This window comes from Toxotes jaculatrix, chromosome 6 (assembly GCF_017976425.1).
Source record: "Toxotes jaculatrix isolate fToxJac2 chromosome 6, fToxJac2.pri, whole genome shotgun sequence".
Lineage (NCBI taxonomy): Eukaryota > Metazoa > Chordata > Actinopteri > Toxotidae > Toxotes > Toxotes jaculatrix.
Window position 1 is genome coordinate 10,910,747 of NC_054399.1, and position 68,262 is coordinate 10,979,008.

The window sequence follows — 68,262 nt, forward strand, 5'->3', positions numbered from 1 at the left end:
CAAAATGTCATAAAAAACGTCATAGTATAGTAAGGCGTCAAAATCTGTGAAAAAAAGTCAAAATTTTTTCCACCTCAAAATGTCATAAAAAACGTCATAGTATGGTAAGGCGTCAAAATCGGTGAAAAAAAGTCAAAACTTTTTTCCACCTCAAAATTTCATAAAAAACGTCATAGTATAGTAAGGCGTTTTTTTCGGACAAAAAAAGTCAAAATTTTTTTCCACCTCAAAATGTCATAAAAAACGTCATAGTATAGTAAGGCGTCAAAATCGGTGAAAAAAATTCAAAATTTTTTTCCACCTCAAAATGTCATAAAAAACGTCATAGTATAGTAAGGCGTCAAAATCGGCCAAAAAAAGTCAAACATTTTTTCCACCTCAAAATGTCATAAAAAACGTCATAGTATAGTAAGGCGTTTTTTTTTGGCCAAAAAAAGTCAAAATTTTTTTCCACCTCAAAATGTCATAAAAAACATCATAGTATAGTAAGGCGTCAAAATCGGTGAAAAAAAGTCAAAATTTTTTTCCACCTCAAAATGTCATAAAAAACGTCATAATATAGTAAGGCGTCAAAATCGGACCAAAAAATTCATTTTTTAAAAAAACCTCAAAATGTCATAAAGAACGTCATAGTACAGTAAGGCGTCGAAATCGGACCAAAAAATTCTTTTTTTAAAAAAACCTCAAAATGTCATAAAAAACGTCGTAGTATAGTAAGGCGTCAAAATCGGTGAAAAAAAGTCAAAAATTTTTTCCACCTCAAAATGTCATAAAAAACGTCATAGTATAGTAAGGCGTCAAAATCGGTGAAAAAAAGTCAAAAAATTTTTCCACCTCAAAATGTTATAAAAAACGTCATAGTATAGTAAGGCGTCAAAATCGGCCAAAAAAAGTCAAAAATTTTTTCCACCTCAAAATGTCATAAAAAACGTCATAGTATAGTAAGGCGTCAAAATCGGTGAAAAAAAGTCAAAATTTTTTCCACCTCAAAATGTCATAAAAAACGTCATAGTATAGCAAGGCGTTTTTTTCGGACAAACAAAGTCAACATTTTTTTCCACCTCAAAATGTCATAAAAAACGTCATAGTATAGTAAGGCGTCAAAATCGGCCAAAAAAAGTCAAAAATTTTTTCCACCTCAAAATGTCATAAAAAACGTCATAGTATAGTAAGGCGTCAAAATCTGTGAAAAAAAGTCAAAATTTTTTCCACCTCAAAATGTCATAAAAAACGTCATAGTATAGTAAGGCGTTTTTTTCGGACAAAAAAAGTCAAAATTTTTTTCCACCTCAAAATGTCATAAAAAACGTCATAGTATAGTAAGGCGTCGAAATCCGACCAAAAAATTCATTTTTTAAAAAAACCTCAAAATGTCATAAAAAACGTCATAGTACAGTAAGGCGTCGAAATCGGACCAAAAAATTCATTTTTAAAAAGAACCTCAAAATGTCATAAAAAACGTCATAGTACAGTAAGGCGTCGAAATCGGACCAAAAAATTCTTTTTTTAAAAAAATCTCAAAATGTCATAAAAAACGTCGTAGTATAGTAAGGCGTCAAAATCGGTGAAAAAAAGTCAAAAATTTTTTACACCTCAAAATGTCATAAAAAACGTCATAGTATAGTAAGGCGTCAAAATCGGCCAAAAAAAGTCAAAATTTTTTTCCACCTCAAAATGTCATAAAATACATCATAGTATAGTAAGGCGTTTTTTTCGGACAATAAAAGTCAAAATTTTTTTCCACCTCAAAATGTCATAAAAAACGTCATAGTATAGTAAGGCGTCAAAATCGGCCAAAAAAAGTCAAAAATTTTTTCCACCTCAAAATGTCATAAAAAACGTCATAGTATAGTAAGGCGTCAAAATCTGTGAAAAAAAGTCAAAAATTTTTTCCACCTCAAAATGTCATAAAAAACGTCATAGTATGGTAAGGCGTCAAAATCGGTGAAAAAAAGTCAAAATTTTTTTCCACCTCAAAATGTCATAAAAAACGTCATAGTATAGTAAGGCGTTTTTTTCGGACAAAAAAAGTCAAAATTTTTTTCCACCTCAAAATGTCATAAAAAACGTCATAGTATAGTAAGGCGTTTTTTTTGGCCAAAAAAAGTCAAAAATTTTTTCCACTTCAAAATGTCATAAAAAACGTCATAGTATAGTAAGGCGTCAAAATCTGCCAAAAAAAGTCAAAATTTTTTTCCACCTCAAAATGTCATAAAAAACGTCATAGTATAGTAAGGCGTCAAAATCGGCGAAAAAAAGTCAAAAATTTTTTCCACCTCAGAATGTCATAAAAAACGTCATAGTATAGTAAGGCGTCGAAATCGGACCAAAAAATTCATTTTTTAAAAAAACCTCAAAATGTCATAAAAAACGTCATAGTACAGTAAGGCGTCGAAATCGGACCAAAAAATTCTTTTTTTAAAAAAACCTCAGAATGTCATAAAAAACGTCATAGTATAGTAAGGCGTCAAAATCGGTGAAAAAAAGTCAAAATTTTTTTCCACCTCAAAATGTCATAAAAAACGTCATAGTACAGTAAGGCGTTTTTTTCGGCCAAAAAAAGTCAAAATTTTTTTCCACCTCAAAATGTCATAAAAAACGTCATAGTATAGTAAGGCGTCAATATCGGTGAAAAAAAGTCAAAAATTTTTTCCACCTCAAAATGTCATAAAAAACGTCATAGTATAGTAAGGCGTCAAAATTGGTCAAAAAAAGTCAAAAATTTTTTCCACCTCAAAATGTCATAAAAAACGTCATAGTATAGTAAGGCGTCAAAATCGGTGAAAAAAAGTCAAAAAATTTTTCCACCTCAAAATGTCATAAAAAACGTCATAGTATAGTAAGGCGTAAAAATCGGACAAAAAAAGTCAAAATATTTTTCCACTTCAAAATGTCATAAAAAACGTCATAGTATAGTAAGGCGTTTTTTTCGGCCAAAAAAAGTCAAAATTTTTTTCCACCTCAAAATGTCATAAAAAACGTCATAGTATAGTGAGGCGTCAAAATCGGTGAAAAAAAGTCAAAATTTTTTTCCACCTCAAAATGTCATAAAAAACGTCATAGTATAGTAAGGCGTCAAAATTGGTGAAAAAAAGTCAAAATTTTTTTCCACCTCAAAATGTCATAAAAAACGTCATAGTACAGTAAGGCGTCGAAATCGGACCAAAAAATTCATTTTTTAAAAAAACCTCAAAATGTCATAAAAAACTTCATAGTACAGTAAGGCGTCGAAATCGGACCAAAAAATTCTTTTTTTAAAAAAACCTCAAAATGTCATAAAAAAACGTCGTAGTATAGTAAGGCGTCAAAATCGGTGAAAAAAAGTCAAAAATTTTTTACACCTCAAAATGTCATAAAAAACGTCATAGTATAGTAAGGCGTTTTTTTTTTTTGGACAAAAAAAGTCAAAATTTTTTTCCACCTCAAAATGTCATAAAATACGTCATAGTATAGTAAGGCGTTTTTTTCGGACAAAAAAAGTCAAAATTTTTTTCCACCTCAAAATGTCATAAAAAACGTCATAGTATAGTAAGGCGTCAAAATCGGCCAAAAAAAGTCAAAAATTTTTTCCACCTCAAAATGTCATAAAAAACGTCATAGTATAGTAAGGCGTCAAAATCGGCCAAAAAAAGTCAAAAATTTTTTCCACCTAGAAATGTCATAAAAAACGTCATAGTATAGTAAGGCGTTTTTTTTGGCCAAAAAAAGTCAAAATTGTTTTCCACCTCAAAATGTCATAAAAAACATCATAGTATAGTAAGGCGTCAAAATCGGTGAAAAAAAGTCAAAATTTTTTTCCACCTCAAAATGTCATAAAAAACGTCATAGTATAGTAAGGCTTCAAAATCGGTGAAAAGAAGTCAAAAATTTTTTCCACCTCAAAATGTCATAAAAAACGTCATAGTATAGTAAGGCGTTTTTTTTCGGACAAAAAAAGTCAAAATTTTTTTCCACCTCAAAATGTCATAAAAAGCGTCATAGTATAGTAAGGCATTTTTTTCGGACAAAAAAAGTCAAAAAATTTTTCCACCTCAAAATGTCATAAAAAACGTCATAGTATAGTAAGGCGTAAAAATCGGACAAAAAAAGTCAAAATATTTTTCCACTTCAAATTGTCATAAAAAACGTCATAGTATAGTAAGGTGTTTTTTTCGGCCAAAAAAAGTCAAAAATTTTTTCCACCTCAAAATGTCATAAAAAACGTCATAGTATAGTAAGGCGTTTTTTTCGGACAAAAAAAGTCAAAAATTTTTTCCACCTCAAAATGTCATAAAAAACGTCATAGTATAGTAAGGCGTTTTTTTCGGACAAAAAAAGTCAAAATTTTTTTCCACCTCAAAATGTCATAAAAAACGTCATAGTATAGTAAGGCGTCAAAATCGGTGAAAAAAAGTCAAAAATTTTTTCCACCTCAAAATGTCATAAAAAACGTCATAGTATAGTAAGGCGTCAAAATCGGTGAAAAAAAGTCAAAAATTTTTTCCACCTCAAAATGTCATAAAAAACGTCATAGTATAGTAAGGCGTTTTTTTCGGACAAAAAAAGTCAAAAAATTTTTCCACCTCAAAATGTCATAAAAAACGTCATAGTATAGTAAGGCGTCAAAATCGGCGAAAAAAAGTCAAAAATTTTTTCCACCTCAGAATGTCATAAAAAACGTCATAGTATAGTAAGGCGTCGAAATCGGACCAAAAAATTCATTTTTTAAAAAAACCTCAAAATGTCATAAAAAACGTCATAGTACAGTAAGGCGTCGAAATCGGACCAAAAAATTCTTTTTTTAAAAAAACCTCAGAATGTCATAAAAAACGTCATAGTATAGTAAGGCGTCAAAATCGGTGAAAAAAAGTCAAAATTTTTTTCCACCTCAAAATGTCATAAAAAACGTCATAGTATAGTAAGGCGTTTTTTTCGGACAAAAAAAGTCAAAATTTTTTTCCACCTCAAAATGTCATAAAAATCGTCATAGTATAGTAAGGCGTCAAAATCGGCCAAAAAACGTCAAAATTTTTTTCCACCTCAAAATGTCATAAAAAACGTCATAGTATAGTAAGGCGTCAAAATAGGTGAAAAAAAGTCAAAATTTTTTCCACCTCAAAATGTCATAAAAAACGTCATAGTATAGTAAGGCGTCAAAATCGGTGAAAAAAAGTCAAAAAATTTTTCCACCTCAAAATGCCATAAAATACGTCATAGTATAGTAAGGCGTTTTTTTCGGACAAAAAAAGTCAAAATTTTTTTCCACCTCAAAATGTCATAAAAAACGTCATAGTATAGTAAGGCGTCAAAATCGGTGAAAAAAAGTCAAAACATTTTTCCACCTCAAAATGTCATAAAAAACGTCATAGTATAGTAAGGCGTCAAAATCGGCCAAAAAAAGTCAAAAATTTTTTCCACCTCAAAATGTCATAAAAAACGTAATAGTATAGTAAGGCGTCAAAATCGGTGAAAAAAAGTCAAAAAATTTTTCCACCTCAAAATGTCATAAAAAACGTCATAGTATAGTAAGGCGTAAAAATCGGACAAAAAAAGTCAAAATATTTTTCCACTTCAAAATGTCATAAAAAACGTCATAGTACAGTAAGGCGTTTTTTTCGGCCAAAAAAAGTCAAAATTTTTTTCCACCTCAAAATGTCATAAAAAACGTCATAGTATAGTAAGGCGTCAATATCGGTGAAAAAAAGTCAAAAATTTTTTCCACCTCAAAATGTCATAAAAAACGTCATAGTATAGTAAGGCGTTTTTTTCGGACAAAAAAAGTCAAAATTTTTTTCCACTTCAAAATGTCATAAAAAACGTCATAGTATAGTAAGGTGTTTTTTTCGGCCAAAAAAAGTCAAAATTTTTTTCCACCTCAAAATGTCATAAAAAACGTCATAGTATAGTAAGGCGTCAAAATCGGTGAAAAAAAGTCAAAAATTTTTTCCACCTCAAAATGTCATAAAAAACGTCATAGTATAGTAAGGCGTCAATATCGGTGAAAAAAAGTCAAAAATTTTTTCCACCTCAAAATGTCATAAAAAACGTCATAGTATAGTAAGGCGTCAATATCGGTGAAAAAAAGTCAAAAATTTTTTCCACCTCAAAATGTCATAAAAAACGTCATAGTATAGTAAGGCGTTTTTTTCGGACAAAAAAAGTCAAAATTTTTTTCCACTTCAAAATGTCATAAAAAACGTCATAGTATAGTAAGGTGTTTTTTTCGGCCAAAAAAAGTCAAAATTTTTTTCCACCTCAAAATGTCATAAAAAACGTCATAGTATAGTAAGGCGTCGAAATCCGACCAAAAAATTCATTTTTTAAAAAAACCTCAAAATGTCATAAAAAACGTCAGAGTATAGTAAGGCGTCAAAATCGGTGAAAAAAAGTCAAAAATTTTTTCCACCTCAAAATGTCATAAAAAACGTCATAGTATAGTAAGGCGTTTTTTTCGGACAAAAAAAGTCAAAATTTTTTCCACCTCAAAATGTCATAAAAAACGTCATAGTATAGTAAGGCGTCAAAATCGGTGAAAAAAAGTCAAAATTTTTTCCACCTCAAAATGTCATAAAAAACGTCATAGTATAGTAAGGCGTTTTTTTCGGACAAACAAAGTCAACATTTTTTTCCACCTCAAAATGTCATAAAAAACGTCAGAGTATAGTAAGGCGTCAAAATCGGACAAAAAAAGTCAAAATTTTTTTCCACCTCAAAATGTCATAAAAAACGTCATAGTATAGTAAGGCGTTTTTTTTGGCCAAAAAAAGTCAAAAATTTTTTCCACTTCAAAATGTCATAAAAAACGTCATAGTATAGTAAGGCGTCAAAATCTGCCAAAAAAAGTCAAAATTTTTTTCCACCTCAAAATGTCATAAAAAACGTCATAGTATAGTAAGGCGTCAAAATCGGCGAAAAAAAGTCAAAAATTTTTTCCACCTCAGAATGTCATAAAAAACGTCATAGTATAGTAAGGCGTCGAAATCGGACCAAAAAATTCATTTTTTAAAAAAACCTCAAAATGTCATAAAAAACGTCATAGTACAGTAAGGCGTCGAAATCGGACCAAAAAATTCTTTTTTTAAAAAAACCTCAGAATGTCATAAAAAACGTCATAGTATAGTAAGGCGTCAAAATCGGTGAAAAAAAGTCAAAATTTTTTCCACCTCAAAATGTCATAAAAAACGTCATAGTATAGTAAGGCGTCAAAATCGGTGAAAAAAAGTCAAAAAATTTTTCCACCTCAAAATGCCATAAAATACGTCATAGTATAGTAAGGCGTTTTTTTCGGACAAAAAAAGTCAAAATTTTTTTCCACCTCAAAATGTCATAAAAAACGTCATAGTATAGTAAGGCGTCAAAATCGGTGAAAAAAAGTCAAAACATTTTTCCACCTCAAAATGTCATAAAAAACGTCATAGTATAGTAAGGCGTCAAAATCGGCCAAAAAAAGTCAAAAATTTTTTCCACCTCAAAATGTCATAAAAAACGTAATAGTATAGTAAGGCGTCAAAATCGGTGAAAAAAAGTCAAAAAATTTTTCCACCTCAAAATGTCATAAAAAACGTCATAGTATAGTAAGGCGTAAAAATCGGACCAAAAAATTCTTTTTTTAAAAAAACCTCAAAATGTCATAAAAAACGTCGTAGTATAGTAAGGCGTCAAAATCGGTGAAAAAAAGTCAAAAATTTTTTACACCTCAAAATGTCATAAAAAACGTCATAGTATAGTAAGGCGTTTTTTTTTTTTGGACAAAAAAAGTCAAAATTTTTTTCCACCTCAAAATGTCATAAAATACGTCATAGTATAGTAAGGCGTTTTTTTCGGACAAAAAAAGTCAAAATTTTTTTCCACCTCAAAATGTCATAAAAAACGTCATAGTATAGTAAGGCGTCAAAATCGGCCAAAAAAAGTCAAAAATTTTTTCCACCTCAAAATGTCATAAAAAACGTCATAGTATAGTAAGGCGTCAAAATCTGTGAAAAAAAGTCAAAAATTTTTTCGACCTCACAATGTCATAAAAAACGTCATAGTATAGTAAGGCGTCAAAATCGGCCAAAAAAAGTCAAAAATTTTTTCCACCTCAAAATGTCATAAAAAACGTCATAGTATAGTAAGGCGTTTTTTTTGGCCAAAAAAAGTCAAAATTTTTTTCCACCTCAAAATGTCATAAAAAACGTCATAGTATAGTAAGGCGTCAAAATCGGTGAAAAAAAGTCAAAACATTTTTCCACCTCAAAATGTCATAAAAAACGTCATAGTATAGTAAGGCGTCAAAATCGGCCAAAAAAAGTCAAAAATTTTTTCCACCTCAAAATGTCATAAAAAACGTAATAGTATAGTAAGGCGTCAAAATCGGTGAAAAAAAGTCAAAAAATTTTTCCACCTCAAAATGTCATAAAAAACGTCATAGTATAGTAAGGCGTAAAAATCGGACAAAAAAAGTCAAAATATTTTTCCACTTCAAAATGTCATAAAAAACGTCATAGTACAGTAAGGCGTTTTTTTCGGCCAAAAAAAGTCAAAATTTTTTTCCACCTCAAAATGTCATAAAAAACGTCATAGTATAGTAAGGCGTCAATATCGGTGAAAAAAAGTCAAAAATTTTTTCCACCTCAAAATGTCATAAAAAACGTCATAGTATAGTAAGGCGTCAAAATCGGTGAAAAAAAGTCAAAAATTTTTTCCACCTCAAAATGTCATAAAAAACGTCATAGTATAGTAAGGCGTCAAAATCGGTGAAAAAAAGTCAAAAAATTTTTCCACCTCAAAATGTCATAAAAAACGTCATAGTATAGTAAGGCGTAAAAATCGGACAAAAAAAGTCAAAATATTTTTCCACTTCAAAATGTCATAAAAAACGTCATAGTATAGTAAGGCGTTTTTTTCGGCCAAAAAAAGTCAAAATTTTTTTCCACCTCAAAATGTCATAAAAAACGTCATAGTATAGTAAGGCGTCAATATCGGTGAAAAAAAGTCAAAAAATTTTTCCACCTCAAAATGTCATAAAAAACGTCATAGTATAGTAAGGCGTTTTTTTCGGACAAAAAAAGTCAAAATTTTTTTCCACCTCAAAATGTCATAAAAAACGTCATAGTATAGTAAGGCGTCAAAATCGGTGAAAAAAAGTCAAAAATTTTTTCCACCTCAAAATGTCATAAAAAACGTCATAGTATAGTAAGGCGTCAAAATCGGTGAAAAAAAGTCAAAAATTTTTTCCACCTCAAAATGTCATAAAAAACGTCATAGTATAGTAAGGCGTTTTTTTTGGCCAAAAAAAGTCAAAATTTTTTTCCACCTCAAAATGTCATAAAAAACGTCATAGTATAGTAAGGCGTCAAAATCGGTGAAAAAAAGTCAAAACATTTTTCCACCTCAAAATGTCATAAAAAACGTCATAGTATAGTAAGGCGTCAAAATCGGCCAAAAAAAGTCAAAAATTTTTTCCACCTCAAAATGTCATAAAAAACGTAATAGTATAGTAAGGCGTCAAAATCGGTGAAAAAAAGTCAAAAAATTTTTCCACCTCAAAATGTCATAAAAAACGTCATAGTATAGTAAGGCGTAAAAATCGGACAAAAAAAGTCAAAATATTTTTCCACTTCAAAATGTCATAAAAAACGTCATAGTACAGTAAGGCGTTTTTTTCGGCCAAAAAAAGTCAAAATTTTTTTCCACCTCAAAATGTCATAAAAAACGTCATAGTATAGTAAGGCGTCAATATCGGTGAAAAAAAGTCAAAAATTTTTTCCACCTCAAAATGTCATAAAAAACGTCATAGTATAGTAAGGCGTCAAAATCGGTGAAAAAAAGTCAAAAAATTTTTCCACCTCAAAATGTCATAAAAAACGTCATAGTATAGTAAGGCGTAAAAATCGGACAAAAAAAGTCAAAATATTTTTCCACTTCAAAATGTCATAAAAAACGTCATAGTATAGTAAGGCGTTTTTTTCGGCCAAAAAAAGTCAAAATTTTTTTCCACCTCAAAATGTCATAAAAAACGTCATAGTATAGTAAGGCGTCAATATCGGTGAAAAAAAGTCAAAAAAATTTTCCACCTCAAAATGTCATAAAAAACGTCATAGTATAGTAAGGCGTTTTTTTCGGACAAAAAAAGTCAAAATTTTTTTCCACCTCAAAATGTCATAAAAAACGTCATAGTATAGTAAGGCGTCAAAATCGGTGAAAAAAAGTCAAAAATTTTTTCCACCTCAAAATGTCATAAAAAACGTCATAGTATAGTAAGGCGTCAAAATCGGTGAAAAAAAGTCAAAAATTTTTTCCACCTCAAAATGTCATAAAAAACGTCATAGTATAGTAAGGCGTTTTTTTCGGACAAAAAAAGTCAAAATTTTTTTCCACCTCAAAATGTCATAAAAAGCGTCATAGTATAGTAAGGCGTTTTTTTCGGACAAAAAAAGTCAAAGTTTTTTTCCACCTCAAAATGTCATAAAAAACGTCATAGTATAGTAAGGCGTTTTTTTCGGACAAAAAAAGTCAAAAATTTTTTCCACCTCAAAATGTCATAAAAAACGTCATAGTATAGTAAGGCGTTTTTTTCGGACAAAAAAAGTCAAAATTTTTTTCCACCTCAAAATGTCATAAAAAACGTCATAGTATAGTAAGGCGTCAAAATCGGTGAAAAAAAGTCAAAAATTTTTTCCACCTCAAAATGTCATAAAAAACGTCATAGTATAGTAAGGCGTTTTTTTCGGACAAAAAAAGTCAAAAAATTTTTCCACCTCAAAATGTCATAAAAAACGTCATAGTATAGTAAGGCGTCAAAATCGGTGAAAAAAAGTCAAAATTTTTTTCCACCTCAAAATGTCATAAAAAACGTCATAGTATAGTAAGGCGTCAAAATCGGTGAAAAAAAGTCAAAAAATTTTTCCACCTCAAAATGTCATAAAAAACGTCATAGTATAGTAAGGCGTAAAAATCGGACAAAAAAAGTCAAAATATTTTTCCACTTCAAAATGTCATAAAAAACGTCATAGTATAGTAAGGCGTTTTTTTCGGCCAAAAAAAGTCAAAATTTTTTTCCACCTCAAAATGTCATAAAAAACGTCATAGTATAGTAAGGCGTCAATATCGGTGAAAAAAAGTCAAAAATTTTTTCCACCTCAAAATGTCATAAAAAACGTCATAGTATAGTAAGGCGTTTTTTTCGGACAAAAAAAGTCAAAATTTTTTTCCACTTCAAAATGTCATAAAAAACGTCATAGTATAGTAAGGCGTCAATATCGGTGAAAAAAAGTCAAAAATTTTTTCCACCTCAAAATGTCATAAAAAACGTCATAGTATAGTAAGGCGTCAATATCGGTGAAAAAAAGTCAAAAATTTTTTCCACCTCAAAATGTCATAAAAAACGTCATAGTATAGTAAGGCGTTTTTTTCGGACAAAAAAAGTCAAAATTTTTTTCCACTTCAAAATGTCATAAAAAACGTCATAGTATAGTAAGGTGTTTTTTTCGGCCAAAAAAAGTCAAAATTTTTTTCCACCTCAAAATGTCATAAAAAACGTCATAGTATAGTAAGGCGTCGAAATCCGACCAAAAAATTCATTTTTTAAAAAAACCTCAAAATGTCATAAAAAACGTCAGAGTATAGTAAGGCGTCAAAATCGGTGAAAAAAAGTCAAAAATTTTTTCCACCTCAAAATGTCATAAAAAACGTCATAGTATAGTAAGGCGTTTTTTTCGGACAAAAAAAGTCAAAATTTTTTTCCACCTCAAAATGTCATAAAAAACGTCATAGTATAGTAAGGCGTCAAAATCGGTGAAAAAAAGTCAAAATTTTTTCCACCTCAAAATGTCATAAAAAACGTCATAGTATAGTAAGGCGTTTTTTTCGGACAAACAAAGTCAACATTTTTTTCCACCTCAAAATGTCATAAAAAACGTCAGAGTATAGTAAGGCGTCAAAATCGGACAAAAAAAGTCAAAATTTTTTTCCACCTCAAAATGTCATAAAAAACGTCATAGTATAGTAAGGCGTTTTTTTTGGCCAAAAAAAGTCAAAAATTTTTTCCACTTCAAAATGTCATAAAAAACGTCATAGTATAGTAAGGCGTCAAAATCTGCCAAAAAAAGTCAAAATTTTTTTCCACCTCAAAATGTCATAAAAAACGTCATAGTATAGTAAGGCGTCAAAATCGGCGAAAAAAAGTCAAAAATTTTTTCCACCTCAGAATGTCATAAAAAACGTCATAGTATAGTAAGGCGTCGAAATCGGACCAAAAAATTCATTTTTTAAAAAAACCTCAAAATGTCATAAAAAACGTCATAGTACAGTAAGGCGTCGAAATCGGACCAAAAAATTCTTTTTTTAAAAAAACCTCAGAATGTCATAAAAAACGTCATAGTATAGTAAGGCGTCAAAATCGGTGAAAAAAAGTCAAAATTTTTTCCACCTCAAAATGTCATAAAAAACGTCATAGTATAGTAAGGCGTCAAAATCGGTGAAAAAAAGTCAAAAAATTTTTCCACCTCAAAATGCCATAAAATACGTCATAGTATAGTAAGGCGTTTTTTTCGGACAAAAAAAGTCAAAATTTTTTTCCACCTCAAAATGTCATAAAAAACGTCATAGTATAGTAAGGCGTCAAAATCGGTGAAAAAAAGTCAAAACATTTTTCCACCTCAAAATGTCATAAAAAACGTCATAGTATAGTAAGGCGTCAAAATCGCCAAAAAAAGTCAAAAATTTTTTCCACCTCAAAATGTCATAAAAAACGTAATAGTATAGTAAGGCGTCAAAATCGGTGAAAAAAAGTCAAAAAATTTTTCCACCTCAAAATGTCATAAAAAACGTCATAGTATAGTAAGGCGTAAAAATCGGACAAAAAAAGTCAAAATATTTTTCCACTTCAAAATGTCATAAAAAACGTCATAGTACAGTAAGGCGTTTTTTTCGGCCAAAAAAAGTCAAAATTTTTTTCCACCTCAAAATGTCATAAAAAACGTCATAGTATAGTAAGGCGTCAATATCGGTGAAAAAAAGTCAAAAATTTTTTCCACCTCAAAATGTCATAAAATACATCATAGTATAGTAAGGCGTCAAAATCGGTGAAAAAAAGTCAAAAATTTTTTCCACCTCAAAATGTCATAAAAAACGTCATAGTATAGTAAGGCGTCAAAATCGGTGAAAAAAAGTCAAAAAATTTTTCCACCTCAAAATGTCATAAAAAACGTCATAGTATAGTAAGGCGTAAAAATCGGACAAAAAAAGTCAAAATATTTTTCCACTTCAAAATGTCATAAAAAACGTCATAGTATAGTAAGGCGTTTTTTTCGGCCAAAAAAAGTCAAAATTTTTTTCCACCTCAAAATGTCATAAAAAACGTCATAGTATAGTAAGGCGTCAATATCGGTGAAAAAAAGTCAAAAAATTTTTCCACCTCAAAATGTCATAAAAAACGTCATAGTATAGTAAGGCGTTTTTTTCGGACAAAAAAAGTCAAAATTTTTTTCCATTTCAAAATGTCATAAAAAACGTCATAGTATAGTAAGGTGTTTTTTTCGGCCAAAAAAAGTCAAAATTTTTTTCCACCTCAAAATGTCATAAAAAACGTCATAGTATAGTAAGGCATCAAAATCGGTGAAAAAAAGTCAAAATTTTTTTCCACCTCAAAATGTCATAAAAAACGTCATAGTATAGTAAGGCGTTTTTTTCGGACAAAAAAAGTCAAAAATTTTTTCCACCTCAAAATGTCATAAAAAACGTCATAGTATAGTAAGGCGTTTTTTTCGGACAAAAAAAGTCAAAATTTTTTTCCACCTCAAAATGTCATAAAAAACGTCATAGTATAGTAAGGCGTCAAAATCGGTGAAAAAAAGTCAAAAATTTTTTCCACCTCAAAATGTCATAAAAAACGTCATAGTATAGTAAGGCGTTTTTTTCGGACAAAAAAAGTCAAAAAATTTTTCCACCTCAAAATGTCATAAAAAACGTCATAGTATAGTAAGGCGTCAAAATCGGTGAAAAAAAGTCAAAATTTTTTTCCACCTCAAAATGTCATAAAAAACGTCATAGTATAGTAAGGCGTCAAAATCGGTGAAAAAAAGTCAAAAAATTTTTCCACCTCAAAATGTCATAAAAAACGTCATAGTATAGTAAGGCGTAAAAATCGGACAAAAAAAGTCAAAATATTTTTCCACTTCAAAATGTCATAAAAAACGTCATAGTATAGTAAGGCGTTTTTTTCGGCCAAAAAAAGTCAAAATTTTTTTCCACCTCAAAATGTCATAAAAAACGTCATAGTATAGTAAGGCGTCAATATCGGTGAAAAAAAGTCAAAAATTTTTTCCACCTCAAAATGTCATAAAAAACGTCATAGTATAGTAAGGCGTTTTTTTCGGACAAAAAAAGTCAAAATTTTTTTCCACTTCAAAATGTCATAAAAAACGTCATAGTATAGTAAGGCGTCAATATCGGTGAAAAAAAGTCAAAAATTTTTTCCACCTCAAAATGTCATAAAAAACGTCATAGTATAGTAAGGCGTCAATATCGGTGAAAAAAAGTCAAAAATTTTTTCCACCTCAAAATGTCATAAAAAACGTCATAGTATAGTAAGGCGTTTTTTTCGGACAAAAAAAGTCAAAATTTTTTTCCACTTCAAAATGTCATAAAAAACGTCATAGTATAGTAAGGTGTTTTTTTCGGCCAAAAAAAGTCAAAATTTTTTTCCACCTCAAAATGTCATAAAAAACGTCATAGTATAGTAAGGCGTCGAAATCCGACCAAAAAATTCATTTTTTAAAAAAACCTCAAAATGTCATAAAAAACGTCAGAGTATAGTAAGGCGTCAAAATCGGTGAAAAAAAGTCAAAAATTTTTTCCACCTCAAAATGTCATAAAAAACGTCATAGTATAGTAAGGCGTTTTTTTCGGACAAAAAAAGTCAAAATTTTTTTCCACCTCAAAATGTCATAAAAAACGTCATAGTATAGTAAGGCGTCAAAATCGGTGAAAAAAAGTCAAAATTTTTTCCACCTCAAAATGTCATAAAAAACGTCATAGTATAGTAAGGCGTTTTTTTCGGACAAACAAAGTCAACATTTTTTTCCACCTCAAAATGTCATAAAAAACGTCAGAGTATAGTAAGGCGTCAAAATCGGACAAAAAAAGTCAAAATTTTTTTCCACCTCAAAATGTCATAAAAAACGTCATAGTATAGTAAGGCGTTTTTTTTGGCCAAAAAAAGTCAAAAATTTTTTCCACTTCAAAATGTCATAAAAAACGTCATAGTATAGTAAGGCGTCAAAATCTGCCAAAAAAAGTCAAAATTTTTTTCCACCTCAAAATGTCATAAAAAACGTCATAGTATAGTAAGGCGTCAAAATCGGCGAAAAAAAGTCAAAAATTTTTTCCACCTCAGAATGTCATAAAAAACGTCATAGTATAGTAAGGCGTCGAAATCGGACCAAAAAATTCATTTTTTAAAAAAACCTCAAAATGTCATAAAAAACGTCATAGTACAGTAAGGCGTCGAAATCGGACCAAAAAATTCTTTTTTTAAAAAAACCTCAGAATGTCATAAAAAACGTCATAGTATAGTAAGGCGTCAAAATCGGTGAAAAAAAGTCAAAATTTTTTCCACCTCAAAATGTCATAAAAAACGTCATAGTATAGTAAGGCGTCAAAATCGGTGAAAAAAAGTCAAAAAATTTTTCCACCTCAAAATGCCATAAAATACGTCATAGTATAGTAAGGCGTTTTTTTCGGACAAAAAAAGTCAAAATTTTTTTCCACCTCAAAATGTCATAAAAAACGTCATAGTATAGTAAGGCGTCAAAATCGGTGAAAAAAAGTCAAAACATTTTTCCACCTCAAAATGTCATAAAAAACGTCATAGTATAGTAAGGCGTCAAAATCGCCAAAAAAAGTCAAAAATTTTTTCCACCTCAAAATGTCATAAAAAACGTAATAGTATAGTAAGGCGTCAAAATCGGTGAAAAAAAGTCAAAAAATTTTTCCACCTCAAAATGTCATAAAAAACGTCATAGTATAGTAAGGCGTAAAAATCGGACAAAAAAAGTCAAAATATTTTTCCACTTCAAAATGTCATAAAAAACGTCATAGTACAGTAAGGCGTTTTTTTCGGCCAAAAAAAGTCAAAATTTTTTTCCACCTCAAAATGTCATAAAAAACGTCATAGTATAGTAAGGCGTCAATATCGGTGAAAAAAAGTCAAAAATTTTTTCCACCTCAAAATGTCATAAAAAACGTCATAGTATAGTAAGGCGTCAAAATCGGTGAAAAAAAGTCAAAAATTTTTTCCACCTCAAAATGTCATAAAAAACGTCATAGTATAGTAAGGCGTCAAAATCGGTGAAAAAAAGTCAAAAAATTTTTCCACCTCAAAATGTCATAAAAAACGTCATAGTATAGTAAGGCGTAAAAATCGGACAAAAAAAGTCAAAATATTTTTCCACTTCAAAATGTCATAAAAAACGTCATAGTATAGTAAGGCGTTTTTTTCGGCCAAAAAAAGTCAAAATTTTTTTCCACCTCAAAATGTCATAAAAAACGTCATAGTATAGTAAGGCGTCAATATCGGTGAAAAAAAGTCAAAAAATTTTTCCACCTCAAAATGTCATAAAAAACGTCATAGTATAGTAAGGCGTTTTTTTCGGACAAAAAAAGTCAAAATTTTTTTCCATTTCAAAATGTCATAAAAAACGTCATAGTATAGTAAGGTGTTTTTTTCGGCCAAAAAAAGTCAAAATTTTTTTCCACCTCAAAATGTCATAAAAAACGTCATAGTATAGTAAGGCATCAAAATCGGTGAAAAAAAGTCAAAATTTTTTTCCACCTCAAAATGTCATAAAAAACGTCATAGTATAGTAAGGCGTCAAAATCGGTGAAAAAAATTCAAAATTTTTTTCCACCTCAAAATGTCATAAAAAACGTCATAGTATAGTAAGGCGTCAAAATCGGCCAAAAAAAGTCAAACATTTTTTCCACCTCAAAATGTCATAAAAAACGTCATAGTATAGTAAGGCGTTTTTTTTGGCCAAAAAAAGTCAAAATTTTTTTCCACCTCAAAATGTCATAAAAAACATCATAGTATAGTAAGGCGTCAAAATCGGTGAAAAAAAGTCAAAAATTTTTTCCACCTCAAAATGTCATAAAAAACGTCATAGTATAGTAAGGCGTCAAAATCGGCCAAAAAAAGTCAAAAATTTTTTCCACCTCAAAATGTCATAAAAAACGTCATAGTATAGTAAGGCGTCAAAATCTGTGAAAAAAAGTCAAAAAAATTTTCCACCTCAAAATGTCATAAAAAACGTCATAGTATGGTAAGGCGTCAAAATCGGTGAAAAAAAGTCAAAAATTTTTTCCACCTCAAAATGTCATAAAAAACGTCATAGTATAGTAAGGCGTTTTTTTCGGACAAAAAAAGTCAAAATTTTTTTCCACCTCAAAATGTCATAAAAAACGTCATAGTATAGTAAGGCATCAAAATCGGTGAAAAAAAGTCAAAATTTTTTTCCACCTCAAAATGTCATAAAAAACGTCATAGTATAGTGAGGCGTCAAAATCGGTGAAAAAAAGTCAAAATTTTTTTCCACCTCAAAATGTCATAAAAAACGTCATAGTATAGTAAGGCGTCAAAATCGGTGAAAAAAAGTCAAAATTTTTTTCCACCTCAAAATGTCATAAAAAACGTCATAGTATAGTAAGGCGTTTTTTTCGGACAAAAAAAGTCAAAAATTTTTTCCACCTCAAAATGTCATAAAAAACGTCATAGTATAGTAAGGCGTCAAAATCGGTGAAAAAAAGTCAAAAATTTTTTCCACCTCAAAATGTCATAAAAAACGTCATAGTATAGTAAGGCGTCAAAATCGGTGAAAAAAAGTCAAAAATTTTTTCCACCTCAAAATGTCATAAAAAACGTCATAGTATAGTAAGGCGTTTTTTTCGGACAAAAAAAGTCAAAATTTTTTTCCACTTCAAAATGTCATAAAAAACGTCATAGTATAGTAAGGTGTTTTTTTCGGCCAAAAAAAGTCAAAATTTTTTTCCACCTCAAAATGTCATAAAAAACGTAATAGTATAGTAAGGCGTCAAAATCGGTGAAAAAAAGTCAAAATTTTTTTCCACCTCAAAATGTCATAAAAAACGTCATAGTATAGTAAGGCGTCAAAATCGGTGAAAAAAAGTCAAAATTTTTTTCCACCTCAAAATGTCATAAAAAACGTCATAGTATAGTAAGGCGTCAAAATCTGTGAAAAAAAGTCAAAATTTTTTTCCACCTCAAAATGTCATAAAAAACGTCATAGTATAGTAAGGCGTCGAAATCCGACCAAAAAATTCATTTTTTAAAAAAACCTCAAAATGTCATAAAAAACGTCAGAGTATAGTAAGGCGTCAAAATCGGTGAAAAAAAGTTAAAAATTTTTTCCACCTCAAAATGTCATAAAAAACGTCATAGTATAGTAAGGCGTTTTTTTCGGACAAAAAAAGTCAAAATTTTTTTCCACCTCAAAATGTCATAAAAAACATCATAGTATAGTAAGGCGTCAAAATCGGTGAAAAAAACTCAAAATTTTTTCCACCTCAAAATGTTATAAAAAACGTCATAGTATAGTAAGGCGTTTTTTTCGGACAAACAAAGTCAACATTTTTTTCCACCTCAAAATGTCATAAAAAACGTCAGAGTATAGTAAGGCGTCAAAATCGGACAAAAAAAGTCAAAATTTTTTTCCACCTCAAAATGTCATAAAAAACGTCATAGTATAGTAAGGCGTTTTTTTTGGCCAAAAAAAGTCAAAAATTTTTTCCACTTCAAAATGTCATAAAAAACGTCATAGTATAGTAAGGCGTCAAAATCTGCCAAAAAAAGTCAAAATTTTTTTCCACCTCAAAATGTCATAAAAAACGTCATAGTATAGTAAGGCGTCAAAATCGGCGAAAAAAAGTCAAAAATTTTTTCCACCTCAGAATGTCATAAAAAACGTCATAGTATAGTAAGGCGTCGAAATCGGACCAAAAAATTTATTTTTTAAAAAAACCTCAAAATGTCATAAAAAACGTCATAGTACAGTAAGGCGTCGAAATCGGACCAAAAAATTCTTTTTTTAAAAAAACCTCAGAATGTCATAAAAAACGTCATAGTATAGTAAGGCGTCAAAATCGGTGAAAAAAAGTCAAAATTTTTTTCCACCTCAAAATGTCATAAAAAACGTCATAGTATAGTAAGGCGTTTTTTTCGGACAAAAAAAGTCAAAATTTTTTTCCACCTCAAAATGTCATAAAAAACGTCATAGTATAGTAAGGCGTCAAAATTGGCCAAAAAACGTCAAAATTTTTTTCCACCTCAAAATGTCATAAAAAACGTCATAGTATAGTAAGGCGTCAAAATAGGTGAAAAAAAGTCAAAATTTTTTCCACCTCAAAATGTCATAAAAAACGTCATAGTATAGTAAGGCGTCAAAATCGGTGAAAAAAAGTCAAAAAATTTTTCCACCTCAAAATGCCATAAAATACGTCATAGTATAGTAAGGCGTTTTTTTCAGACAAAAAAAGTCAAAATTTTTTTCCACCTCAAAATGTCATAAAAAACGTCATAGTATAGTAAGGCGTCAAAATCGGTGAAAAAAAGTCAAAACATTTTTCCACCTCAAAATGTCATAAAAAACGTCATAGTATAGTAAGGCGTCAAAATCGGCCAAAAAAAGTCAAAAATTTTTTCCACCTCAAAATGTCATAAAAAACGTCATAGTATAGTAAGGCGTCAAAATCTGTGAAAAAAAGTCAAAAATTTTTTCCACCTCAAAATGTCATAAAAAACGTCATAGTATGGTAAGGCGTCAAAATCGGTGAAAAAAAGTCAAAAATTTTTTCCACCTCAAAATGTCATAAAAAACGTCATAGTATAGTAAGGCGTTTTTTTCGGACAAAAAAAGTCAAAATTTTTTTCCACCTCAAAATGTCATAAAAAACGTCATAGTATAGTAAGGCGTCAAAATCAGCCAAAAAAAGTCAAAAAATTTTTCGACCTCAAAATGTCATAAAAAACGTCATAGTATAGTAAGGCGTTTTTTCGGACAAAAAAAGTCAAAATTTTTTTCCACCTCAAAATGTCATAAAAAACGTCATAGTATAGTAAGGCGTTTTTTTCTTGCAAAAAAAAATCAAAATTTTTTTCCACCTCAAAATGTCATAAAAAACGTCATAGTATAGTAAGGCGTCAAAATTGGACAAAAAAAGTCAAAAAATGTTTTCACCTCAAAATGCCATTAAAAACGTCATAGTATAGTAAGGCGTCAAAATCGGACAAAAAAAGTCAAAAAAAAAATTTCACCTCAAAATGTAATAAAAAACGTCATAGTATAGTAAGGCGTCAAAATCGGACAAAAAAAGTCATTTTTTAAAAAAACCTCAAAATGTCATAAAAAACGTCATAGTATAGTAAGGTGTCAAAATCGGCCAAAAAAAATTTTTCAGACCTCAAAATGTCATAAAAAACAATTTTGTATGATATAAGTTTGATTTTAAAAAAACTTGAAATCTAAATCTAACAATATGCATGAAATTTCAAAGCGTCGCCTGAAAAAAATAAAAACTGGAAACAATTTACTTCATTTAAGACTTGAGTGATTCAGTGGAGTATATCTCCACCGTGTGGCAAACGCGTGTTTGTGTGTGTGTGCGTGTGTGTTTATTTAGTTCATGTCTGTGTCTCCTAAGTATTATAAACACGAGTTTATATTTAGTCCATAGAAAGTGATTTAGGCAGCCGTCTATTTATTGGCAGGTAACTCGACCGTATCCACCCCAGTATTTGTCCACTCGTCAAAGACTACATTTCCCATGACTCGGAACTACACACACACACACACACACACACACACACACAAACACACACACACGGAAATGACGTATAGAGTTTTCCGCCGCTGTCAAGGGCATCGACAACTAACGTTAGCTGAACTTAGCAGCGGTTGCTCACACGTGTATTTAAAGAAGATCGATTAAAGCTACCGTTTTCAGTATCGACTCTGGTGGCAATGGACGGGTTTGGTTCAGACTTCTCAGCAGGAGGATCAGGCGGTAAAATGGACCCCGGCGTCATCATGGAGCAGGTCAAGGTCCAGATCGCGGTGGCTAACGCTCAGGAGTTGCTACAGGTAAATCAGTGGGGCTAAGCTAGCAAGACTAACCTGAAGCTTAATAGGTGGAAGAGTAATGGTTACTGCAGTGAAGTTTAATAAATGGCTGGTGTGAGCACCTTTATTAATCCTGTCTTAACTTTACATAGCGATACAAATCGAGACACGTGCAAATACTATGTAATACTATTAAGCATTGAGTCTTAAACCTGCTCTACTCTTAAACTTGTTTAAATCAAAATGTCTCGGTCTTTTCACAGCTATGAGCAATAAATTAAGTATAATAACTAAAAATATCTTCATTCGTGTTTCAGAGAATGACAGACAAATGCTTCAAGAAGTGTATAGGTAAACCTGGAAGCACGCTGGACAACTCTGAGCAGGTATGTGTTGGATCATATAAGACAAGAAATTTTGCTTGCAGAAGCTGGAACGATAGACTGAAAAGAAAAAAAAAATATGGGCAAAGAAATCTGCTACAATTTTCATTTTCATCCAACCAAAATTCACTGGTTTCATCCTTTCAAACCTGAGGATTTGCTGTTTTTCCCCCTGGTTTCAATGATAATACATTGAATATCTTCAAATAAACCATAAAAGCAAGTTGAATATGTCAGGCTAGTTATAGGAAATTGCAATTGGCAGTTTCACCATTTTATGATATTCTCGAGATTAAATTATTGTCAAAATTAGTTGGCACATAAGTCTAATAAAAAATAATAATAAATTCAGTTGCAGTTTGAAAAAGATCTCACACTTTTGAACAATTTGAGGGTTAATCCTTAGAATTGTTAACCTCTCTGTTCTTCTTCTCACAGAAATGTATTGCCATGTGTATGGACCGGTACATGGATGCTTGGAACACCGTGTCCCGAACATACAACTCCAGATTACAGAGGGAAAGGGCTCGTATGTGAACATCCCTCTTGTCAACCTTCCCTTCCTCAGACTGCTGCTTACAGTGAGAAGGAGCACAGTGCACTGCTGGAGGTCACAAGCTGTGCACAGGTGTGTCGTGGCAGCAGCTCTCTGTCAACTTCTGCCATCATACCTCACAGACAGGCAAGGAGAGCCTGTGGACTCTAGCCATAACAATGTCTCGGTGGACATTTTCACTTTGCTCTTAGGAACAGTTCAGCATCCAAGTGTGATTAATTATGTTTTTATGTTATAAATAATTAATTTTCTGGCTAACAAGTAAACATGCATTGTTAAAAGCTGCAGTGATTATCAGATTTGCTTTTTGGACAGAAGCTGAGAATGAATTCGTTTTTCTTTACGTGTTAGCCCTGTGTCTTGTGCAAGGTGAACCCCACCTCTTGCACATTGCATGCTGGGATATGCTCAGTTGCCCTTTGCTCATGAATAGGTTAAACAATTTAGAATATAAATGTGTTGTTGCAATGTGGCAGTCATAAATTAGTTAACTGTAGCACTAAGGCCTTTGTTTTTTGTCATACATATAGCAGTATGTCTTCACTACAGGAGTGTTTCAATAGAAACACTTTACTCAGCCTGACACCTCCATGCAGTCAAACTAAGGTTAAATGTTTCTTGTCTTTAATAGCCTGAATAATTAGGGCGCACGATACCTATAGCTGTAAACAGCGGTGTGCCCACACTTGTTTTCCATTCTTTTCACTGTGATTCTGCTCAGCGAGAGACTCAGTATTTGTGCCTAAAGTAGCACAACTCGGAGCCCTTAATGGACAACACAGGCTTTCCTTAACATGCTGTTACTCCAAAAGACCTACTTAAAATCACCAGGAAGAATTAAAGAGCAACTTAGTGTTTTCACAACCGTGAACCTGACATTCACAACCCCTTAAACAGTCCGATATCAAAGTACGCCTGGAGAACAAAACAGTATTGTCTGACCTGTTTTCTAGTAGTCACTCTATATGCCGCCCTCCACAGTAGTGGTCTTGTTTCAGCAAGGTCTGCCTTGCTGTAGACGGAGTACTGAACCTTTCTCAATTTTGTGTGCACCGTTTGTCAGATGTCTGGGAACCAGAATCCTTTTTTCTTCTGTCCTGCTGAGTTTGTGTAGGGAAGTAAGAACCAGAAAAGCATGTGAACATTATTTGCAGTGTGACTGGAGGCGTGACTGTGAACAAATGGAACGATTTTCATGAGAATAAAGCTTGTAAATCAGGTTCTTCTCTTGTGTTTCTCATCAAGGAGATTGTGTATCTATCAATGAAACATCATTATGATTTGTCAAACTCAAGTCAAAAGGTAAATTCCTTTAAAGTTGATTCCATTACCACTTTTTCATACAGAACGATTTCCCCCCAGAAAAACAAACACCTTTTGTAGCTATTATTACATCGAATCTGTCTTATTTTCTAAGAATAGGAACAAAAAAAGACAAGGAAATGTACCCACAAATCAACCACATATATTCTGGACCCCACACAAAATGGAAAAAAAGCACACAACACCATGTACATTAAGTTTACCTGTCAGGACAATAAATAACTGAAATAAATACTTTAAATCATGCATATTTCTAGAATTTTGTCTCTAAGCCACAGTCCAGGATTCTCCTTATTTCTTCAGTACATGTTGAAAGAGACTGGTCCCACTTCAGATGATTGCACAGTATTACAAACAGCACCCATGATGAATAGATCACACAGGTCAATACTGTGGTAATTGAGTATATGTGTGTGGCTTTTAGGATGACTTAAGTCCTTGTACAGTACAATTTGCTGGAGAAGATGTATCAAGAAAATCCACTGTTTATCAGTTCTTTGCAGGTACTTTGCAGCTGCTTTTTCTTTGCCTCTTCAGAAAGGCAGGTATGTAGATATCCATTTCCTGACAGATGTCACTCGAGTGTAAACCCCTGGAAACCCTATTCTACCACATCCGTGACCCCAACTGGTCACTCCAGCAATAAACCACTGGCCAGAGGAATGACGACAAGTAAGTGGCCCTCCAGAGTCTCCCTGTATGATGGAAGAGAAAGGACAGTGCTGTTATTATGTTGTTAGAAAAAAAAAAAAAAGTACTTCAGCGTGCTCAGGTTTCTAGTATATACAGGAGAATAAAAACAATTGATTAACGAGGAGTGTGGAAGAGAGAGAGAGAGACAGAGACAGAGAGAGAGAAAGAAACACACAGCAGGTACTAAGAGAATGTCACTTGGATTGCTGCTGAGATGCCAGGTGCTTTGACCGAGACAGGAATGCATGTGGTTTTCCTTACATAAGAAGATTACAGAGAGGGAGCGGTGAGAAGTGGGGGGGCTCTGTATTTTAAGGAAAGTAAAGTCTCTCTCCCTTCAGATAAGCATCTCTCAAAGAAGCGCTTCAATGTTCCCGAGCAGGCAACAATTGGCTTTCTTCATCATTTTTGCACCATAATTGTAATGCCTTGTAATGACAAGTATTTTTATTTTTTTCATAGCTTTTTCATATGCTTTTAGTTTTTCAGAGAAAAGTCCCTTAAGGAGTAAAGAGCAACACTTAACGCCGCCCTGACCTGGTTAACCATCCACTGTAAAAAGATTTCTCTGAGCCATGGCCCTATTTCCCAGAGCCTCTGAGCACTAGTGTAATCTTGGTCCAATCTTACTGCTCGGATAATGCCAAGATTGTACCACCCAGATGTCCGGCCCACTTCCAGGTTGAGAAGAAGGTATTTGTGTCACAAAGTCTAATGTGCAGCGTCTTACCAAACAGGTATCCCTGCCTCCCTCCATGTAACCAGCACACATCATGTTGGGAGTCAGCACGTTTCCATATGACTGCTGGCAGTCTGCCTGGTCAATGATGTTCACTGCAGCTTTCTGCAGCAGGTTGGTCAATGAACCTGGGAAATGAAGAATAATTATACTGGTGGATTATGCATTTTACCAAAGTTTCACAAATCTGTTTTCCAGAATTAAAGCAACGTGGAAGCTTTTGGTCCTCTGGTGTTTTCTTGCATTTACCCACATCTCTACCCACAACTGAGACATTCTGCATGGACAATGGTTTCCAGTTGTCTGGTTTGTTTATAACATTATGTAGACAACTGCACAATGCTTTCTGGATAACTGTGTCTCATGCCAGTGTCTTCTTCTCTCACCTCCTTCCCTCATGGATCCCCAGCCTGCAATGTAGCACTCTGCATCCTTCAGGAAGCTGTGCACCGACGAGGGGAGACAGACAGACTGGATGGTGTAGGACATAGGGGCCGGGACTCCCAGCTCCAGCAGAGCCACGTCATGGTCCATGTTGGTGCCATTGAAAGCTGGGTGAAGGATGATCCTCTGGATGGGGATGACCAGGGCTCCCACCCCAGAACGCAGCACAGATCCCAGGCTCACAGCCCAGTTAGTGGGGCTCGAATCACTGTTGTAAAAGTTATAAACGTAAATGTGTGGTGTAAGTTCACGTTAAACTTTTAAACATGCGGCTGTGCTGAAGCGTGTAGTTTCAGTAAGTTTGTGTAGGGTATTATAGCTAAATACACAGTACCTTTTGAAGCAGTGCGCTGCAGTCAGTAACCATTTGCTATGAATGAGTGTGGCACCACAGCGGTGAAGTCTCTGGTACTGCAGACTTCCAATCCAAGGCCACTCCCCTCTTCGAGCTGTTACTCCACCCACGATCCTGTGGGAGCCCAACGCAGGACGTACACCACAGTCTGAAACAAAAGTGCACCTCAGAAGCGTTTCCCTTTAATCATGTGTGTAGTCTTTATTTATGCAAATAATTTAAACATACCACAGTTTCTCTCATCTGCCTGGTTGGGGCAGTCAGGGACTCCATCACACTCTGGGTTTACCTTGCTGATGCAGGTGGTGGTGCTACACTCAAAGTTTCCACTGCAGTCCAAGACTGGAAGACATGATGGAAAATGAAGCTCGGATACTGAGATAAAAACAAATGAGTGAGTTGCATATTTATGACACTGTAATTACAACTAACTTCATTCCACTTCTCTAAAAAGAAGTTGCTTTCAGTATGATATTACCAGGTAGTGTTGGTGCAGAAGGCATGTCCATGGCTATGGTCATGGGTACTGGCGGATTATTAAAGCTCTGTCCAGTTGCAGGAACTGGAACTGTGGGAACATACTGGGAGTAATAATTGACCAAGCTGGGATCTGTGTGGCTTAGAATCCAGTTGCGGAGCCTTGTGACACGGGAATATACCCCAGGCCTGTTGATCTGGGCACAGCCCACACCCCAGCTCACCACCCCAGCCAGGAAAAACCTTCCTGGGGCCCCCTCACAAACAAGAGGCCCCCCGGAGTCACCCTGCAGGGAAAACACAAGACCTGTGATTTTCTGATGTAAGAGCTGATAACTCAGAATGTTCCGTACTAACCTTATGGATGTCATTTTTATAATTTTGTGTTGTCATGATCAAACTAAAAACAAGTGGGACAGAGGTTCAAGTCTCCATGTAAGCAAACAAAATATTTATACAAGAAGAGATCCAAAATCAATTACAATGCAACAGAAGGGAATATTTCTGCACTGAGATAAATTATGTGTACAAATGTTATATTTTTTCATTGTGCAATCTGGATATTAAGTTGAACTGGAAACAGTCCAGGTGAATTTAACTGATTGAGCTGCATTCAGAGGCTGCCACAAGACCTTCATAGGGGAAGAATGTCATGCTTTGTCCTTTTAATAATACCAACATACATCATCGTGTTATGCTGAGATGCAAGCAACAAAAACAACCTACAGGCCTCTATTTTTAGGGTGGGGTCAGCATTAACATACAGTTTTGGCCCTACTTAAAGTTTCAAGACAGAAAAGGGAGACCAGATAATCAGTGTATACATTCAAACTCTGCCTCAAGACAAGAAGGTTTTGTAAGAAAATGTAACTTGATAGCTCATGTGAACTGTTTTCATACAGTTGCAGATGCAGCACTGACCTGACACGAGTCCACCTTGCCCTGCAGGAATCCGGCACACATCATGTTGTGAGTAACAGCACCTCTGTACACAGATGACTTGTTGCACACCTTGGAGTCGATGATTTTCACCACCGCCTTCTGCAGTGTAGAAGGCACCTCAGCTAAACAATGGACAGGACAAATGAATGATTTCATTATTTTTAAAAGGACAAGATACAATGGCTTTTAACAATATAAGGATGTGTAAATCTAGAGAAACTACAATACATGTAGAGTTGGCTGATTTAATAATATAATCATGTTATATGAGACAAAATGTCATATAGGACATATGAAGTTGTCGTAATACAGCTTAAATGTGATCTTTTACTTTTTTTAAAAGCTGTATTATAGTTAATACAGTTGCTGAATGTTGTAGCCAAGTGAAATAAACATAAAAAATGCCTTCCTGTCTTTGGCCATTGTATCCACATCTGTGGTGATCTGTTGCTTAGATTTATCTTATGGGAAAATATTGTCTGAAAGCTTCAGCAGTCACCCCCTAAATATCAACATGTTATTGATGCCATGGCATTGGAAGAAGCAAAAATGTGATGGTACCTCTCTCTGTATGACTCAAATCTGTCAGTTAATGCCTTTTCACTCTAAATCCCTCATCTGATGTTGTGTTAAGGTGCACTCCTGCATGCAGACTCACAGTTAAATTGGTGTAATGCACCCCACCCCGACACCATGCAGCTCTGGCCTGCAGCAAAGACGTGAGATGGAGAGGGCAAGCAGACAGGCTGGATGTAAGAGTTGAAGGTGAGAGGGGTCTCCAGCTCCAGCACAGTTACATCGTTGTCAGTGGTCATGGGGTTGTAGTCTGGAGATACAATTAGTGACTTGATATTAATCGTCTTGGACTCTGACTCCTCACCGCTCACCAGTCTGGCCCCTATCAGGGCCGTCCACTCTCTGGGGTCATTGTCCCTTAAAACAGAAAAGAAAGAGATGACAAAACCTTTAAAATATGCATGCAAGTCACTTAATTTACAGAAACAAAATGTATTTACTGATTTACTAATTAAGATGAACAGATTATCCCTTAATTTTTGAATGCTGCTGTTGTTCCACTTTGAGACATTTATAAATAACTCCTCACCCACTTGGAAATGATGATTGCTGCCTACCTCTCAAAGCAGTGTGCTGCACTGACCAGCCACCGTTCGCTGATAATGGAGGCTCCACAGGTGTGGCGTCCATGGAGCCTTAGACTGACCTGCCATGGCAGCTCCCCTTGGCGAGCATCTTCACCACCCACTACCCGACTCCCCATGGTAGGACGTGTACCGCAGGCTGAGTGGGAAATTGCAGCCATATCGGTAAGATGGAGAGGAAGCAGAGATGTTTTTTTTTTTTTTTTTTAACAGATGCAGTATGTTGATAACCTCAGTTATTAAGAGTCAGTACCAGTATATTCTGCTGCAAGTTTTCTTGTTCTTTCTTTAAATCAAAAGCAACTGAAAAAGAAATTTGTTTGTAGTTTCAAAAGTCATTCACCACAGCGAGCTTCATCAGATCCATCTGCACAGTCGGGGATGAAGTCACACTCTGGATTTAATTTGGTGACACATTCTCCATTGTCACAAGTGAAAGTGTTGTCAGGACACCTGGCTGGAGAACCCAGATGACAAAAATGGTCAGATGAAGGTTTAAGAAGAAGGTATAATATGAACAAGTGAATCAAAGAAATGATAAAGAAATCAGAACAATCTTTGCAGAGTAAACCTCAGATCTGTATCAAACAATATGTGATACTGATGATTACTTGACTTCACACACGGTCACTTTCCAAAACAAAAACTTGTATCTCCAAATTTGGTGATTTTTTTTTCAGCAAAATGGAGGGATTAGATATTCCTTCATGGTTTGAGAAAATACCCCTATTTCTTGATCTTAATATAAATGCATAGTCACAAAATTTAAAAAACAAGGCTGTTTTACATTTAACATATTTGTATGCAGCTAATAAGTCATCTCACATTGATTGAATTCATGTGAAAAACACAACCCATTTACTATTCTAAGTAGGTCTAAACAAATAGTGATGAAATATTTACAGGGACCATTTGATGTGGATTAACTCACCTATCATCTCATCTCCAATAGCATAAAATGACTTCCCACTTGCACCTAGGAAGGAGGAGAAGGCTAAACATTAGATGCTATAAAGACTGTGTAGGCCTTGAGACAATGTTTGTCACTCCCACAACACACATCCACTTGTAGGGCCACAGACAGTCAACTTGTGCGAGTGTAGTTTTACTACCCAGTAAGATGATAGTGCTGATCTGTCCAAATTCTGGCACATCTAACGGTTTCCCATGTATTAGTGAACTGAGCCCTGTACTCAGCAAGTCCTGAACGAAATTGTCTGAATACTGCTGGACCTTGGAGACCCTGAGGACCAGTCTGAAGGTCACCATCACTTCACCATTAATGTTACTTGGAAGGAAGAGAAAGAACACATTGACGTTTGTTTAATCTCATAGTCTTTTTCACTTGGAATAAATGATCTGCCTAAGTTTAGCTCTCACTTACCCATAGGCAACAATACTACACTCAACATAGTGATGTGATATTGATGAGGAAGTGAAGACATTTTTAATCTGTAAGAGAAGCAAAAACGAACAGTTCAGCACATTTTAAAGGAAAATTGGCCACTCATGATGGTGATGGTCAGGACTAACCTTGGACTTTAAAACAGAGGACAGTACTATGGAGAAAGCAGAGTTCTCATCCTGCAAAACAGGATCATACTTCAGACCCCTCAGCTCCACTGTCTCCATGAAATAATGCTGCTCCTGCACCAGATATGCTGGTAACAACAGAGGACAAATGGTGAACACTTAAAGATGTCATCTGTAATTAAAGAATATGCATGAAAACCGTGTATTGTGGCTTTACGCAGTAGCCTAAATATTGCAGAAAGAAAGAAGAAAACATTACACCTATATGTGTTAAAATAAAGCATTTCAAATTAAATGTATAGTCTGTGTTTGTGTGGTGAATCAGACATTGTTGTTTGTGGACCCACCAATAATCAGGCCCACAAAGACTCCAATAACGAGGAAGAAGAGAAGCAAGGCTACGAGGGCGCTCCTGCAGCAGGCAGGGGAAGAAGACCACGGCCCTCCTCCTCCATCCTTCTTCACCTCCATGTTGGATTCACAGCACCAACCTCACAACTCACATTCCACTGTCTGCAGTATCATCATGCCTGACAAATAAAATGATCCAGGCCTGATGAGAATACAGCAACAACAACTGTACTAGACATGTCCTTAAATCTCTGAAGACACTCTTTAACATAAAATTAGAGTAAACTGCCATTGATGGTAGCACACAATACAGTCATGGGCTGGACAATATGACTGAAATTTCAAAATGAAAATAGACATTTTATGATATATATACATATACATACATACATACACACACACACACACACACACATACATACATATACATATAAGCCTATACATATATATATAGACATAGACTTATAATGTATGTAACAATAACAAAATGACTATATCATACTCTGAAAACCGCAACTATAATACTTCGTATATTAGCAGGCAACTTCATTTACGCATCCAAGCACATGACTTTGTTATTCACACAAACACTTACACTTCTAAAGGCTACATGAATATATAAAGCAGTAATTCTGTTCGGGAGAGGTGGCTGAGACTGTTGCCACGGGTGTGCGTAAAAGAGACCCGGGTGGCCATGTTGCAAATCATAGGTTGAGAAAGATCACAAAAAATGAAGATATAAAACCTTCCCCGACTTTTACAGATAGGAAGATTTAAATAAATCGACGCATATGGGTGAGGATTTTCACCGCACCAGCAATTTACGCACGGTGACTCTACAGGTGCTTCTCAGTGTGACTTCTAACAATGCAGGCCTTATATTCCGAAGTAAACTCACTCACCTCTTTCTTCTCTCATTCCTCCGAAAGCTGACATTCACGATAAACCGTAGTCTTCAGCGCATGACTGGGCGCACACAAGAACAGATGCGTGGATGGAAGAAGACAAGGGACAGGACCGAGATGCCCGCTATTTGTTCCACCTGCCAAGGGGCGTGCCGTGTCCGTCCCGCAGGTAACTCAACTTTTAAGTTTACTTTACGAAATCGACTCGGCTTCAGAAATCCCCCGCCGACCCTCCTCCCATCGGTCTTGATCCCTTTGGTTACACCCCGCTTTACACAGGCATTTCTACGGTCATCTTCGAGCCTCCACAATCCAGGTAAATAAAACACATACGGTGCTCCTTTACGCCGCGTAATTTGGAGAAGAGTAATGCCAGAAAAAATAGATTTTAAAAAACTCTACATGCTGTTTAGCGGAGCTCAGTGCTCCCTCTAGTTGCTGCCTGTCTGTGCTCCATTGACACCGTGACTGAGCAGCAGAGGGGCGAAGCCTCTTGGCTTACAACACCTGGCAAACCACTAGAGTTCTTTCACCAAGATTACAGCCTCTTTAATCAGTTCAGGTGCCTTTACTGTGACTTTATTAACCCACAGCAGTTGGCTTGACAGTGTGAGAGGAAGTGACTTTAGGTAAAAGCCAGTCTGAAGGGTTTTAATTAACACTCCTATACTGCTATTGAAATCTTTATACAGGATGTATTGTTCCTAAGAAAAATAGGCTGAAGAGTAATTAACCTGTAATTATTGTTTCAGTTGCAGTCTCTCATTTCAAATTACTCAGATAAATTTTAAACAAAAGTACATTTAGGTGCTGCTAAAGAAACAATACCACCAAAGGTACATCAGTCTGCTTACATTTACCCCCCCACCCTGCTTAAATACACTTTCAACTCAAAGCAGTTAATACCACAAATGTCTCTTTGTCAGTGTGCAGATAGGCTTGAACAGCTTATCTTCACACACAGCACACACTCCCTTTATTCCTCTAAACACATTCAAAGACCAAGAGCTACTACATGTGCAATAAATTTAGAATTTTCCCAATAGATCACTTTAAGAAATCAAAGGGAAGGGTTAGCTGGTGTTGATGAGCCAATTATACTAAGGACAGATAGTAAAATCAACTTCTAGTCAAGAATTTAAAATTGCTGGGATCATTATAGATATCTACAAGTGAGACATTATCGTCAGAGAAGTAAGGAATGGGAAAACATACTAAAAGGAAGCTTCTAATTTAGAACAGCTTTTTATAAAAAGGACAAAAAGCTGAAAAATCAGGACTGTTTCAAGGGCACTGAAACATGATTTCAACCATAAAGCTTTGGAAAGTAAAGAATGACAGGAACTGGAATTGAATGCTGTCATTTATGAAAGCAAATGGGAAGAAACAAGCCTGTCTGGCCTTAAATTAACAAGTGGTCCAAAATAAAGTTTTTACTGAAAGGTAAAAATCAGACATTTTCAGAAGTCCTGCCATCATTGCTAAATATTGAAACTGTTCAGGATTATGTTTGAGGGGTTTGTGGCCAACAAAGAGACCTTTCACACGTATCATAGTCCTGCCCAAAACTGCCTGGATTATGGCAGGATGTTAAAAAGGAAGCAGAACTAATTTTGGATATGAATCTAAAATGTTTATCCACAGCTATTCATCCTAAACATTCCCTTGGGAAATAAAATTATGAAAAATAAGCGTTATTATTATTATTATTGTTATTATTATTATTATAATTAGATTGATGTGTTAGTTTAGCTTTTATTTAATCAGAAAATTCTTACTGAGAGTTTTTTTCCGGCCACGTCAGGCAGCAATGACACTGAGCTGCAGAGGAATGTGACAGTCTAACTGTACAAAATACAAATGGACAGTGGACAGACAGCTGTGCTGTTTGACTCTAGACGACAGCTAACTTGTTAAAATAGTTTTCTTATTCTGCCATCTAGCTCTCAGTCCATACACCCTAAATGTACAAGGACAAGGGTGAACAAAGGCCCAACGTACATTTTCCTTTTATTTTCTTATCAAAAACAACAAAGAATAGTAAAAAGTTTACTTATTCTGGATAAAAAGAAAACTACACTCTTAACACTTCCCTTACTTGTGGGCTCTTAACTCAAATCTCTGAAAATTTGCACACCACAAACAAACAAATGTGAAGTGCTTATACATGTCCTATTGCTTATGATTCAACTTATGATTTTCAACAACAGAAAACTGCTTTGTTGTATGCATTATTACTGTTATGATTAAAACAAATTAAAACAACAAAAACCCTCACAAAATATTTAAACCTGTGCATGGCTGTGTGTGTATGTGTGTGTCTGTAACTCAGCAGGCGTCCAGCTGTGAGTGTTAGCCGTCCTGTTGCTGTATGAACGGGTTTGGTATGGCCTCCATGCCGTCCTGAGGACAGATTAGCACTACGGAGGTTCCTCTGCAGACCACCAGCCCCAGCTGCCTGGTGTCTTCTGTCAGCTTCAGTTGGTCATCTGGATCTGGTTACAGACATACAAGAGTTCAAGTTTAAAGTGTCACATTATTTAAATCCATTAGTTCTTACTGAATACTAACTAACAAACTGTATCTTATAGGAATTTACTTAAAAGAAAATTTACTACCAAATCTAAAGTAAATATAAGGTATAATGACGACAGACTGTACATAATCTCAACTTTTGTGTTGTGCTTTTTAAAACAAAAAAAAATGTAGGGATGACGTGAATAAAGGACTGGAGATGGAGATTAGCTGTAGCTAACTCAGGAGCATTTGTTGTGTTTTTTGCTTTTCATTAACTATAAAATGTTTTATTTAGCTGTGGAATGAAGGCGGCCAAGAATCATTCACATTTTACAATATCATCTGATCAATCTCAGTCAGCCGCATTCCATTTTGAACATAAGCCCTTTGTATGGCTCAGCTGATGACAATAACTTTAAAGTGTTGAAAGTGCCATTCTCCTCAAAACAGAAACCATCATGTATCCATGTCTTCTTCTGACTCGACACAGCAATTTCACATAACTGCCATACTCAGGACAGAAAACATCCCGGGTAGCATTACCGTAGTAGTCTCAGTCTTTGTTTCCTTTTTCAAATAGTGTTGCCCATAGTGCAGCCCTCAGTGGTTGGGATTAGGGCAAAACTTAAGTTAATGATATGTTATGGTTCAGCATTGCAGAGGCGATCTGTGTGGGTAAGGCTTAAGGTCGGATTGAGGTTCAGGGAAATACAAATCAAAGATGACATAGACAAAACACCATGTTACATATGCGGGTATGGTTTTCTACTGTGTATGAATCTTTGTTTTCACCTGGTTGGAGGTTGTGGAATCCCTCCATGAAATTTTTTATCCAGTGTTAGTTTACCACTGTCAATCCTGAGACCAAACTGGCCCAGTCGTAATCGCATTAATACATTTTACGCTCGCTGACCATGAGAAAAAGTTTGCATCCACTTACCACGCATATACTCGATTGTGCCGTCCAACACCAGGTTCAACAGAGGATCAAATCCTTTCAGGACACCGCTGGCTAAGAGGGAAATATACATTGTAAAGCTTGCTTTAGTCAAGACCAGCCAATTGACAACAAGGGAAACAAAGTTCAAACACTGTCTTCTCTTTCTTCTGGCTAGATTGATTAGCATTAGCCTTTTAGCAGGACTGATCCACCTACCCTCTCGTCCTCCTTGAAACTTCACACGAATCGGCTTGTCGATGTACTTTGACAAGTCGAAGATGCTCTCCTTTTTCTTCTTTTCTTTATCCTACACAGTGCAAGAGGAAATTTTTGTAAGCCACATGGGCGCTAACCGCACACAAACAATGACTTAGACTGCCGATGGCTTCGCTTAGCTAGCCAAGTTAGCAAATGCAAGAGAAACGCCATATGTTATTTCTGGGACAACAGTTCTACACCACAGGTCATGTTAGCGATAAACAATTACTGGCTAGGAATATACCCAAAAATGTTTGTGGGTGCACAGGTGAAAAGATGTTTCAATGAAAGCGAAAACCATACGAACTCACCGCCATGTTAGCTGTGTGACACGGAAGTTAAACTTTGACCTCAGAAATGTTCCACCAATCAAATCGTTGAGCGCTGGTAGCTGACGTCATTAGTTTGTTGAACCTATTAGGAATTTACTAGGAAAATGGGAAAATTATAAAGGTTTAACAAAAACAAAACTAGCGTTAGATTATAAGTAATTGGTTTGGCTATGTTATAGTCAGCATCTGTTTTCAAACTGACCTCCTTTCCCATGTTGCGTTCAGCCAACAGTCAGTCAGGGGGGAAATCTATTAATACCACCAGCTGGTGTGTTGTAAAACCAGAAGGAGGACGAGGCACTACGCAGAGTGCGGCCGTTGTGGCTGTTTGTTGTGACATGGCTTGCAGAGCTGACAACGAGCAGACACCTCAGAGCTTTAGACTAACAGTTCTCTCTGAGCAGATAAACAAACTGGATGAGGACGAAGCAACTTCACATGTGAAAGACTCTAAGCCTGATATCCCTGATGCTACTCTACGGGTAGAAGGTGAGAGTTTTTATGTCAACCGTCAATGTCTGGCTCGCCAGAGTCCCTACTTCAGGGCTCTGTTCTTTGGCTGTGGTGTAGAGAGCTGCAAAAGGAAGGTTGAAATTAAAGGTGTGGGTCTGCAGTACTTCAGGGACTTGATGGAATACAGCAGGACATCCACGCTGGCTTTGGACAGAGAAAATGTTCTGGGGATCCTTGAGACTGCAGACTTTCTCCAGCTTGAGCAAGCCAGGCTGCTATGCTGCAAGTTCTTGGAGCGTGAGCTGCACCTCAGTAATTGTTTGGGAATGATGGCTTACGCCTGGCAACTGGGCTGCACCCAGCTCTACACCGCAGCACGACAGGTGGTGCTCACACACTTTTCTGCTATTGTTGCTGAGGAGGACTTCCTCTCTCTGTCTAAGGAGGCTGTGGCAGATCTTCTTGCCAGTGATGACCTGGCCATCCATAAGGACGATCTGGCCCTGGAAGCCACCCTACGCTGGGTGTCATTTGACCCTAAACGAGAAGAACACTTTCTGGAGCTCATTGAGCTGGTGAGGCCTGAGTCTCTGTCTTTAACATTTATCACTGAACTTCTGACCAGAATGAAAAGCTCTGACCCCAGAGCCAAGCTCATCTGCATGCTGAATGAACATTTCCCAGCATCTTGGTCACTGGGCAGGTCGATGAGGAGGACCAGAGCCAGAGAGACCCTCTTTGTCCTGGGTGGGCCTCACGATCAGGAGCAACAGGCATTGTACCAATTTCACCCGCTCAGTGGTAGATGGCAGAGCTGTGCACCTTTGCAGAGGAAGAACCTCACACAGTACTCAGTAGCTGCAGTAGGTAATGTTTGGGTAATGACAATGATAATGTTGAAGCATTGATAGTAATGGATAGTAATGGATAGTAATGATGCTGATGATGAATGAGGAGCTGAATGTATATATACTGTCTATGTACAGTGTCTTATCTGTTTTTATTCTTACATTAAAAGGCAAGTAACCTAATATAACATATAATAGACATTGGAATGATCTGTGTTTTTTAACATTATATTTTGCTCATTTTCTTTTCATGTAGGAGACAAAGTGGTTGTGACAGGCGGCTACTTCCGCGATGTGCTGTGGTTCAGCGTGGACTGGGTCAGGATATACGAATGTGGGAACCAGCGCTGGGTGGATGCGCCAGCCCTGCAGAAGTCCAGGCACAGCCACTGCTCCATAGGGGTGGACTCAGTTCTTTATGCCATAGGTGGTAGTATGGATGAAGGGCTTGTGGCTGATGTAGAAAGGCTGGTCCTGGGGTCAGAGGATGAGGGTTGGGAGGGGGTCAGCCCCATGGTTAGGGCTGTGGAGAGGGCAGCTACTGCTGCTCTGGGATCGTGTATCTATGTGGCGTGTGGCCTAGATGAAAACGGGGAGGTGTATGGTGGAATTCAGCGGTATGTGGTCAAGGAGGATCAGTGGGATGTGGTCTCCTATTCTCCATTTCCACGGTGAGTGACTTTCCAACAAAGCAATGACTTCTCTGCTTTTCTGTCTGAAGCTGTAAAAGTCAAATTTTCTCATTAGTACATTGTTTCCAAATATTAGTTAAATTAATAGTTTAATTATCAGGATAATTAGTAAAAAACAAAACAGAAAACGTCCTCTTTTTTAACCTGTTCCTAGATACGACCTGGTTGCCACTGAGCTCAACGGTGCCCTCTACCTGTTTGGAGGGCATACCTTGCGTTTTGACGTGGAGACAGATGAGTGGACTGTGCTGGAGGAGGAATCTCTGGACAGGAAATTCTTCTGTGGCTGTACCACAGTCAGCGGCCAGATATACCTGGTCAGTGAGAGAAAGAGTAACAAAGCATTCCCAAACATGGTGCTGATGGACCCTTACATAGATACTTGCATTGAGGTAGATGATACCATACCCTGCCCTGTGCCCCTCAGAGGGTGTGTCGCCATTAGAATGGTCACATGATGGTTTGTGAGGTGACTGAATGAAATCCATTAATCTTCTCTACGTAACACTATGTGTCGTTGTGTATACCAGCCTTGAAGAGAGCATTTGTCACTGTAGATTTTCATGTAAAAGATCATGATTTCTGGGTGAAATAAATTCAAATATTAAAAGCTGTTCCAGAGAAGCTTCAATATAAAAATGGACTGAATTAACACATGTTCAAGATCAGTGAAACTAGGGCATCAGCACTCATTTTGTCAATAGAAGTAATTTATTAAAACTTTTCAACTTCCCACACAATCAACAAAGCATCCATATACACTCATAAGAAAACAGTGGAAGTATGACATCTCTCCTATTTGCTAGCTATGTACTTTATATCTGTCTTTAATAAAAAAATAATAATATCGTGGTTGGAGGTGTGTAATTCAGTGGATCAGCCCTCTAAGTGCTCTACAATTTCATCATTTTAAATCCCACTATGTACTGTGAGACACAGCCCTGTTCCTACTCCTTTCACACTTTTCTTAATATAAAATCAAGTACAGTACGTGGTGACAGCAACCACTTATCTGAAAGAGTTGCCCTTACTAACCTATGACAAGGTAACACCAGTCCTTGGTAGTGGATGTACTATCTTGGAGTGTAACATATTTTATGAACAATATCTCTGTGTTGTACTGCACTGATAATCCAGAACCTACAAACCTGGAGCCACAGAACATTGTAGACAGTGACTTGTATCAGATCTGTGTCCTAGTATGTTGAATAAAAACATGTTAAATCCAGTGACCTCTTGTTCACATTAAAGTATTAGAGTCCAGTCTAGTCATACAAAATATGCCCTCAGCTTTTATAAAAATGATTAAATCTTTACATTTCACTATTTTACAGACTTTTCTTCAAACCAAATTACCTCTATAGACACCTTCACTATCTAAAATATCACACATTTCACTAATGCCTGTCTGATGCCCATCCTCTTCATGGCTTACTCAGGTGCTACCAGCCTCACCAACAATTCAAACACAACATTAAAACAAGTCACAGTAAGGCCTGGTCCATGTGTTTATCCAGTAAAGATTCCACGAACACACAGAGCTTATTATCAAGTGCTTGTCACAGAGGAGTATAAAAACAGCAGCCAAGGCACAAAACCAAGTACAGTAGAGCAAACCTTAACAAAAACCTTGTTGAGAAATCATGCTGCCTGTCATAATGATATTTAAAGCACAAAATGAAACAGAAACACGCACATACATACGATTTAACCCCATATCTCTAGGAACAGTATTTTTTTCTAAAGGCATCATTTTATCAGGCATGGGGAGTGACTCCTCTACAAGTATAAGTTATTTTGTTCACAAGGGGGCGCCATATCTCCTCAAAGAACTGAGCTAAAGCATAACTGACTAAATCAAAATACTAACACAGAAAATACAACTTTACAATTCCTAAGGAATGTTCATGTATTCTGCCGCTGATTAAAACAATCTATAAAATTACCTGTTTGGTAACTGGTTCATAAAAATAGTCTATAAAGTGGTTTGTCAACAGATTTACTACAATCATTGTTTTTACTATATTCCGTACAATCAATCATACTGTGTATGTGCAGACAAAGCTCGGGGAGTGAATTACTACCTCATTTTAGCTTTAGTTTGCTCTGTTTAAAACATATTAGATATGTCTTATCTTAGATAACAGCTTGATTTTGTGTAAAACATTTAGTTTCTCTTGTTGACCAAAGAAAGGATAAATGAATGACAGCACAGTTTCTATCTTCAGGTATTTACAAACAAGTTATTATGATTCAAAGAAAACGAACAACATGAACACAAAATCTGCAAAAACAACACGTGATCAGATGTAAAGGAATTTTTACTGTCTCCTTGTTTAGCCAATGTATTTTTATAATACGCAGTGGTATGATGCCAGCAATGATGGCATTTCTTCCTTATCTCACACTGGGTGCGCAGATTTACAATCATCTGTGCTTCTCTGCCCTCTTTTTTGATGGTAAGTAGGATGCAAACATGATCTGAAATCATCAATGGACCTTTATGGATGTACACAAGCCACATGTATGTATCATATGTTAAAAATAAGTTAATCACCGTATTTTTCCAGTGAGGTTTGGTAGATGAGGATGGGAGCTTCTCCACTATCTGGCTTTGGGCAGTCTGCTGTTTATATTCCTCTGGTTGGTCAGGTTGTTCAGGACACAGTTGTTAGCCAGCGATGCTAATTTGGAGTTAATTGCACCCTTTCTTTGCTCCCAGCTGCATTCATCCCCTTCTTCCTCAGGCTCTTCCTCTTCATCATCCTCCACGTCACTCTCCTCATCGCTGCGTTCGTCACGCTCAACCTATGGAGAAAAATAAAAGATGATGAACAATTTTGTAATCCCCACCCCAATAATTATCTGGTTTAATAATGTACTCCTCTTACCTTGCCCAAAAACACAAACTTGTAGACCATGCGCAGGATGAGATATGCCCAGAAGATGTGCAAGGCTTGCAGCACTAACAGTAGGGCATTGAAGAAATAATAACCAAAGAAGGGCTGAAAGAAATCTAGAGACTCCACTAGGGTTGTGTGGACCACTCTGTAAAACAAACACAATAAGCCACACTCAGTTTTGACTCAGTCTAGTGATAGTTACTTTAAACTCTTGAAGGATCCATTAGATTTTTTTAAAATAACTGTGACCAAGATACAGGGGACTTTTTACAGCAAACAAATCAACTTGTTGGTGCCCTCTGGAGGACAAACAATGTAATAGTCCCACTGTTTCTAAATTACATCAAACCTTGTTTGGCATGTCTGCACTGTCATTTCTTGTTACTTATCAGACAACACATACACCAATACCAACACATCTGCCACAAGATGAAGTCAGCTTATATAATGTGGTACCTGAGAGGAAACACCACCAGCCTTGTGACAAGGAAGACAAGAGCGAAGACAACAAACAGTGAGTCACATGTCCTCGTCCAGCCAGCGTAGTGAAACATCTTAGCAGACTTTTGTAATAAAAAGAAAGATAAAAGCCCTTGTTAGTTGTTACCAACAGCAAAGGAAAAGCTTCAGTATTTTGTCAAAAAGAAAATATGGCAGAAATCAGTGACTGTGATACCTGTAGTAAAAATAAATAACAGGACAGGGATGAGTGAATACAGGCACCTGGGTTCAGAATAGACTTTCAAAGGCCACAATATGATTAATATGGACTAATGATAAACTATATTAAGGTCACTAATTTCTGATCTACCGAACATGATTCTCCTCAGAAACATATACCTGGCTGTACAAAGTTACTGGGTGAGTATAACATCACGTTATTGTCCCTTTATGACTACTCACAAGGCCAGATGACACCCCGTCATGCCTGAGGTCACATGATCAGAACTACATACTTCCTCAGCTCTGAGATGACACTGACAATCAATGGATGTTCAGATGTTATCACTGAAATATGACACCAAGGAAAATCAGCGTCATAATTATTCTACAGTCATAAACGGGTGTTTTTAGTTTTAGTGTAGACCATGATCCTTTTCTGTGCACAGCTCAGTTCAATAGCAGACACAGAGGTATCATGTGTTTGGGTGTAAGGGTAGGAAAACTTCCTCAATAAATACACAATGCCTGCATTCAAGTCAAGCTCCCTTTGTGCAATGTTTCTGGCACCAGTAGACAAAAGTCATTCAAGTCAAGGAAATACATTTGCTGATGTATTTCCTCCTTCTTTTTGCTGCAACTTAAAACATACACAATCAGATTTGTGAAAATTTCTGCCCAATTGTTCCTCCCCGAATCTATTCATGACAATGAAATGAGAGACGTGTGGGGTGGAAAAGAGGGATCTTTTTTCAACTTAAAATTAAGGTGTGGCGTTTTACCTCAAGAAGGAAGTCAGAGGAGTCATGGACCAGCATCACCAGAGTGCCAACTCTCACATAGTTGGCACAGTAGGAGAAACCAATGAGGAATATGGTGGCAATGTGATGAATTACCTGTTCCTTGAAATCCTGAAACACACACACAAATACACACAGACCACACAGCATGAGAAGGACGTACAGCAGCCTAACCACGACTTCAGCAGATCAATGTATGGTATCAGTTGTGCCCAAGTATTGGAAAGCCTCCTTCTTTTTTTCCCATACAAGCTTAAGGAAATTGCCTAAAAGAGCTGAGGCAGCAGCAGCTGAAGCTAAATGGGCTCCTTAAAAAAAGCAAAACATGGAAATCAGCTGAACAGTACAGTACAGTGATTAGTTATTGTAGTTTATGCATAAAAATACAGTTTAGCAATACAGTAAAGTATAATCTGGAGTCTGGAGTAAATCAAGTTGTTCTTCTTTTGTGTTTTTTCAGTCAGTTTTACAGTATATGCCAAATCTCTTACGAAAGATTTTAAACCCTGCAAAACTAAAAAATGAGAGCAAACACTAAGTACACAAAGTTATGATGTAATAGCAGATAATCCAGTGCATAATCCGTATTAAGTATAATCATGCTAGAGAAAAACAAGGTTTGGATTACACTGTGCAAAACATAAGACCAAGTGTGAGTGATGACATTTAGCTTTTCGGTTTTGACTAAAAGTTCAGATCTCGGCCACAAAATAAGAGAAAATGCTGAGGAAACCATCTGAAAAGCAGCAGGATGTTTCTCTGTGTGTGTGTGTGTGTGCGTGTGAGTGGAACAGTACAGTAAAACCACACTCACTTTTCGCTTGATGTCCACAGAGACGCACATGAGCAGCGACAAATAGAAACCCATTTCCAGGGTGTAATACCAGTAATGAGCCTCAGCCACTGGCTAAAAAATGAGAGGAAGAGAGAAACAATAAGTCAGAATCTACATGCAGTGCTAGGTGGCTGCAACAGAAGCATTTCCATCATCCTGCTTTTCATTGTTGCCTCAAGAAAACACATTGTAAATGTGGTCTGAATCTTTTACAGGCAGCAAAGCACAACACTCAGTGCATTTTGTGAAACTTGTCTGAAAACTCCGCCTTCAGTTTTGCAAAAATGTATGTTTTGTTCAACTACATGTGGTGCAAAAGGTAAAAGAGTAGAATGAACTGATATTGCAGACTGACTTTGTCCCCCTTCTGCATGTGCAGTAGTGGTGAAGTTGAGCAAATGCCCAGTGTTTCCAAAGCTCTGTAGACGAACCCCTTCACATTCCCATGTCTAACACCTATGAACAAAAGTGTCAACCTCCTCTCTAAGAGAGGAAGTGTCTTAATTCAAAGAAAGTGGTGGTGTACTCTCTTTAATCAAAACACCTCTTGCAGAACATACACTCAAAGTCTGTAGCAACACAATGAAAGGAAGCTGACTGAGGAATTTAACTTCTAAAAACACATCCTCTCTCTGTCAGAGACCACAAGACCTCAGAAAAGGAAAACAGGTCAGCGGCAGTACTGCCGGCAGGAGCTGTAATCAGTCAAACTGCAGATAGAGAAATCTGCGGCTTTACATTTTTTTCTCCTGTTTTTTTGTTCGTGGTCATGACCCCATGAGGAGGGGCTACCTTCGCCTGAGGAATGCCGACCTGCAGGCATACCTACCTGTCATCAGCACAGAGACATTGGCCTTTCTTACAATGGGTGAAAGAAAAAAAATCTAGAAACACAAAAGCATTCAGGCCAACTGTAAAGGAAGTGAAGGAACGGAGATGAAAGTTAGCGGGTGGGTGGTTTGCACTGACCAATCTGTTTTATAAATCTAAAATCTGCTGGGGCCAAATCCTTTTACAGAGACTAAAGACTTTGTTTTGTCCGGGCAAACCCAGCTATTGTTTTTCCTACTCACTTTTTGTTGCTGTTAGCGTCAAGATTGAATTTTGGATTTTTCAATCCACTCATTAATGATTTAGTATATAAATATTTAACATGTCTGAAGTATCCAAGGCATGCTTTTCAAATTTTATCTGACGTAGATATTTAATTTAGAGTTGTACAATGTGAAGAAACGAAGCAAAACCTCACATTTGAGAATCTGGAAAAAGTAAATGTAAAAAGACATTTTTGCTTGATCAATTAATCAATTATCAAAACTATTTATTAAACTATTTATTTTCTGTTGATCAATTAATCAACATTTTTTTAAAGCACTATTTCTTATAATGATAATGGTTTTGTTCAGTTCCATCAAGGACAAATTCCAGCACAAAATCTCTGTGTCAAACACTCCTGGCATTTCCACACAAATGACCTTCGTTTGAGACTAGATTGTTTCGTGAAACACTGCCTGACATCACTATTTATGCAAAACTTGCATTTAAAATCAGGCTGTTTTCTGCTTACCTGTTTGGGATATCCCCTCCAACACTCTCTGTGATCCCACAACCACGGAGTCTGAAAAATTGAGGAAACAATAAACAAAATGAAGAAGATGCTGAAAGAAGCTGTAGACTGTATTTTTTAAACCTCACAAACAAACAGAAGGTAATTCACGATGTAACTACTAACACTGAGGAAGTTCTATCTTGCAATTGTAATTCAATACAAGGTCATGGTTATCTGTGAAATGAAAAGCAAGAGACCAACAGACTTACATTAATTAAAGAGCCAAGCCCAGCTGTAAATGCTACAAGGTAGAAGACAAACCGCCAACTGCAGAGATAAAAATGAACATCGTCGTTGGTTAGGCTATGTTATAAATAATCAAGAACAAATACAAAAAAACAGACAAAAACACAGGAATGTTGCATGATCATACATACAGTATGACAAATGCCAAGGAGGACTGTATGTTCATTAAATTTATCACAGTTTTAAAAACACAGAACTAAACGTATCGGGGCCATAAAATCTGCATCAGGCAATTTACACGCTGGTGACAAGCTAAGCAGCAGCAAGAGTTTAGAACTTAACAGAGAAATCCTGTAACAGGAGATCAGTAAACTTCAGAAAAGTTTCCTTTGCCCAAATCACTCACTTGCAGCTGTTAAGCTAAGAGTGAATGTACACGATGTGATTCTGAACGGTGGGGTGCTCTGCTCTGCCAGAGCTCTACTCAGGAGAACCCCTCCAAGACGTCTAACCTACTGCAACTTTAATTCACACGAAAAAGTGTGTTTAGAGAAAAAAAAAACTCACGAGGCCTCGCAGAACTTTTTGGTATTGCTGGGTCGGTCCTGGTTCCTTCTGTGTCTGAACCAGGTCTGGATTTTTCTCTGTGAGAATCCACACTGCTTCCCCAAGCTCACCACCTCACTCTGAATATACACAAACACAAAAACATATTTACACATAGAGAACTGGCGCACACATAGAGTTCAGACTGAACTTTTTTCATGTATTTAAGATAATATTGCTGCATTACTTGTCAGAGTATTATGATACAATGTGTAGCAAGCTGCTTGCTCCCTGTCTGAGATGCAGTATTAAACATGTGATATAATACAGGCCTGAGCACCTTACTGATCTCCCTGACAGTTGTGTTACTACGTCATTACAGGAAAATGCTGATCATGCAAGCTGTATATTGTACCTGACAAACACAGATGACTCCTACAAGGACAAATGTGTTTAATCCAACCATTTGCTCTGTGTTGATGAGCCTGTAACAGAACTACTGTTTGGCTGACATCCCTTGCTCTCTCTTTGTGCACTCTGATACTTTCCACAGGGTTCTGTTACCTTTGAAAAAGTCCTTGTGCTGAGTGAAACTTAATTACAAGAGTGTGTTACTCTGAGTTAGGGCAAAACAACAACACACACATTAACTATATAAAATTGGCAACAATACTGAGGGTGCAATATTTTCTTCTCACAGTGCTGTGTAGATGCCGGCAGCTTACAAATAAAACTTTCTCTACACCCTCGTGTGTCTGTGGCCTGGCATTTACATAGCAAAACAACAAAGGCATTACGCGGTTGCTGTTGCTAATCCAGGCCACATGGAAATAGAAGATCTGCAAATAAGACAGGTCACACAGACAAAATGGAAATATGCACACATGCACATAAAAAAAAACACACATGCAACTTGACACACAACACAGAACAGTTCCCAAGGAGTTGTGCATTTTCATTTGAGATGTCAAGTCGCGTCTTGTCCTGACAGGTGCACAACCCTGCTTGTCCTCACGGGAAGATCAGTGTCGCAATGCCAAACAAAACCAGAAGGGTGGAGAGTTTCCATGTGAACCTAAACTTGTCTGTGACATGTGGCCAACTATTCACTGATTAAATGAAAGGAATAAAACTATCTGCACAAATGAACATGTGCAATTATTTTGCAATTAAATTGTTGTGTTATTTTCTGACGCAGAGGTGCCTTTCTAATTAGCAGTTTAACAAAAGGAAATGAAGACAATAAAAGGTAACAAGTGACGACAACATTCTGATGGTTAAGCGTTTTAAAGGAAATAACAGTTTCTCACACTGTTGAGTGAACACACCAAACACAACATATTTAAATTTCCAGTGTACTGAACTTTGTGACGCGTTAACCACTTAGCTTCAGTATGACTCAGGTGAATTAGATGAATCTCACTGGGGACTTCCTTTTTTTTTTTTTTTTTTTTTTTTTAAACAGTTCCTTGTTCTGAGACAGTGGCCACCCCATCCAAATGAAACTGCCAAACAATCATGCTCTTCTTACTAGTACTCATGCATTTTCACATCCATCTTTTCACTTTCTGCATTTGGGTTTGCAAATGTATGCAAACTTCCATATACCTGCAATAGTAGATCACACGTTCCTTCAATGCTCCTGACTATCTGACTATTGAAAACACACTAAGCATTATCAGTGCACTAAAACAACTTAAAATTACATTTATGCTAGTAAAATGTTTATGTTCAGTATGATGTCATGTTTATTGGCATTAGCTATGATGATTTCCATTTTTCTAATTTTTACACACACACTCACCTATATTTATATATCTATACCTATATATCTAAATATATATATATATATATGTGTGTGTGTGCGCGTGACAATATTATACGCCAAACAACATGCAGAGGAGGATGTAGTAGTTTTTTTCAGCCCTGAGCAACTGTCTGCAGGCTACATGCAGCCCCAGGAAGTCTGGCTGCCTATTTGCAGTCTAAGAGGATAAATTAGAGGTAAATGGATCCAAAAAGCACTCACTGCTGCTTTTAAAGCTCATTGCTATGTGTGCAAGGTAATTGTTGCTGATGCATAGGGGTAAAATTGGGATTTGGAAATTACTGGTTTGAGACAAGACCGATTTCCTGTCATCAGCAGAAATGGGAAGGCAGAAAGAAATACAAACTTGCGATGGTTGTCGACTGTTCTGTTTGTAGAAGGTCTCCAGCTTTGGCACAGAAGCTGCTTGGATCCGAATCCGATCCTTCACACCTAAGTGTTTGCTGAATGGGACGGCAATGAGCCTGAGAGGACAGAGAACAGGAGAGAAAAGAAAAACTCAAATGCATTTTCTACGTCAACTTCAATCTTGATAGTACAACAAACTGGATTATAATTCCAGAGGAACTGGTATGAAGTGACATCAACAGCTGCCCAGTGTGATCCTATCACAGTGCAGTGCAGAGTAATGGCAACAAGATAGCTCATTATGCTGCACCTGACAGCCTGTAGAGCCACTCCCATGGGCGTATTGTGACATTTGGCCAGAGAGCCTTTGTCATTAGCTGATACGGCATCAAGAGACATTTGATCTGCATGTGTTTGTGTTTCAGGGAGATGGAGACAGAGCACCAGAGAAGAAAAGAGGGATGATGTGAGTGTATAAGTACTGGTGTGCTGTTTTGATAAATATGTGTGTGTGTGTGTTCGCACGTGCACAATCACACGTGTAACTCTATCTCAGAGATAATCATCCTGAAGTGGGCAGAGAGGGAGAGATCAGAGGGAATGAGAAGGTCAGGACAGCTTTACACAGAGACACACACAGTCTCTGGTTACAGGAACCCGTGACACGCTCACACACCCCCACCTCAACACAGGAAAACAGCTGTGGCCTGGGGCGATCAAGTGAAGACACACCTTTTCACCTTCCAGCTGACTGACTGCTCCTAAGATGTAAGCAACACCTCAAAGATGTCCATCACAACAGCTAACAAACACAATACACTGGTGCCCACCTCAACAACACACACAGGTGCATGTTGATATTCAGCATATGCTATTATGCTATTATGCTGACTGCTGCTAATATGTCTAATGTTACTACTCTAATGCGCTGTTGCCCATAAAGTTGGAATAAAATATGTTTGACCTCTTCTCAGGAAATGATTGTGACAATGTGATTTATTCTTGATAGATAAAGGGTGTATCTTTATCTATTAGGTACAAAAAAGTCTTTAGGCTAAACAATTGTACTAATCTTACAGAGTCTGGGCCGAGCAGGCTCACGCATTATGACAGATAGGACAGATAATATAGTGGATGATAAGGGAAAGCATGCAAAAACAAGCCTATCTGTCTCCATCTGTCCACCAATCACGTGTCTATACGCAGCCTGTCTTTGCCACTCTAGATTACTGTCGTGTCACCAGCAAAACTAGTTGAGTGTACGGGCAGGTGACTGTAACGTTGCTTTTTCCAGCAGTCCTGTTTTTAGACAATAGCTTTCAGTCACACACTTCTGAGACTAAAGAAAACCTCAACATTACCAACTGAGAGAGTTGAGAAAGCATTTGTTTTACAACTGATTTTACTTAAGTTTCAGATTAATCTTTTCCCACGTGTAACATCACATGACTGGGTGATATTATTTAAAATATATAACAAGTTTACATAAGCGTGCCATTGTTGTGATACAATGGCACAGAAAAAAAGTGGTAAAAACGTGTACAGAAAACCTCCTGTAAACAAATGATCACATACTTGAAAACACTGAACTAAACAAAGAACCCTTAAGTGCTCATTCATGCTAAACACTGCTGGATATGTGCATCGCATCATCAAATATTTTAACTTAAGTATTTGAATCTGTAACATAAATTAAGGCAGCAACTAGGTATTATTTTTGGCTATTTTGAAAAATAGCAATTAGAACATCCTATAGTCCAAATAAATCATACTTGATTTATTATGATGCGACACCAAGAAAAGCAGCAAACTATTACATTTGAGACCCAAGAAGTGTCAAGAATGGCATAGTTACAGATGCATTTTGCAGATGCATCGACTTATCAATGAATTATTGCAACATTACTGTAAATATGGTCTTGAATGCTTCAAAAGATGCTTCAAAGTTGTTGCTCAAATATTCGAAAACCAAACACATTTTTCAGTTATGTCCTTTGTCACTATCACATACTGATAAGATTCAGTGCCGTCACCACAGAAGTGTTTTGACCTTCACCACAAAGTCTCTAGATGCCTCAGTAGCAGGATTCTCATAACAAGCACCACTGGGGATTTACATTGACGTTTTCTAATCAGTGTTTTTTTACGAACCACTGGAGCACCCAGTGGTTCGTATATCTCTTTAAGTGGTTGCAGAGGCTGTTAGCTGTGAATCTGTACAGCATCAGAAAGTTAAACTTAACCTTCTTTAGGCCTAAATAAGCAATAAAGAAACCACTGCCATCATTGCCACATCATAGTTAATATCCTTTTTTCCTCAAACATACACACACAATATCTTTATAAGATCCTAGTCCAGTCCAATCCCTGTGGGAAGAGAAAAGGCTTTCACACTGTCAGCAGCTAAAACTGTCTACTCATGATTCCTGCCTCCCCTTGCATGTCTGATCTACACCCTCCATCTACTGGGAGCGCTAATAAAGGGTAAAGGAGCCATTATCCTGAGCCACACAAGCAGCTTTGTGGGCAGCAAGTCCGCCAGTTAGCATGGCCAGTGCATCTGAAGAGGAAATAAGAAAAAGTGTTTTCTAAACATTTGCTTTCACCCCATGACACATCTGAATACCATCACCATTATGCTCAACGGTTCCCTTGATAAGGTCATGCTTGTAGGCCTACAGTAAATATTCACATCTCACTGCTCCAGCGAGTCGAGCACAGCAGACGTCAGAGTTAGTGATAACAATTAAAAAGTGGATCTTGCATCTGTGATTTTATGGTCCACCTGAAATGGCGGCAGGTGTGTCTCACCTCTCGAAGACATATCTGAGGGCTATAAAGGCGAAGGCCAGTGGCAAGGTGTAGATGAGATCCCTGGGTAGAGGAAAGCGGCCGTCGTCTTCCTTAATTTTAATGTCCTGCCAGCGGATTCCAGGAGGAAGCCAGTACTCCTCCTGCCACAGCCAATCATTTAACAGGGCCTCCATCCTGTGGAGAGGAGAGGAGAACAGTGTTTAATTTGAGTGTTTGCAGCACTCCTGAGCAGGCCCGAGCTGTTAAAACATTGATGCCTTATTCATATTTTTGCTAAACAGCAGCTGAGACTAGAAGATTATAAATCAAAAGACAAAGCAGTGTCTTGTGGGTTATTTTCTTAATCTATTGACCTTAATCCATTAATTATTGGTTTAAAAAATATCAGAAAATAGTGAAAAATTACATTTTAATTTCTCACAGCCCAAGATGGGGACCAGAACACTAAGACACTCTATCATGTATGACTACGAAAATCATCAGATCATCACATTTGAGAAGCAGAAACAGATGTTTGTCCTATTTGCTTGAAAAACGACAGGAGCCATGAATCGATCGTTGAAGTAGTTGAAGATTAGTTTTAGATTCTTTTCAATCAACTAATTAATCAACAATCATTTCATCTCCGACCCACAGGCAGTCATTGCTTTGCCAGGCCCAAAAACTACAGCACATTACAACATAAAACGAATCCACCAGCCAACCTTTGTGGGCGCCTATCCAAGCATTAGTCAGTGCATGTATCCCAGCAAAACCAGAACAGCTCAGCCTTGATCCAGACATGCATGGCTCAAGTAGCACACACCCACACATTCATAAACATACAAACACAATATCACACGCTTGTTTCCGCGATTACAAAATCACATGCTCAGAGTTGGTCAGTCTCAGTCCTCATGAGCGGTCTATTACAAAAGCTGTTTCCCATCCACCTTGATTCGCTTATTGATTTTAGCGATAGAGCGTGAAGCCGTAAGTGAAAGCCTCCACGCAGCCCGCTAGCAAAACACAACAAATCTGCGATTTAAAGAAACACAGGAGACACAGTACTTCTCTTACAGAGACAAATAAAAGAGGTTACGCATTAAAAACACGCAACATATCATTTATAATAATCCCATGAAGTCTGGCAGCGCGCAGGAAGGAAGCCCATCTCTCTCATCCCGTTACAGCCTCGAGCTGAACAGCCCCATACACCAACAGCCTCACCCCTTAGCCCACATGTAGGCCCATCTGTTTGATGTGCCAGAATTTTAAATGCCTCACAGTTGTGCCACAGACGAATATAAATGCGACATTACGATTACCTGTCCGCGCTCCTGTGATGGGGATGGGAAGCGTACAGCGGGCAAATACAGAGAGGAGGAGCGTGTTTGACGCAACCTGCTCCTTCTGAGGGCGGAGAGAGGCACTGTCACCACCATCATCTCCTCTCTGGGTTTTCATGCTACCCTGCAACAGATAAGCACATGTCCGTCATTTTCATACCATCCTCCACAGATTCTAAGAGCCAGTCGTCGGTCTTACAGCAAACAACAGTAAATATGTGAGAACAGATACACAGAATGTGCCATACAGAGTCCCTAAAAAGCTGATTGGTGTATATGAGTATTTGCTATACGTCATGTTAAGTCTCAGAAAAAAAAAAGATTTGGGATTTATCATTCTGAGTCAAGAGATTTCATTTGCATGTATTAAGAGGCTCCATCCATGATTTTGTCTTTTTTTTCATTTGACGTATATTTGGCTATTAATAATGAGCAATACATTAGAAAATTCAGGGGAAAAAACCCAGGAACCTGCGTTGTATCCTACTTCTGTTTTGTTCTATTTCCTAATGTGAGATGGGGGAAAGGAAGAAAGACACTGGAGCACAATAGAAAAAAACAGGCAGTACATTTCTCAAATTAAAAATACTGTGAGGAAGCAAATTAGTTTAGCTCTTTATGACAGGGAAGAACATTACTCAAGTATTATAAGTAGCTCAGCTCATTTGTTGTTGCTTATGGCCTTAGGGTAGACTGTTGGCACACAGTTTAACAAGTAAAGCTAAAGTTTGTTTAGAGAAGAAATGGCACGTTTGCACTGCACAGAGTGAAGGAAACTGCACCAGAGCTGGCAGAAAAAGAAAATGCAGAAGGGGAATATTTCTTGTCACTGATATAATTTATCAATCAACAGTCACGTTAGGAAAGCTGATAAGATTTGGAGTGGTGCTCACATTGCGCTGCCTTTCATACCAGTCATACTCTGACAGTATTTACAGAAAGCGAAAGGCCTCAGGAAGAAAATTCCACCTAGTAGTTGTTTATGTAGATATCATATACAAGCACAGCTCTCTCCTTGTACACAAAAAAACATAATGCTGTGAATCATTATGTAAATCTGGAGGCAGATGGTGATGGGATCTAAAACATAATGGACACCAGTATCCGAATTTGTCATATTTTACTTGGCAAAAATGGCAAAATTCTGCTTACGTCACTCAGAGAGAGAGTAACCCCCTTGTAGAGATGCATTCTTGGCTTCCTGGGGTCAAATGCAGTTCAACTCATTCACCAGAAGATGTATATGTAAGTGTAGATGTAATAATTTAAGGAGTCGGTGTCACTTAATCTTCAGCGTCTTTAAGTACTACAGGCGAGACGTGGAAGGTGTTATTCCAGGCATACTTGGCTTTGGAGGTTAAAGGGGTTCACCTCTGCACAGACACTGGCTGGCAGCTCCATCTTTGACCAAGTTGCTACCATATATAGAGACAAGAGGGCAAAGCCTAGAGGAAATTAAATGCGGATGTTCACTGTAACGCTAGATCTGTGAGTACAGGACGATTCATTTAACTGAGTCATGTCTAACAATGCCTGGCCCTCACTGTGTACTTTCTCTAAACCAACATGTGTCTTCCTTTTTTTGTCCTCAGTCTGTTGTTTAGTTTGCAGGACCTGTTAAGATGTAAGCCTGCGGAGAAGTTGTTGGGCTGAGTATGATGCAGACAGAACATGTGACTCTTCATCTCTTCATCTCAAGGCCTCGAGATGAAGAGATTTTTTTGTCTGCTCCTGTTGAATTCTTAAGATATGTTTGACAGGTCCTGCAAGAAGTCCATCACATATGTATAATGCTGCGGGACCCAGTGAGTGTATACTGTATACACACAAATACACGCTATACATCAGGCCTCCGAGAGTGATTTACAGTCAAAAATAGGTTTTTAGATTTATGATTAATATGCTGCGTTAGGTGTTTGATTACTGGGGTTGCACCACAGAAATCATGATAACCTCTGGTTGACAGGTATAATTATGTTGCCAAGAAGATCTCATCTCTAAAATGAGGGCAGACATTTTCCCCCACCTGGGTGTGTTCTGTTATCGCTGCATGTTTGTTGTGTTGGCAAGCTGTCTTTTTCACATGCCAGAGCTAATGTTTTTTATGTCCTCATACTTGGAGGATGACCCTTTTCCTATATCCTCACACAAGCACACCCAGAGTACATCCCTGTACTAACACGTGCTGATTGCATAAATGTACAGTATATGTGCCATCATGCACACATATGCATGCACACAGTCCCTTTTTATTTCCTTGTCAAATACTCAGAGTGAAAGCAAGCCATGAGAAAATCAGTGAGACAATTATGATATTAACACAGAGGAGGAATGTGGGCTGTCTAGAGTGATAGCAGGTTCCCCCCTTTTGGACTAGGTGTGGTGTGTGTGTGTGTGTGTGTGTGTGTGTGTGTGTGTGTGTGTGTGTGTGTGTGTGGTGTGTGTGTGTTTTTTGTTTTTTTTTTACAACCAATCACAATAGCAGATGCACAAACACAGCACGAAGGCTAAGGTCCTAAATATAATTCAATGCTGAACATACAGAATGACATTTTCAATTTGCTCAACATCAAGTCATGTGTAAAAGTGGCCTTGTCTGTATTAACTATGCATTTATGCTTATGTTCAGAAACATCACCGCACAGAGTCCTAATGACCAGCAAAGCATTATTTTACCACTTTGTTCAGTTCTGTTTTTTTAATTGTCCTCTCCCCTGTGATAAAAGCTTCCTCTGCTTTCTATTGGCTGAATGCAGTTTGTTCTTGGAGTGCCTGCAGCCACAAGGGGGCCACAACATACAAAAACAAATGCATGAAAAGTGAATGTCTGTGCCAAATCTCATGGAAACCCCTCTGAGAAACATTTCACTAAACCTGTCAACCTGCTTGTGGCACTAGATAAAAGTCACTGAAGTCATGATTCATCCTCTGGGAGCCACGAGTGTCTGTCCAAAATTTCATGGAAATCCATCCAATAGTTGGTGAGATATTTAAGCCTGGACTGATTGAGGAGGACTGATTGACTGCTGCTGCTAAAAAAACAACACACAACAACCCTTCCCGTACAAGATCCACCATCCACATCCAGCCATGTCTCTCTGGACTCTGAAGGTCTTGACCGTGGAGGCCTCTGAAGGTCCCTGGTTCTTAGCTGCGTACCCCTCTGTCTGGGCCAACAATAACACAGCCAGGGAGGTGGGGAATGTGGACAGGAAACCAGTGCTTCACAGCAGAAGTAGCAGCGGCGGCTCTGAGCCTGGCTGAGCCGAGCTGAGCTGCTGAGGACCTGGCTGGAGCACAGTCACGTTTCACCCAGGGCCAGGGGGTGGGGGCTCCTCCACGGAACATGCACACATACACACACACACACACATACACAACTTTCCCACGGGGCCCTGACTGGGGATTAGGATGTATGAAAAAGCACACGTGCATGTATACCCATACTCACGTCTCACTTGTACCCATTAGCTGTTTGTCCAGACACATGGGGTGTAGACAGGGATATATATTTTTAGGTTAGGTGCATGCTGATGTTTCTTTGTGCTTTATTTTTCATCAGATTTTCTTATTTTATTTCTCTCTTCAGTCTCTTCAGCACACAAGTTCTCCTGATCTCCCTTTTGTCCAATATTCCCCTGGTCTCTCTGAGCTTTGACACCCCCTGTCATCCCCTCCTCCTTCCCTCTGCCAGGTGTTTTGTGGGCAACCTGTGGCTGCTAACACAACAGCGGCTCTGTTCTTGTCTCCCTATGGAAGACTGCTGGGAAGCTCTCACATGCATGCTCTCTTTCTCTGTTCCTCCCTCTTTTAATTTCTCTCTTGGAGCATTCCTCAAACTCTCTGCTGTTGTTTCTCATTCTTTTGTCTATTGGTTTTGGCATGAGTTCTCCCACAGACCCCCAGAGTTAAGTCAGTTAACTTTCCAGCTGTAAGCTCTAAAGATAACAGCGCAAGGCCTCCTCTTGACACACTCTCTATCTGCAGACCAGGCTAACACAACAACTGGAGGCATACAGTAAAAATGGTGATCCTGGGCTACATGGAAGCCTCCCTCATGGACAAGGTTTGACCTCATTCTATTCCTGTACTGAAAGGTGATACCACTTTATTCCAGCAGAGTGCGCCAGACGACTCCTCAGATGTACAACAGTCTGCATGTAGTTGAGTATCGGCTAGCAGCCTCCACACTCCACACCATGTGGACTAAGCATATCTTATATTCTGTCTTATTCTTCAGGCACTTAACTAGTCCTTCAACCCCTCAAAGTCTCAAATGGTCAGTTTCAAAGAAATGTGTGCTTCCATTAAATCATACAGATTTTAGTTTGTTTTGAAAATATCCCACTTTTCTATTTTATTGCTCTACTATTGGTGCAATTTATATGGAAAGGTGAGAATGAAGAATAACCTAAGACTGAGAAACTGCACACTACAAGACAGAAAACTGTTTTGAAACTGTTCTAAGTCTTTTCTTTTCCTCAAAATGAGTCTTTGCAAAAGCTAGAGCTTTATGTCTTTTGATCCAGGCAGAGTACACCACATCCTGCAGTTAATTTACAGAACATTCCTGGAAAAAAAACACGGAGTGGTTGCCTAGTAACTGTACGATAAGAAATATTATTTTCAGGTGCATTATGTGTGCCAAGAGAATAATGAGTATTTTCCTAAATGAATTTCCGCTGGGGAAGCAACAAAAGAGCAAGAACACTTGACGTAATACAACAACCAGCTGTATGGGTATTCCTCACATCGCGTGTGTTTGTGTGTGTGTACAGACGTGTGTTTGTGTGCTTGGTCAAAGGTACATTTCCATCCTTCAAGGGGGAACCTGAAGAAGTAAACATCATTAAACTTCAAGTGAGGAAGTTTGATTGTCAAGCATAAAGCCAGCTACAAAGCCTCTCTCACCCACCTGTTTAGAGCCTTAATTAACAGGCAAACTTCAAGTCAGATGGAGGCTATGTCATCTGTTGTGTCAGGCTGGGGGTCAGTGTCTCATAGCTTCACTCTAGAAGTATTTAAGAGACCCTGAAGTCATAAGACATAACCTCCCACAGAACCAACCAATGCTGAGTATTGGCATCATTGTTTGACAATAATGGGGCACGGTTTTAGACCCTATTGTTCTTGTAAAGGACATTAAGTAGAAGAAGGAACAACATACAAGTTTAATTTTGTTTAATTCAATTAAAATGTTCATAAAGGTCAAATTGTTCATTTTAATTGTGTTTGCAGGTGTGCTGTTCATGCCACAGTGAATATAAACCTGCTGGGAAAAAAACAGGAATAGAATAAAAAAGTAAATGGTTGAGAAAAACAAGGCTCAGTCCAAAAAACAAAACCACAGAATGACAATGGACAATTACTTCTAATGAAACATTTAACCTGACCTAAAATGTTCTGTATAATGTGAACCATATTTTAAACTGGACAAAAAAAACAAAACAAACAAAAACAAAACAAAACAAAACAAAAAAAGAACATGAAGTACAATGGAAATGTCTTGAATGTCTTGAACAACTATATTAAACCTACTGGCAAAAGAAATGAACAAACCTGAGTCATGGGTTGCATTTGCAGATAATTACTGTGTGGTGTATTGTTTATTTCAAGAAACATGAGACATGAGGTTTTACTGCATCAGGATGAATATCAGACATGTTAAACAAAGCCAGAGGACTCTGTGTGCTTAGCTAAATAATACTTGACCCATGTTAATATATTTGATATTTGGACAGTGCATAATGACTGAGGAAATAACAGGGGAGCCCTAGCTCTCATCTCTATCTGGTCTTCAACCCAGCAGCTCTAAAATTTCTGGAAAGAGAAACCAGGTGAAGCTGAGCTGGAAAATTATTGCTATCAGCCATCACCTCTTTTCCCAGCTAACGGTACACCGCCCTAATGACCTGCTATTATGTACAGCTGGTGTTCAGGGTAAAGGTCACAGGTATTCAGAGGTATATATCTGTTTCGTGGCATTCCTCAGCAATGAAGGCTGTCCTATTTCTTCAGCTGCACAGTTCTGTCCTTTTTCTCTTTAAATTCTCAAATTCAATATATTTCAAGATTTAATTATTCGCGTTTCTCCTCTTTTAGCGAGCTATTGACTCAGACTCAGGAAAACCTTTGATTTTTTAACACAATCATCAAGGTGAAAAGCCATGACTGAGAGCATGACATTTGTATTTTCCCGAGCAGAGTCGGTCATCCACCTTCATGTTCACATTTCCACAAATTTTATTAGACAGTGTGGCTGATAAATGGAGGCAAAATCTAGAACTTTCACCGAAGGGAACGAGGCAAAATTGCTTGGCGGAAAAGTGTAGAAAATTTCTCATGCTCTCCCAGCTACCTTTACTTTTTTCCCCTGTCATTCTGTAACATGTCCTTCAACAGCTGGCAGGGCTCCTGAAGTCATGCTAATTACATTGGTGTCTGGATAAATATTTAAATAGATGCTCTCTTTGATAAACTCCACTGCAGTTCTGCTCGCTCTGTCTTGTGAGTCCTCCCTCATCCCAGCTGCTGTCAGGCTTGTCCCTTTGCTTTACAGGTTGGGACGCGTACAGCTGCCTCTCCCCACCTCAGCTTATCATTGTCTTCCAGTGACATCATTGAATTACTCACAGAAAGCACATCTTTCATCATCATTTCAGTAATGATTATCATTATCATACCACCATTAAGGTCTCTCTGACTGCATCATATTTGGCTGACTTCCTTCCCCATCAGGAGAGGAAAAACGTCTGTGGGAATAACATGAGGAGGATTGGAGAAAAGGCCATGTTTGGGTGCTGTTGAGGGGTTGGGTGGAGAGTGGAGGAGGATGGAGAGGTAGTGAGTTTGGGGGATACATTGAAGGCCAATGGAAAAATGGTGCAGACTACAACCGGCTCTATTTTTGAGGAGCAGCATAATGTCACCTAAACATCATAGTCACTCACTGTACTTGACCTTCCTTTATCATTATCACATAAAGAAATAATCAGCTTTACCATCATCCTATTATTGTTATCTGTTGTCAACCTTTTCACAGCAGACATACCACCTTTTTTACCACCTCTGATCGGCAGCTGCTGCTTTGAATCTTCCTTCCACCTCCCCACTTATTTGCCCTTTTGCTTTTGAAGTGGTTTGAAGCAATTACATACCACATCTTTTACATTATCTCACACGTTACAAGCCCAGCGCTTTGTTCAAGTAGGTAATGACTGCGTTGTGTTTTACAATGGGCTGTGCAGACCACTCACAATGATAGGAATGGTCACTCCACAGCAGCACCCTTATCTACCATCACCAACAACAGCCAGGAATGTGTTGTGGCTGTTACAAACCCGTTACATTGTTTTCATGGCCCTGCTGTATGTTAGCAAGTGGGTGGGGCTGCTATAGCTTTCTCATGGCTATGGCCAAAGAAATATTCATTGTTTTTATGCTTTTGCACATACTAAAGACTACAGTTAATCTATTTGAATGATTATTGGTGTAAAACTAGCAAGGATTTATCCACTAGTGTTGTCTGTAAAGCTCTGTAAATCTGTTTCATGAGTGACAATTGGCCTTGCCATCGCTTCTCATGATGAACAATCTACGGTAAGCCACTGGGATAAAAGCCAAACTGCATACACGAATGACATATGTTATATTTCAGTCTGATCACCACCACCACAGTATACAGCAGAGGTGTTCAGCTGACTCTTTTCCCTGAACAGGGCTGCGATCTCTGCTGAGGTCTTATGTCAACAAGACTTGGGAGATTTTAAACACTGTAAAACCTCACACCTCTCAGAGAAAACCCTGGACTTGGAAATGACTCTTGCTCTGTGTGTCTGTGTGGTTTTTCACTGTCTCATTCTGCTCAAACCCCCCACCCCCCGTTTTGACACTTTCCTCCTCAATGATGTCTTTGAGTGTTCTGATAAAAAAATTATGAATCTCTTGTGTTAATTAGTCCCTCATTAAGATACCAAACAGCACCGTGTCTTGATGTCTTCCTTTCCTTTTCACTGTTTTGTTTCCTTTGTTTGCACCAATTCCAAATTCTTATCACCTCTCCCCTTTCCTTGCTCCATCCCTACTCACTTCTAAGCTCCTGACTCCTGCTGTGTGTATGAAACTTGACTGATCCCGGTCAGGAATTTGCCCTATATCACTGGAGTTTGGGGCCCGTAGCTGTAAATCACATGACCAGTAGGTGGGAACGGCCATAATGAAGATGGACGGGCTGGAGAGAGAGCTGACAGTGGGAGTCGCATTCCTCAGGCTAGACCTCCGATTATGGTGATCGCACAAACACACACATCCACATACACACTTGTATCACCGTACCATGCTACTCCTAACTTTTAACATACAGCCTCTACTACAGCCTCATTCCTAGTTAGAATCCTTGTAGTGTGAACACCAAAATGAAATCGGAAACGCCTCTCAATCTTAGCCATTACCTTTCCTCTTCCACACAAACTCAAAGACACATAAACACACTTGAGTAAGCAGGGTGTGTGCTTTTCATGAACCTGGGAAGTGGGGAAGAAGGCTGAGAGCAGTGATACTCTTTTTCACTTTTATTTGTTTCTGTCTGAACTGCCTTGCTCTACAGCTCTAGAAAATCTGTGCTGTGTCTGCTGTGACTTTCATTTTTTGTTTTGGTAACGCAAAGTAAGTATGCTAATCAAGTCAAACAGTGGAGTGATGCAGCTTAGGCTTTCAAACTGAACAGAGCACAATCAAACCACCAGACTTCAACAAGTACCAGATGCTAGAGACCACGTTATAGAAAGGCTTACACAGACTTCCTCAGAGAGACCACACACCTCCACAGTCACATCTCAGCTCTTTTCACTTCCAACCAACATTACAGGAAAACTCTGGAAATTCACGGCCAAGTTTACTCTGTATTAAGAGTCCATTTTAAAACTGTTTTTCACAGTTTTGAAGGGGCAAGAAGAACCACAAAAATGATGAACTGGCAGCTCTATGACCTCACAGACTCTTTCAAGAGTTCACTGAGTTTATCACCCACTCAACCAGACACACAAAGCAACAAATATTGATTCTTTCACATCCTGTGTCTTTCCTTGGTGTTGGGCTGGCAGAACAAACAGCTGGACTGCTACAGCACTGCCTTTCATCCTAAGAAAACCCCCTTCCCACCCCCAGGCCTCTGTCTGCCTGTACACCTACAGTACTGCTTTCTCCATGTGGGGGGCCCACGACACTTCAAAGCACCCCGTGTGGGAGCTCCAGTGGGGTGACAAGCAGCCACAGCCCAGCTGAGCAGTATCGCACTTGTCAATGCCAAGCAAACACATGTTTCAGACACGGTGTGAGCGACTGAGTGAATGAGTGAAAAAGAGTGCCTTTGCATATACACAAAAATACTGATTAATGTGGGTAATCAATCAAAACAGGAAATACATTTATGTGTTGTGTTTGTCAGCGCTTCTAAAAAATCATCTGATTTCATTATCTGCCTTTTTATCCACCTACGTGTTGTTTATACACGATTAATTTTTGCACATTGGAAATGCTATACTGAGTGCGATGTAATGAAACTTCCTTTATCAGCAGCCTTTTCTATGTGCACACAAAACCCTTTAAAATGCTCGGCAAAGAAGTTGTGTTTTGCCAGCAGAAATCCAACTGTTAACTGAGTTATTTCCAACCCCATTGTCTGAAAAGGAAAAAGTCAGTTTTGCTAATTACTGTTGTTAAACACTATGGTTTAACAACAGTAATTAGCAAAACTGACTTTTTTTTGTGACTGGTAAGATTTAAAGTGAGGGAACTCCTGCAAGTAAAAATGACAAGACATTTGAATTAACATGGCTGTGGATGAATGCATTTGTCCTTCAAGCACCACAATCAGTATGACCAAGACTGGCTAAATTAGATAAATGAACTCAAAAATAACCTGTGCACAAGAAGAAGGGAGAGAACAGAAGAGACAGAAATGGGTGGTAGTATCATGATGCAGCAAACACAGCTGGCCACCTGATGCTTATAGCCCAAACTGACCCTCAGAATAACCTTTATAGACACGTAGCCTTGTATTGTGTGTGTATGTGCAAACACATGTGATGGGACCATTTGTATATATTAGCAGTTCAGAGCGTGAAAATTGACTCATCTTCTCTTTAGATCTTCCCACTTGTCACTACATATGTTGTGTTCTGTGTTTCTAGACGCAAGTCCCCCCTCCCCTTCCCTCTTCCTTTTTTTGGTTTGTGTAAAACTCCTGGGTGGTCCATTGATATGTGCCTTTAATAGGCCTTAGAGCATATGCGTGTCTTACAGCAATAGAGGTTTGACCCTAAACAAATGTGTCACAGATAGTCGCAGGGAACAATAGCATCTGTTTGTGTTGACAGAGGGACATGACTTCAGTTTCCCATAGACAGGATAAGAGAGCCATTTTCTTGATTTGTTTTATTAGAACTTATACAGTTTATATGTTTAGTTTTTGTTGCATGAGGGTGACAATTTCTTAGAAATATGTCTCTGTATATTTGTTTTTCAGTTTTTTCCTCCCTTCTCTCTCACTCCTCTCCTTCTTGTTTTTGTTGTCTCCTTCCTTCTGTGCACACACTTGCATTACACTTCTGCCCCTCCTCTGCTTTTGTCTTCACCTCTGTGATTCCCAGTGAAAACAGCTGCAACCGAACATGAAGTAAGACAACAGCAGGAAGGACAGGAGGGATGGATGAAAGGTGGAAGGAATGCTGATAGACAGGTAGGCGAAGAGGATGTTCCAAGTATCTTAGCATCTGTTGTCCAATCCTCTAATGATCACAGTACAGCAGCAGCAGAACACAGCAGACAGCAGGCTGGCTGCTAGCTGGACGTCCTGTTCTCCCATTTGTCCCAAGTACACCTGCTTTACGAGAGTTTCACACTCATAAAATGCTTTTTGTGGCCTTTCCAACCTGTACACTGACAACACTTGTACGTCTACACGTATGTGCTCAAACACATGAACATATGCTTGCTTACACACACACTCAGGTGGATGTACAGATGCCTGGCAGTGTGTTACTATGCTCAGGCAACATGAGCATGACTTTTATGCTATTTGGCCTGATTAGAAATTATAAATTGGCTTAGAGGGTTGGAATGATACTAAAAATGAGAACATGGTTTAAAATGCATGAAGGAAATCATATTATGTTCAGTCCTTTGGCTTTGATGATCAGATTTCCTGCAGCTATCGTCACCTGTTCTGCAGACGGCGAACATTTATGGACAAACATTTATTCTTAGCTGACAGAGATCGAAACGTGTTTGTAGTGGGAGACATCCAGTATCCAGATGGAGCAAATTGGACAATCTTGGCTGCACTTATCGTAAGGGTGACGTGTTCAGACTGAAATTTTACCTTGGTGGAGTATTTTCACTTTATGGGCTGAGCTTCCAGTTTCAGTTTTAATACTGGGAATCCAGCATCACTGTTGGCATTTAGTTTATTGACATATCTATATCAAAGCAGTGAGTTATAGATAAAATGATCCTCTCTGTGTACAACAAGTTGAATTATGATATTACTTTTAGAATAGTTTCTTCATATTTACTGTTGTTTCAAACATAAGAATTCCTTGTCATAGCTTTATATAAAGCTGATTGATACTGACGCTGGTTATGTACTAGCCAAGAAAGACAACCTATCAGGAGAAATTGGGGCCTATCACAGTGACATCACAGTTTTCTCATTAATCATAGTATGACTGAGATGTTGCCCTCAGGTTCATTCAGCTGAGAAGCTACTTCCTGTTCACTGCTCAATTAATTTATTCCATCAGCATTGACCAGACAGCATGAAAGACATAAGGGGATGTGGAGGAAAAGGGGGCATATAAAATCATGCTAGCAGACTTTAAAGCAAGACTGTAACCTCTGAGAGAAGGAATAATGCATAATGTCCTTTTCGTAGAAAAGAAAAGTTGGATTCAAGAGCAATAAAACATACCCTTGATTGATTTAATATGCTCAGGGGGTTTCGCTGCTACAGCCTTACTTGGTCTGGTATTCTAAGGATAGCAAACTTCACATATGTCTGAACAGTAAAATGTACATCACTGAGTAAGTTTGCTGACCTCATCAGTCTTTTCCATTTGTTCTACTGCTGAAATAGCTTTTGCATGCCATGTCAAAACAAAAAGCTGACATGCTGTACCTCACCAGGAGACAGGTTTGTTGTTTTCTTCTTTTTTTCCTGTTCCATTTGCACTCAGCCAGGTCACCTGATGATGATATGTCTTTGAAGACTAACTCACCAGGGTTTTAGGAAATAAGGGGAAATTCACTGTTTTGTTGTCCTGTAATTTTAAGTTAGTTAGAAAAGTTACATAGTCTAGCCTTAAGAGTCGGCCTATTAAATAGCCTTGAATGTCTTTAATTAAACCTAGATTGACCTCAGCCAATAACTTCTTTGAAGCTTCACTGTCTCCTTTGTCTTGAAATATTGGCTGTTTTTGATACTCAAGTTAAGATCAGATCATGCAGCAGGGTGCAGGTCAGATGTGTTTGCATAAGCAGTTGAGGAACAACCGGAATACATCTGTCTGTGTTGTTCATGTTAACAATTTGGACACCACGGGATTACCACGGTGTTACTGTAAATGTGGGTAATTTACAGTAACACACTCCAATGCAACACAGTCACTTTACATGCCACATTTCAACAGCAAGGCATTACTCACTTTTTCTCAACTGGGAACTGGAAATTTTGTGTTGTTATTATAATTGCTAATGTTATCACTGTGTGTTCTTAGAGACAGCAATAATTTGCAGGTGAATGGAACAAGTTGGGCCATGTTCTCTTTGGCACTGTCAGAAGGCATTTTGGAAACTGTAGGAAATCAGTAACTGAAGAAGCAAATGAGGCAAATGGGGGTAAAGTTCATAGTAAATTAAAGTATTTCACCACAAAATAATGTCAAAATCTGAGGATATTTAATGGTAACTGTGCATGAAGGTGGTTTCTTTGCAGTTATGAGAATGCGTGGCCCCAGTATAACCCTCACCTGAGACTATGAAGAACCTATACTCAAGGGTAGAGTGTGCAGTGTGAACTCCAAGACAGGGAGACATAGAAGAACACAATCCTGGACTAAAATATGTCATCTCCAAAATCCTGATTAAACCTTGACTTTTTAAATGTTAACATAAAATTTAAGTCTTTAAAAACATGACACCACTGTAAATTTTAGTCCGTACAGGTATTCCTCATGTACTTCAGTGTTGGGAAAATTATAACTCCACTGGAATAGAGATGACGAGTTTATTGCATGCTAAAGTGCAAACATTTTAAGAGGAAGGGAGGAAAGACATATCACTGTTGTTGTGCTCAGGCTCTGCTTGACAGATTGTTCCAGACACCACTTCCTATGGTGATGCTGCCCATCCCCTGCCTCCAAGAGCCAATGAGAGAATGAGGATTAGCCTTAATTTTTTTTTCTTTTTCTTTTTTACCTTTTTCCTTTTTAACACAGTGGCATAAGTCATTTTGGACACACCTCAGTGTGGGCAATCTCAAACTCAGAGGGTAGGCTTGGAGAAAAATTCTTGGAGGGTTTTATTAGTTGAGCTTAGTTATTGAATAGGATTACTGTAAAGTAGGTTACACACTGTCCTCATACGGTCCTGATGGAGTCGCATGTCTTAAAACTGCAACTGGCTACTTTTCTACTGTCTTCACTACAGCTGTTATCTTGGGTAGAATATGAATACCTAAATTGAAATGAAATCAATTTGATTTCATTTTAGAACCATAACTAATGATGAACTTCAAGGCTTTGAGTCACTGAATGTGCTGGACTGGTAGAGGGGGAAAAGTGGTTGTGTGGTAAGGACACACAAAGGATGTCTTTTATGTTGAAAACAACCAGGTCTGTCAGGGAATATGTCTGATGGAAATAACAATATGATAGTGGTATAAACTGTCTGATAAAAGAGCCACTGGTCCATCACATAGCAGCTGTAATGTGCATGTGACTGGACAACTTTAGCACTCCAATGTCTCCTCTCTTTGCAGTCTCAACTTTATAGCTGGAACAAGAAATTACCTCCCCTCATCCAAGTCCCCGCTCCCCCAAGGTCTGAACAGGAAATAGGGAGAACACCACCTCCTCCCAACCCCTTGCAACCATTACAGCACTCAAAAAGAAAACGTCAACACAACAGAGAAGTATGGAACCCAAAACTCAAAGATTATTTAAAAAAAATAAAAAAATACAGGCCTGTCTGTGGATGTAAAACACAAAATGCTTGTAACACAAGTGAACATGAGATAAACATTTAGTTCTAACTGCTGTTGTGAATTTTCAGTCTGTGAATTCCAGCCGTTGTTTGGATTCCTCTGAGAGGGAATGTTTTATGCTCCTTTGAAAATACAAAAGACGTAGTGCACATCTGAAAGCCATTAGCCCCTCAAACTGTTAGCAAGCAGTCTGAGGATTCTTTCCGCTCTCTTGGAATCTTGCTACATTTCTCTCCTTGCTTCTTTCGACTTTTCGTTTTGCTTTTTTTTTTAGGGACTCCAGCCCCTGTCTATTGCAGTTACAAGGATTATGGAATTTCAAAATTCTCTTCCAGAAGGTTTTGCTCCATGGCCCACTAAAACCAGTCTTCCAAACTTCATATTTATCATACACATGAACCTCTCTCCATCCCTCTCCCCCACTGTATGTTTTAACAGTCATTTAACCGTGGCCAAACAAGCTGTGTGCTGAGTTACAATGTGCTCTAATACTGGAGAGCAACATCACGTGTATACCCGCCTCTTCCTCCTCTGGTTCCCACAAAGCAGGCAGGGGACATGTGAGGCAGGTCTTCCCTCCTCCTCCTCATCCTCTGCAGCCTAACCTTGCATAAATCGACCAATGTGTTTGTGTGCTGTTTTATGAGATCACATATTCTCATCTCCTCTGAACACTGCCATTCTTTGTCTCCGCTCGTGTTACACTTTGAAGTTCTACATTCCTCTCCCACTGCATCACTGGGGTAGCACAGCTGCACCTTGTTCCATGCCCTGCACGTGAGGACATGTTGAGGTCTTTTCTATCTGTCCATCTGTCCATCTATCTATCTATCTATCTATCTATCTATCTATGGTTTTCCACTTTCAGTGAGCTTGTGTGTGTTTGTTTGTGTGTCTTTATGTATCTTTATGTGTGTGGTGCAGTGATCATAGTTTCATCCACCCAGGAAAAAAACCACCAGCTGACCACAAGATTTCCAGCTGGGACCATCTCTAGACCCAGCCACACTCCACCCTGACCCCACGGGCTCCAACCACAAACCCCAAGACCATGATGACACTACGAAACCAACCTCTAATCCCTCAGCCCCGCCTTACCACACACACACACACACACACACACACACACACACACACACACACACACACACACACACACACACACACACACACACACACACACACACACACACACACACACACACACACACACACACACACACACCTCCATGCTGCTCCCATGACCTTAAGGTTACCCTCTACGAGAGAAAGACACAGGGAGCGAATAAATTCAGGTTAGAAAATGGGAACTGTGACAGTCAGTGATGTGCACAAACAGCGGGATTTCTGTTATTTTTTCCCTTATTTGAAAACTTTAATGCTTCAGTGGGCCTCATTATTGTTTCATTTAACTAAAACCAATGCCCTGTTTGTCCTCCAATGTCTCGTTCTTGTAAACCTTGTAGATTGAAGCAACTCTTACCTAAAGTGTAAACCTTTTCTCTTTTTCATATTGTATAGTCTTAACAGATGACTACCCCTAATATCTCTCCTCTTATTGTAAATGCATGGCAAATCTCAAAGACGCTGTTTCCCCATACTTTTAGGTATGGTAATGAACTAACATTAGCCCTAGTTGAGAAATCATTCGCTTGTTAGGTATCCAGTTTTACCACCTTTTTTAAAACATGATTTTTAAAGTTTTTCAATGGGATATTTTGCTTCAGACCATTTTATGTTTTCAAAACCTTGTGGTCAAAATGCTGTTTTATGCATTTTATGCAAACTCTTTCTCTGGACAAAAGTGTAGAGCAATAATACATAGCTATATATTAAAAAAAAAAAAACTTATGGAAACAAATTCAAATCCTTCAACATAAACTCCTCTGGTCCAGCCCCGCCTTCAGTGACCCACATATGCACCGGTTCACCCCTATGGGCAGCAGTACAGTATGACTAATTCTGGCCATGAATGTCTCCCTGCTGAGAGGCTGTCATGGAAGTGATTTGGCTCAGTGATGTCTCTACTGGCTGGGCTCAAGACAGTCTGAAAGCCCCCACCAGGATCTCCTGGTTCTTTCTTTCAGAGCTGGGGGAGATCAGGCATGGCTTCAAGAATTCAACTACTACAAAATATAAGTACAGACAAAAGTACAGATCATTTTTGTTTACACACACTCACACGCAAAGACAAGGAGACACAGTTGCATCACAATGTATCCTCCTCCTGTCAGTGAATGATACTGATGATTAAAGCCGACATACATGGAATATGAGTTAGAGGGGGGATTTAAAGGGGAGGAGGGTTTTATGCATGAGTGTAAGTGCAATATGTTCATGTGAGGACAATCCAATCCTCATCTGGTTTCTGTTCTGGCTTGTCATCTTTCATACCATGTGAGCTACAAGAGGGACTCCAAGCTCAACACTGCAACAATGTCCGAGGGGACATTCCTACTTCTACTGGGCAAGGCACATATAACAGAGATGCAGTCTGGTCCATGTAAAACAAATAGCCTGCTTTAAAGTCTTTTACTTTAATGATCACGATCGGAAAAGTCCGTGACATCACAAGCACACACTGCTCTAGGGGTCACTTAGGCAGCCTGCTCCTCAAGCCATGTGTATTTACCTCAGGTCGACATATGGTGTGTCTGTGTGTGTGAGAGTTTACATATGTGTATACAAATGTATGTGCTGGAAAGAAAAAGATGGGAGACAAGTAAGAGGAAGAGAGAGAAAGTGCTAGGAGAAAGACGGGAAGGGAGGGCTAGTAAAAGTATTTCCCCAGGGTCTGAAAGCACAATACACACAGACAGTGGTGTGTTTTCAATGTGGCCAGATCACTGCTTGGCGAAATATGGTTCTGTTTAGAGCGGAGAGGGAGGGACTGCTGGGAGAGAGAGGAAGGAAAAAGAGAGAAAGGGGACACAGACACAGACACAGACACAGACACAGACACACACACACACACACACACACACACACACACACACACACACACACACACACACACACACACACAACTGAGCTTAAAACTCCTTAAGGGTCTAATTCTTTGTTCCCATCTATCCCAGTCTTTCACGGTATCAACGTGAGACTGTGAGACTCCCATAGAGCTTCTGCAGCACACCACAAATCATCCTGGATGA

The 68,262-nt window shown here is 37.6% G+C and overlaps 5 protein-coding genes across 7 annotated transcripts; 2 read left to right on the plus strand and 3 right to left on the minus strand.

Moving 5' to 3' along the window:
* The first annotated feature begins 20,869 nt into the window (after positions 1-20,869).
* timm13 (translocase of inner mitochondrial membrane 13 homolog (yeast)) lies at positions 20,870-23,250 on the plus strand. The gene is made up of 3 exons (XM_041041081.1): positions 20,870-21,113; positions 21,410-21,478; positions 21,914-23,250. The coding sequence occupies exons 1-3, from the start codon at positions 20,994-20,996 to the stop codon at positions 22,010-22,012; spliced, it is 288 nt and encodes a 95-aa protein (XP_040897015.1). The 5' UTR covers positions 20,870-20,993; the 3' UTR covers positions 22,013-23,250.
* A 143-nt stretch (positions 23,251-23,393) lies between these two features.
* On the minus strand, positions 23,394-30,169 carry tmprss9 (transmembrane serine protease 9). Its single transcript, XM_041041080.1, has 15 exons — positions 30,045-30,169; positions 29,698-29,825; positions 29,549-29,616; positions 29,277-29,452; positions 29,096-29,140; positions 28,508-28,621; positions 28,138-28,303; positions 27,663-27,937; positions 26,984-27,126; positions 26,064-26,349; positions 25,814-25,927; positions 25,565-25,733; positions 25,173-25,438; positions 24,778-24,914; positions 23,394-24,049 (listed from the first exon to the last, which is right to left on the minus strand). The coding sequence occupies exons 1-15, from the start codon at positions 30,166-30,168 to the stop codon at positions 23,888-23,890; spliced, it is 2,373 nt and encodes a 790-aa protein (XP_040897014.1). The 5' UTR covers position 30,169; the 3' UTR covers positions 23,394-23,887.
* A 2,577-nt stretch (positions 30,170-32,746) lies between these two features.
* lsm7 (LSM7 homolog, U6 small nuclear RNA and mRNA degradation associated) lies at positions 32,747-35,036 on the minus strand. Its single transcript, XM_041039507.1, has 4 exons — positions 34,980-35,036; positions 34,627-34,717; positions 34,411-34,482; positions 32,747-33,448 (listed from the first exon to the last, which is right to left on the minus strand). The coding sequence occupies exons 1-4, from the start codon at positions 34,983-34,985 to the stop codon at positions 33,306-33,308; spliced, it is 312 nt and encodes a 103-aa protein (XP_040895441.1). The 5' UTR covers positions 34,986-35,036; the 3' UTR covers positions 32,747-33,305.
* Positions 35,037-35,318: 282 nt separating this feature from the next.
* Positions 35,319-37,527, plus strand: LOC121183487 (kelch-like protein 23). The gene is made up of 3 exons (XM_041040584.1): positions 35,319-36,320; positions 36,558-36,972; positions 37,148-37,527. The coding sequence occupies exons 1-3, from the start codon at positions 35,339-35,341 to the stop codon at positions 37,449-37,451; spliced, it is 1,701 nt and encodes a 566-aa protein (XP_040896518.1). The 5' UTR covers positions 35,319-35,338; the 3' UTR covers positions 37,452-37,527.
* Positions 37,528-37,683: 156 nt separating this feature from the next.
* Positions 37,684-50,887, minus strand: cers4a (ceramide synthase 4a). 3 transcript variants are annotated; one of them, XM_041040585.1, is made up of 11 exons: positions 50,582-50,688; positions 49,520-49,696; positions 46,707-46,824; positions 44,554-44,672; positions 44,010-44,067; positions 43,759-43,809; positions 42,171-42,263; positions 41,339-41,467; positions 40,353-40,459; positions 39,885-40,041; positions 37,684-39,801 (listed from the first exon to the last, which is right to left on the minus strand). In XM_041040585.1, the coding sequence occupies exons 1-11, from the start codon at positions 50,626-50,628 to the stop codon at positions 39,598-39,600; spliced, it is 1,260 nt and encodes a 419-aa protein (XP_040896519.1). In that variant the 5' UTR covers positions 50,629-50,688; the 3' UTR covers positions 37,684-39,597. The 3 variants fall into 3 exon arrangements, with proteins under 3 accessions (XP_040896519.1, XP_040896520.1, XP_040896521.1); XM_041040586.1 differs by lacking the exon at positions 50,582-50,688 and adding an exon at positions 50,830-50,887 and having other exon boundaries at positions 37,686-39,801; XM_041040587.1 differs by lacking the exon at positions 50,582-50,688 and adding an exon at positions 50,227-50,290 and having other exon boundaries at positions 37,686-39,801.
* Positions 50,888-68,262: the final 17,375 nt, after the last annotated feature.

Coding starts and splice junctions, on each gene's coding strand:
- tmprss9 (XM_041041080.1), bottom strand. CDS start 30,168: ATGGAGGTGAAGAAGGATGGAGGAGGAGGGCCGTGGTCTTCTTCCCCT. Junction 29,617..29,697: donor CCTCTGTTTTAAAGTCCAAG/GTTAGTCCTGAC, acceptor CTTCTCTTACAG/ATTAAAAATGTCTTCACTTC. Junction 25,734..25,813: donor GGCAGATGAGAGAAACTGTG/GTATGTTTAAAT, acceptor CTTTTGTTTCAG/ACTGTGGTGTACGTCCTGCG.
- timm13 (XM_041041081.1), top strand. CDS start 20,994: ATGGACGGGTTTGGTTCAGACTTCTCAGCAGGAGGATCAGGCGGTAAA. Junction 21,114..21,409: donor ACGCTCAGGAGTTGCTACAG/GTAAATCAGTGG, acceptor TTCGTGTTTCAG/AGAATGACAGACAAATGCTT. Junction 21,479..21,913: donor CGCTGGACAACTCTGAGCAG/GTATGTGTTGGA, acceptor TTCTTCTCACAG/AAATGTATTGCCATGTGTAT.
- cers4a (XM_041040585.1), bottom strand. CDS start 50,628: ATGATATGTTGCGTGTTTTTAATGCGTAACCTCTTTTATTTGTCTCT. Junction 46,825..49,519: donor CTCAGATATGTCTTCGAGAG/GTGAGACACACC, acceptor CTGTCCTCTCAG/GCTCATTGCCGTCCCATTCA. Junction 44,673..46,706: donor ACAGTCGACAACCATCGCAA/GTTTGTATTTCT, acceptor GTGTATATTCAG/AGTGAGGTGGTGAGCTTGGG.
- LOC121183487 (XM_041040584.1), top strand. CDS start 35,339: ATGGCTTGCAGAGCTGACAACGAGCAGACACCTCAGAGCTTTAGACTA. Junction 36,321..36,557: donor GTACTCAGTAGCTGCAGTAG/GTAATGTTTGGG, acceptor CTTTTCATGTAG/GAGACAAAGTGGTTGTGACA. Junction 36,973..37,147: donor TCCTATTCTCCATTTCCACG/GTGAGTGACTTT, acceptor ACCTGTTCCTAG/ATACGACCTGGTTGCCACTG.
- lsm7 (XM_041039507.1), bottom strand. Junction 34,483..34,626: donor GTTTCAAGGAGGACGAGAGG/GTAGGTGGATCA, acceptor TTTCCCTCTTAG/CCAGCGGTGTCCTGAAAGGA. Junction 33,449..34,410: donor CACAATCGAGTATATGCGTG/GTAAGTGGATGC, acceptor GTCTGTAACCAG/ATCCAGATGACCAACTGAAG.